Genomic DNA, 66,903 nt, shown 5'->3' on the forward strand with positions numbered 1-66,903 from the left:
AGATGGGGACCACTGAAGGACTTTGAACAAAAGTGCAACATGACATGACTTACATTTTGAAAAGATCTCTTTGGCTGCCTAACTGAGATCAGAATGATAGAGAGGAAGTACATTTAGGAAGCTATTGCAATAATCCAGAAGAAAGTTGAAGTTAGCTTGTACTAAATTCATGGCAATAGCTAAGATGTTGTCAGATCCCAGACAAATCCCAGCATGGAACAAACACCAAATAAGAGTTTCAATTTCATGGACAGGCAGAGTACAGGGAAGTGGGGAACTGGAGAGATTATTATTCTAAATAAGTAGAAGAATGGAATTGCGCTTCACTGACATGCAAATTCTGCGAAAGGAGCCTGTTTGGGAGGTGAAGTGATTAAGAGCTTGTCATTGGACATGTTAAAACAGAGATGCGCTCTTAGGCACCCAAAAGAAAGGGTTGGCAATATTGTTGAATATACAACTCTAGAATTTGGAAGAGAGGTAGGAATTGAGGCATAACATTAGGAGATAATAACTTACAAAGGATACTCAAGGTCATAAGAATTAGAAAATGGAAATAAATAGAGAAGAAAATCACTCTGGGGTTCTCCAATGCTTAGAGATTGGATAGATAAAGAGGAACAACCAAAGAAGGTATAAAGAAGTGGGATGTTGGTAGGAATAACACCAGTAGAGTATGGTATTATGGAAGTTAAAGAAAATTTCAAGGAAGAGGAAATCCATAGGTGTGGTGTGTCAGATGGTTCTGACAGGTCACATGACATGATATCAGGTAATTAACCCACTAAATCCTCACTATAACACTATGAGGCAGTTATTACTATCGTCTCCATTTCACAGAAAAAGAAACACAGACTCTGGCCACTGTGAAGAAGGTCAACTTTCTATTGGCCATTTTGCACATTTTTGCCAGAAGAGTACAGTCAAGATGAGAAAAATGCTTTCTGAGTACAAAAACTGAGAGTATAATGGTAACTCAATTGCTTTGTGAATGGCCACTTAAAGGTTATGACATCTGATATACACTTTACCACATTTAAAGTATACATCTAGCAGGAATTGAAAAGCTCCTGTAAGACAATCAAAGCATCTGTGTATTTTGTGAAAATTCAGAGAGCTGTAAACATATGTGCACTTTTCTCAATATATTAGCCACATTTTTTATATAAGTCTTATTCAGGAATTTACATCCTCTCAGTAATGTCTTATTTTCAGCATGTCTTTATGCTTCTCTGTCACAATTTTCTCAAAGACAGAATTTGTCTTGTTAATCCTTTATTGCTTATGCTATCAGCAGTGTCTTGAGTGCAAACATTGACTGGATTGAATATAAAATGTTTGTGTAGAGCTCTTAAAAATATAACATTCTATGAATGTGAAGTTGACCTAGAATCATACTGCTCTACTCCAGTAAGTAATAAATTACATTGAGATAAATCAGAATCCAAGTTAACCAGATTGCATTTTCTACATGAAGGTCCTGACCTAATCCTCTGATTTTGTGACCATGGGAGAGATAGAGGATTCTATAATCAAGCATTGAAATAGAAGATCAGAATGAGCTTTCCCTGTACTTACAACTCTTAGGTTGGTTTGAAGTACTGAGCTGATGTATGTTGGTGTGTAAGCCATGATGGTATTTAAAAAAAAAGCCAGAGTTCACAGAAATAAGGAACTGCAATGACCCAAAATGGTAAGGATTTGATCATAGCCTTGTAGAAAAGAGATCAGCTTTGCAAATAATCCTGAAAGAAAACACACATGAATAACACCTCCATCAGAAGACAAGAGCCCTCTCTACTATACTCTTCATTTCAGAGACATCTAGGTGGACTTAGGGAAATGGCAGAGGAGTCCCTCAATATACCTGTTGAGTCTGTGAGCACACAATATTTCTCTTTTCACCAGTGCTGATAAAGGGATGATATGCAGGGTCATCATAAATGAGAAGAAACCAGAGAAAATGGGTGTAACCAATTCCGCCTAGGAAAAGAGAAGCCAGCTAGCACTGGATTGGAGTTTTTTTCTAGGTTTGATTCTGTCTTGAGATGATTCCTGTAGTTGACAGAATGACTGGTCTCAGTACTCCACTTTCCCCTCTCAGAGGCCTGTCTTAGGTAAGTGGGTACTTCCTACCTCTTGACAATGGCTTTGGCCATGTAACTTACTTTTGCCAATGGTATGGGGCAGTTCCAAGCCTAGACATTAAAAAGCACTGCATCCATCTTTCTTTCTTTCTCTCTCTCTTTCTCTCTCTCTTTCTTTCTTTCCTTCTTTCTTTCCTTCTTTCTTTCTTTTTCTCTTCCTTCCTTCCTTCCTTCCTTCCTTTCTTCCTTCCTTCTTTCCTTCCTTCCTTCCTTCCTTCCTGCCTTCCTTCCTTCCTTCTTTTCTTTCTCTTTCTTTCAACTTGTCCTCATGGGCCTTAGTCACTGCCATGAAAAGGACATGGTCCTTTCCTTCTCCATAGGTAAGGCAAATCACTCCTCTTGTCTCTCCAAATAAGGGGATGGTTTCACCACTACTGTGGGGCATCTGCAAATCTGTACTCATGTCTTTGATGTCTCTGGGTCAACTGAGGGCAACTACTCGAACCCTCAAGTAGATATTTGGTAGTACTGTGGAAGTAGGACAATTCAAGACCTGTTGCCACCCAAATGGATAGAAACCTGTGCTTTGGTTTAATTGGCTAGTCCATTCACCCTGGCATTTCAAAACTCACTAATAACTACTAAAAGAGTCAAATGATCATTACCTGAACCACCAATAAGCAGCTCATTTAACTCTAATACGTATCGAAATGCTATAGGAGTCTCTAGGAAAATTCCTAATAAAGTCAAAGCTCGAAATCAAATAGGTGCAGGATTTAAATGTCTCTTTTGTTGGGTAACTATAAGCAAGAATACAAACTGAATCAATTATATATATTACAATCAACAAATACTTATTAACCATACTAGGGATGCTATTAAAAATTTGCCAAACAATTAAATACTACTAGTAAAATGACATAAAAATATCGTATGGCCTTAGACATGATGCTAGCAGAAAAAGGGGAAGTATATGTCATGCTAGGAGGACAATGCTGTACTTCCCACAAGCTGGTCAGGATCTTGTATGTTAGGGTCTATCTGACTCTCCTTCTTCCTGCTCCCACTCGCCAGAGGGAAACACTGGAAAGTTAAAGTATTCGAAAATTGGGACATCCAAAGAAAATGGCGTGACTTACAAATTGGCAATTGGAAAAATGATGAGTGGCCCCCTGAATATATTATCCAATACTATGGCTCAGCTACCTGGGCAAAGAATAGGTCTTGGGGATATCGAACCCCCATTTACATGCTAAACTGCATAATTCAATTACAGGAGGTTGTTAAAATTATAACTAATAAAACTGCAAAGGCCCTTAACATCCTAGCCAAACAGCAAACCAAGATGTGCAATGCTATTATCAAAATCACCTAGCCTTAGACTACTTGCTTGTTTCTAAAGGAGGAGTTTGTGAAAAATTTAACCTAAGTAACTGCTGCTTACAAATAGATGATAAGGAAGAGATCATTAAAAAAAAAATCACCGACCAGATTTAAAAAAATTGCTCATGCACTAGTCCAGGCCTGGAAAGGCCAGGATGCCGGGAGATTGTTTGGGGGATGGTTCTCAACTTTTGGGTAATTTAAAACCCTCATAGGTATTATACTTATAATTTTGGGAATGTGTCTAATTCTGCCCTGTCTAGCCCCCTTAGTCATAAGTTCTGTCTCTAACCTCGCTGAAGCCATGGTCAAAAGGAAAACGGCAGCACATGTAATGATGTTATAAAAATACTAGCCCTTAAATTAAGATGTTGATTTTCAGCCCTAAAAGGGCCCAAACATCAAATTAGGCAGGGGCCTTTATGAAACAAAAGAGATAAGGGCCTTCTCAGAATAGAAAAAGAATGTGATAAAGAGAAAGAGATGTGGCGTAGTCAATGTCTAAGTGCACATGAGTAGCCCAGCTACAACTCTGTGCCGTAAAATACCCAATGAAAAATGCAGGTTGCTGCTGGGGAAAGGAGAACCTATTCAGTAAATGGTGCTGGAAAAACTGACTGATCACATCAGAAGATTGAAACAGGACCCCTACCTATCACTATACACAAAAAATTAACTCTAAATCCATCGAAGACCTAAACATAAAACCTCAAACTATAAGAATCTTAGAAAATGCAAGAGACATCCTTATGGAAATTGGAACTGGCAGCTGATTCCTGATCAGAACCCTAAATACCACACCATAAGAAATAAGATAGACAAGTGGGACTTCATCAAACTGATCAGCTTCTGTAAAGCAAAAGAAACCATCAAGAGAGCAGGGAGACAGACCACAGAATGGGAAAAAGTATTTGTCAACTGCATATCTGACTAAGGCCTATCATCTAGGATCTACAAGGAACTCAAATGCACCAAAAAGAAAAAAACAGACAAACAAACAGCCCCTTTAAAAGGTAGGCAAAAGGCATGAATAGATACTTCTCAAAAGAAGATATATGGGCATCCAACAGACACATAAAAAAATGCTCAGTCTCACTAATCAACAGAGAAATGCAAATCAAAACCACATTGAGATGCCACCTAACCCCACTAAGAAAGGCCATCATTAATAAAAGAAACAACAACAGATGCTGGGGAGGATGCAGAGAAAAAGGAACACTTCTTCACTGCTGGTAGGAATGAAAACTAGTGCAACATCTTTGGAAGACAGTGTGGTGATTTCTGAAAGGACTAGAAATTGACCTTCTGTATGACCCAACAATTCCCCTATTGGAAATATACCCGGAGGAACATAAATCATTCTACAAAAAAGATACCTGCACACATATGCTTGTTGCAGCTCTATTCACAGTAGCAAAAACATGGAACCAACCATGCTGCCCATCGAAGCTGGACTGGATTAAAAAAACATGGTAGATACACACAATGGAATATTATGCAGCCATAGAGAAGGACAAACATATGGATTTTGCAGCAACTTGGATGGATTTAGAATCTATCATACTCAGTGATCTATCGCAGAAACAAAGAACAAAGTACCATATGTTCTCACTCATAAGCGAACTTTGAACAATTATGATAATACTTTAAAAAAGGAATTAGTAGTAGTAGGAAACTGCCAGGGGAGGGGAGGTGGGACTGACAGTTGAGGGAAACTACTGGGGGAGGGAGGGGGATACCTCATCAACAAGGGTACCTGTATAATCATTTGTATACCTAACCCTGAATTGTACCCCACTTCTTTAAAATAAAACAAATGCAGGTTACCATATAAGGGAGGCAAAGGGGTTACAATGCAACATAAGGCAACACCCCACTGAGTTCAGGGCTCAGTCTTTGGATGTGAATATGCTGGGCCAGTGCTGGCACAAATAAACACTGCTTCCTGGCAGAAAAGCCTAGCTGTCTCTCTCTGTAAAAAAAATCCTGCCACAACCAAAGATATAAATGACATACATATATCTTGTGGTCTGGCAGAGGAGACCAATGATGAGGAGAAGAACAATGAAGATCCCCATCAGTGATCCTGACAGAAGATACAGAGGCATTTTGTATATGAAGGTCAGTGTTGGGACTCTGTGGGCCTCCTATAGAGTTGAGTTGTGAAGTAACTGATGGCATCAGCTTTAAGCCATATAATCTTGGTTCAAATTCTGACCTTTTGCTAAGTAGCTATGTGATCCTGGGCAAGCCTATTTGTGTTTCAAATTTCTTATGTATGAAATGGAAATAATTCTATATAGTTGACTTAAAAGATTGTTCTGAGGCTAACATGAAATTAATATATGCAATACACAAGTATGGTTGATACATAGAAAGCATTAAATTATGATTAATACAATACAGGGCAGTGATAAAAAGCAAAGACTATGAAGACAGAGTAATTGGGATGTAAGGTCTTGGCTTTGTCTGAATACTCTTGGATAGGGCATATAAGGTAAGGGTAGGGTATCAACTACCTGATTCAGCAATGGTGGTGATTTGACTCCTCTCTGGGAGGGTGTGGGGGTGAAGGGGAGACAGTTGGATCCAAATTGAATACCGATCCGTTAATACCATATCCTGGGGGAGGAAGAGTTTTTCATTATTGGATATCTGAGGTCATTCTGGAACTTATTTTGCACTTATTCTCTGAAAACATTTTAGTACCTGGGCTATGCCTTGGTCAATTGAAAGGACAATGAGCAAGACTACCGCAGCATCAGTAGCCAGAGGAATGAAGAGGGGCAGGACTGAGGAAACCAACACAGCATCAACGATTTATCTGACTCCAAATATTCCAGCCACATAATCACTGGGAATTGAAGCCAGAAATGAGCCATAGTTGAGGGAGCTGAGGATGATCCTCTGGATTTCAGGACTCCAGTCATATGCAAAAGCCTAGACAACAAAAAGGCTCTCACTGTCTTTGGTTAGAGAGTTGACAGTTTTTAATGTCAGGACTTAAGAGGTTAAAAAAATCAGTCAGTTTTCTTTTTTAAAACCTTCTCCCAAATACTCCAACATATCGATTTCATTATTTAAAAACTTTAAATATATGCCAAGCTCACACTTTCGCCTCACCCTGACACAATGAACTGATCAATTTAAATATAAAAGAGCCAGTAAAAAAAGAAAGTCCATAAAGAAGGAAGCATCCTAGGCCAGATAATAACAAAAATATCGTGGAGTGAAGAAAGGGAAAGCAGATGTTAATCTGTGAAAGATATTTTGTGGTGATTGCTATCATTGTGGCAGACAAATTTATATCCACTAAATGGTAAAATCTGCTTCCTTCAATCTAACTTAGCCCTTGGCTACACTTATAGATACTAATCAGGGACACCATTGCTTTAGGTAGTTATTAGTTTTTATGTCATTACTGACTCATAGTATATGATCAATAAATATTTACTGGAAAATGAAACTCATTCTTTTATAAGATAACCATTTAAGTGAAACCATTTGAGTCAAAGAAAGTGTTTAGAGTCACATAAAACTTATCAGTGTCTTAAATTCTTTCAGCGTTTCATTCTGGTAGCCTTGGGTGCCAGTCAAGGATCATTCTGTAGAAGCATTAGGCTGGTTTTGGGGGGCTGTGCTGTTGAGTGTAGCAGGGATGGTAATGATCAAATTCATGTGCTGGGTGTGAATCAAAAAATTATAGAGCTGCAAGATGAAGGCCAGCCCATGTCAGAATGAACAAAAGCGTGAGAGAAGGACACAAAAGTCACAATGAGGATGATTTTTCTTTTATCCTTCCTAAGTCTAGAAGAGAGGGAAGATTGGTGTCTGTCTGTGATGCAGAAATACAGGGATAGTAGACTTTCTCTGTGGTGTGTGGTGGAAGCGTGTCTCCCTGGGAGGAAATGGGGAAAGTAGCTCCCTCAGAAGCATTGTTCAGGCAGAGATTTGAAGAATGTGTGAAGTTGGTCACAAAAAACATTAGGGAAGAGCTCTTCAGGCAGGGCTCTGGAGGAAGAGCTGCTGAGAGTGGGAATAGAAAGAAATGGATTTGGAGAAAGAATTGCCTGGGAGCAGTGGCTGATTAAATATGGGTCATGAGAGAGAGAGAAAATTATTGGAAATGACTTCTAGGTGGCTTTCATGGGCAACTGGGGTAGCTCAAGTGACTTTTATAACCAGGGAATATGGAAGAGTTATTTGTTAGGGGGTCTGGGAGAGGAAACTTGAATTATTACATCATAGAAGTTTTAAAATTTCATCTGAATAATTTAATCAATGCTTACCCAGAATTTGCTAGTGTTCTGTAGTGTTCCATAGGAACTCTCGGGCTATTCTTTTTTTGAGTTGGAGTTTCACTCTGTCACCCAGACTGGAGTGCAGTGGCTGCTCCCGGCCACCGCAGCCTCAACCTGCTCAGCTCCGGCGATCCTTCCGCCTCAGCCTTCCGAGTAGCTGGAATTACAGGCGCGCGCTACGACGTCCGGCTAATTTTTTGATTTTATTGTAAAGATGAGGTCTCGCTGCCCAGGCGGGTTTCGAACCCGCGGGCTCAGGCAGTCCACTCACCTCAGCCTCCCAAAAGCGCGGGATTACAGGCTGAGCCACCGAGCCCGGCTTCTCAGGCTATTCTTATGGTTTAGTCCAAACACATTAGTTTGACAACAGCAGGAAGAGTTCATTGACTATCCTTGTACAGAAATTGCAGAGGCAATATGTGATGCCTGCTTCAAGGTATGTAGGTACCCTTTTTCCTGGCTCCCTAAAGGGAACAAATACTCTTGGAGTGGACATCATGGTTTCCTTTTGTGTAATGATGCTCTTTCTAAGTTCCAGGAATTGACAGACCTCAACTTTCAACTCTGAGATAATTTAGTCCAAGCCACCCTACTCCTGCACTATCCACCAAAATCTATGTTGGCATTTTGATCAATGTCATATTTATACAACAGATTAAAATAAGAAGGATTGCTATTGTCATTTCTTAGCCAAGAAGACATGCCTACCCACATATTCAAGTCTTTTACTTTTTTCTAAGATGGAATGCTGTAGCTATCTTCAGTTAAAAACCATACAAGTTTTATAAAGTGCCTTTTATTATTCCTGTATCTGAGTTATTTTTCCCATCATTCTGATGAGTACTCCTTTTTGGGTTATAAAGAGATGCTATGTACAGATAACAAAAAAACAATAGTTGATTACTGTTTGCAACATTTCTTTCATTTTCTTGGACAATTCTATTAAATGGCACTTTCAAAACAACATTAAATAAGAATGGTGAAAGTGGGCACTCCTCTATGTCAGAATTTACTGAGAATGCTTCTGTTATTACGCCATTAGCTATGCTGCTGGCTGATTGTGTGATGTGTACTCTGACTGTGCTAAACTACTCTTTTCCTATTGTTAAATATTTTAATGTGACTATATGAGTTTTATCAAAGGTATTTTAATCCTGGAATTATATATCTGGATTCCAATCCTAGGTGCTCTATTTACAGCTATGTGTTCTAGGGCTAGGTACTGAGCTCTCCGTGGCCCTCAAATTTTGTCTGTGAAACAGGATTAATAATAGAGCCTACTTCAAGGCTCGGCCATAACAATTCACATAAGTTCATTATAATTATTATTAATAACAGTCAACTATCCTTGCATTCTTGAAATGATCTTTTATTATTTTTAATAGGCTATTTTTATTGAAAAAACAATATTTATTTTGCTGATATTTTAGCTAGAATTTTGTTTAGTATATATACTTCAGCTTAATGTGTAGTATGTTTATATGTGTGTTATTTTTTCTGTAATATCCTTCTTAAGAAAAAGAGAGTTAAAAGCTTTCTGCCTCAATCTATGATCTCACACATTTTATGTAACCATTTTCATGTTTTCTTAATAAACTTTTAATTTTAGAATAATTTTAGATTTGTAGAATTATTAAGTTCCTTATATTTCACATGAAGTTGCCTCTATTATTAACATCTAATATTATAGTGCTTTTGTTGTAATTAATAAGCCTGCATTGATATATTATTATTAATACTAAAGGCTATACTTTATTCAGATGTCTTAGCTTTTTAACATGGGTTTTCTGTTCCAGAATCTCATATAGAGAACTACATCATGTTTGCTTGTCATATTTCCTTGGACTCTTCTTGGCTATGACACCTTCTTAGACTTTCCTTGTCTAAAAATTTGATAATTTTTGAAGTGTTCCAGAAAGGTATTTTGAGGCATGATCCTTAATGAGATTTGTATGATATTTTTCTCATGATTAGACAGGGGTTATGTGTTATTGACATGAAGACCATAAAGGTAAACGGCCATTCTTTTCACATCATATTAAGGCTACATACTATGAACATGCCTTCTCACTGTTGATGATGACCTTGATCCCCTGGCTTGTTTAGAGTCTGTCAGGCTTCTCCACTGTGAGATTACTCCTTCCTTTCTTCTCTTATTTTTAGGGTTTTTTAAAAAATGAATTCATATCTACAAATGTGCTCTGTGGCCTGGAGTTGTGACTGAAGACTGTAATCCCAGTACTACAGGAGGTGTAGGTGGAAAGATTGCTTTAGCCCAGAAGTTTGAAACCAGGGAACATAGCAAAACCTAATCTCTACAAAAATAATAAAAAAATTAGCCGGCCCTGGTGGCATGCGCCTGTAATCTCAGCTACATGGGAGGCTGAGGTGGAAGGATCACCTGAGACTACGAGGTGGAGGCTGTGGTGGGTGGGTAAGCTTGGGTGACAAAGTGAGACTTCCAACTCAAAAAAATTAAAAACAGAAATTTAAATTTAAAAAGTATACTCTGGAAGAAGTAACACACACCAGTCCACAAGATGAATATGCATTTTCTACTTCTTAAAACTATCACATAATTATTCTAACGAAGCTACTAGATCATAATTCATTTGTGTGTTATACACATATTTTTAATTTGTATTTTTAGCATTTATAAAAGCTGATAGATTTATTCCCCAGGGGCCCCTTTTCAAGAAGCTAAAGGTGAAGGCGGGAGAGGAGAGGTTTCCTCACTTCCTTTCTTCTTTATCTTATTTTCTCTAGGGGATAAAAAAATGGCCTGGACCACAAAACCTACCCCCCCTCAAAAAAAAAAAAAACTTGAGGTTCAAAAAATTACAGCATCTTAATTCCTCATAGAAAAGAGGAAGGAGCCAGAGGGAAGGGGAGTCCCTGGGAGTGGGGAGGTTGAGGAAGACACCCCAGCATAGTAGGGAATCCTACCCAAAAGTAGCTGCCCCAAATCGGGCAAGCCTGGGTCTATAACATTTAAAAACTTCTACACCCCATTTTATCAAGACCAAAAAAATTTTCCTTCCTTCCAAAACCATAAATAAATATATAATTTATTTAGTTTCTAAAATACACAAAAATTTGAAGGCATTAAGCGTTAACGTGAATCCAGAATGTGAAATCCTCTCTTTCCTTCTCCCTTACTGTGGGGTTAATTGGTACATCCCGAGCAGAGGCACTTGCCCCAAGAAGGAGGACCAAAAGGAGCAAAAGGCAGGACCTCTCCACCCAATCAGCAGACAGTATGAGTGTGGGCAGCGTGCCAGGGAAACCACACCCCCTTGGAATTGTCCAAGTGGTATGGAGAGTGGGGACGATGCATTCCTGTGTAGTCTTAGCCAATTCCAACACAAGTCAAGGCAGGAAAAGCAGGCTGACAGGCCGGGTGTGTGGAAAGGAAAGAAGAGTCTTCTGGGTTTTTGTGGTCAGGAAGAACCACACTTCCTCAACTCCTGGAAAAAGATTTAATTATTTCCTCTTTCACCTTCTGCAATTCCTTTCTCACCTCTTGCAGGAGCTTCTGTTTCACCCTCTCCAGGTCTGAGTCATCACTAGAACTGGGTGTACTGAAGACGACTACTTCATCCTTGGCAAGATTGTGCTGTTCTTCTCCCAGGGTCTCCCTACAGATTCACTCTGGGTCAGGACTCTGGTCTCTGGCTCCTCCCGATTGGCAGATTCATCCTTGCGGGTTTTCTATCCAACCTGTGTGACTGTCCTTTTCTGGGCCATCATGACGTTCAATCTTTCCTTCATGAGCCCGCAGCCGGCACTACGGTTGTTCTCAGTTTGGGGGTCAAGGGTCCCCCTGAGGGTTCCACAGCCTTGCTGTTTTTCCTGAGTATAGTTCCAGCAATGGCTGTGGCAAGCCTGGGGTCCCACATCCCCCAACCCCACCGGAGCCCTGAGCTGCCAGGACGCGACTGAAGGCTTGGAACTCGGTGCCAGCAGAGAGCCATCGCTTGCTGATGTCATCATAAAGCATCACAGTGACCTGACTGGAAAAGACAATTGTCTCACTCATGGTTGCTTGACGGGAGATGCGTGCAGGGGGTGGGTGCTCCCAGGGTGACCCTGGAGAGAGATTCAGCGGTTCGGGGCTGGATCCAGGTTCTGCTTAATCTCCCCCAAGGTCCCACCCATAGAGTACGACTTGTTGGGGAGAACTTGGACTGGGTTGGGGCAGGTCCTCAGGGGCCTCCTTCCTCCAGTGGTTTCATGGGGTGGGGGTGGCAGAAAGGAGATGTAGTGTCCTCTGCTCCACTGCACCCTCTTGCTCAGTGGTAGTTACAAGATTACTCTTCTATTTGCTTGTTTGGAAAGGGATAATTTTTGACAATTTTCTCCATTTTATTAAACATGTTTTTTGATATGTATAATTTTCTTATTTTTTGTTTTTCAAAATATGTTATAAACTCATAATTCACAATTCTTAAACATTGTAATTCCTGGAAGATGATAATATAATTAAGTTATATTAAAATATTAAATCTTGGCCGGACTCTGTGGCTCAGTCAGAATTTGGGGAAGTTGAGGTGAGTGGATGGCCTGAGCCTGAGAGTCTGAGACCAGCTTGGCAACTTGTCTCTACAATAAATCAAAAAATTAGCTAGGTGTGGTAGGGCATGCCTGTAGTTCTGGCTAATTGGAAGGTTGAGATGGAAAGATTATTAGAGCTCAGCAGGTTGACCCTGTGGGCGTGCTACTGCACTCCAACCTGGGCGACAGAGAAGACTCTGACTCAAAATAAATAAATAAATAAATAAATAAATAAATAAATATTTTACTGATTAAAATTTATATAGCTAACTTATGATTAAAGTATATTTATATAATTATAATCCTTAAAAATCATTTACTTATCTACTTCTCCATAGTTACCATAGTACACATTTAAAATGCTTCTGTCTTCTATTTCCTCATTATTACTATTTATAATTAATGTCTGATTAATCTCAGTAGCAGATTGCCTATTTTATTTGTGTTAATGGCATCTTCTTTAGCAAAGAGCCAGCTCTTGGGTTTATTTTTAATTTCAATTTCCTTCTTAATTTGAGGTCATATTATTTTCTACAGATAAGTTGTCTATTTTGTTTTTCTACATATTTTCCTTGAAGTTGTAGACTCAGTGAACTGGATTTTTAATTAACTAGTTTTCATTTGCTATTACATAATCTTTGTTTTCTTTCTTTCTTCATATCTGTCATCTCATGCTTCACTGACTTGCTACTTCCTTGCATTTTTCATGACTGTTTCAAGTCTTGGCTGCATGTTACTGTTTTGATTTTCCATAGTGATGCTTTCTCTCCTTGCTGCTGCTAATTCTATTTAAATTCCACAGTGACATCTGTTTTTCTTCTTTGGTTTTCTTTCTCATCTATACTGGGATCCTTTTTCATATTATCATGTTGATTTACTTCCTACTCTAAACTTTATTACTATTGTTATTGTTGAGAACTTGATGAAATTAAAGATGAAAATATTCTTCAATTTCCCTGAAATAAAACAAGCTGATATAATGGCCAGCAATTGCTAGTTTGAATCCACTGCTGCCTCGTTGTGCCTGGATAACTCAGATGAGTTACTTAATCTTTTGATGCCTGAATTCCAGCTCCTATAAAATGAGGATGATGTTAGTAGTACCCTCCTTGAAGCATTGTTGTGAGGAGTCAATGAAATAATGTATATCAAATGCTTAGAACAGTGCCTGTATAGAGCATGTGCTCATCATGTGATAACTATTATAATGAACTATTATCTTTCCTAAGTGTTCTGCTCGATTTCTCATTCATCTAACACATTCTCTCTTTTTTTTTTCCTTGGTGCTAACATATTTACATAGATCTCTCATGGTCCACCTCCTATAGCCTTGGACTATATAGGCCGAACTTGCGTGACTTTCTTCTTGTGTGTTAAAACCTCTATACGGGCCCACCCTTGTTGGTTTGAGAACAGGCTATCATGTGATGATGCGTGAGGGTGGGTTGGTGGCACAACGAGGGAGGGGGGAGAGTGTCAGATAATTCGTTCTTCAATTCAAGGGAAGCTAACTACTGTTCCATTTTAATTCTGCAATGACATTGTAGAATTTGATGGAGAGACCTCAACATTTCCAAATCACTTTCTGCAATCAATCATAGTTTGCTCTGTTGCCATGAACTTCTGATGATAAGTTGCAGATGTTTAGAAAGGGCTGTGAGGGAAGACTCTAGCATGTTGACCCAAGTATACTTCACTCTGCATGTCCCAGAATCACACTCCCTTGAGGAGCTCACCGTGCCTGTGGTCTGCCTGGCCTCTGGATACTGCCACTCCAACCTGGGAAGTATAAGCTGAGAGAACAGCACTGTCTTTGTTCTTCCTATAGCACTACTCCATGCTTCAAGGATGGGAGTTTTGTCAGCTCTTGGTATCCTCTCTCAGTCTCTTTCAGACTCTATTAAATCTGTCAGTGGGCCTTGGAGTGTGTAGTGTATAGTAGGAATAATTTCCTAGTTTCAATCAAGACAGAGATACTTTCTCAAAAATTGTTGTTTGTTTTATTGATATTCCATGGCTTTTAGAAAGGAGTACTATTGTAAATTTGCCTTCAAGTGGTATCTTTCCTGTAGGTGGAATATGTCCTCCTCCCTGTGTGCTTATGATGAGAGAAAGGAAGCTGTCCCTGATATTGCTTATTAACTCTCATTGTCATCATTATAGTCCCACCATCTACCATCTCCACAATAACAGCAGGGCAAATGCCTGGAAATTATAATTGTCAGACCATCAGAGAAAGATTCCATTCAGATTCTACCACTGAGGGCATTCTGGCATGATTTGGAAGACTAAACTTAATGAGAAACAATTGTGCTCTGGAGATAGCTGCAGGAGAGTAAATTAGCATCCATCATGGTAGATGTGGGATTTTTGACAGTGACTTTAGGATGCCTTCCTGAAAACTGCCCACTTTGTGTTGCACATAGCTCAAATCACTGGCTATGTTTCATCCTGTACTCTTGAATTTCCTGAACGTGACCAGCCTGACTTTTGCTTCTCCATCCTCCCAAAGTCTGTGGAACCTCCATTCTCCTGTATTAAACTTCTTTCTTCTCAGAAATATGAAGACTGGCTTCTGTTTTTCTGATTTAACCCAGGAAGATACAGAAGCTCATGGGTCTCTGAGTGAAAGGGAGATCCAAAGATAAAAGTGGTGTCTGTCTTCACCCAGCCTCATGAATCCTGAATTGAGCCTCAATCATTAATGGGGAAAGTCCACTGACTTTCAGGAAGAACTTGGGGGCCCAGCTTTATTTGCTGAAATTCTTTGGGGATCTATGAGAGGAAGCAGTTCCATTGTGTTACCAAGTTTCAAGATGTAACATATAACAGGGGAGAGGGTATTTCTCCACATCTTGTGGAATACCTGCATTTAGTTCCCTGTGTGTCTTGAAAGCACAAAAGTGCCCAGCAAAGACATCAGTAGCTTTGGAGGGCACCAATACACAGAAAAAGCTCTAGCAGTGTACTGGAGGTCGAATACAGAGGACCCAACCATGCTCCATGCACACAAGACCAGAGGTAGAGAAATGAGAGAAAAATTGATGTTGGAGAGCAACTGATGAAGCAATCGGCAAGGTTGATTCCTAAGCACTTGGTGGAAATACTTGGAGATACAATACGAAGTAACTTGGTGAGACTGAGGAATAGCAGTGATTTTTGCCTTGTCAGGTGGGATGAGACTTTGCCACAAAAGGATGAATGTTATTACCATGATGCCATCTGTAACAAAAGGCAGAGGTAAAGTAGGTTACAAAGGTATTGTTTGATATGTTATAGCTCCTGTGGCAGAAGCTAGAGGCCTGAGCAGCATGGTGGGACAGATGTTTTATGAGACTGGTGAACTAACCAGAAAGACCATATGAGGCCCACTTTAGGCAAATTATAAATGAATGTTGCAATGACTGTTAAAAAGTGGGCTGAGGAGGGGACACTATGTGAGTAGTAATAATAATAGCTAATGTTTATATAGTATTTACTGTGAGTGAGGCATTGCTCTAAGTATTTGCATTTTATTAATATAATACTTTTGACAATCTTATGAGTTAACTACTCGATTATTATCATCTCATTTTTACAGGTGAGGAAACAGATATATATGGTTTAGGTAAACTTGCCTAATGTCACAAAGCCCGTTAATGGCAAATCAGGACTGCAAATTCAGGCAGTTTGGCTTCTCAAACCTGTGCTCTTACCCAATATGTCATACTGCACCTTGGTAAATTTTATACATAAATTCTTCATATGACTGATTTTGAGAGTGAGAGAGAGAGAGAGAGAGAGAGAGAGAGAGAGAGAGAGAGAGAGCAAGTGCTAGGATAGAAAAATGTGACCAATGAAATAGTTTGATAGACTGAGAAATACTTAGAGATGTTTGAGACCTTCAGCCAAGAATGGAAGAGTATTCATGCTGTGTCAAATGATTGTTAATCATAGCATAAGTATGAGTATGTTTTCTTCCTTAGTGCATGAGAATAGGAGAGCTGTCTTTTCTTGAAAGATATGCATACTTTCTAACAGACAAACTGGAAAAGACGCTGAGTAATACAAAGCATTCCATGTTTGTAAATGTTTGTCTTTTTAAAAACATTATGTTCTGTAAGTTCTATGTCCTTAAGAGAATTAATGTATAACATAGTTATATAAGTCATTGAGGGTTTAGGGTAAAATAAGGTGTACCACAGTGTTCCTTAAGGCATATTATAGAAAAGCACAAAGTTGAGTTGATATAGATGAGAAGAAAGAGGAAAGGCAATTTGTGTGATATGGAAGAAAGAAAAAGTTTGTTCTTTTTGAAGCAGGCCTGTATGTATAAGAGCAGAGAGATCTAATGAGACACATCCTAGACTAAGAATCAGACAAACCAAAATTGGTTTCTATATTGTCTATTTAGAATCTGCTCTCAATTTTTCTGTTCATCTCTAACTAATGCCATGATACCTGCCTGTCCGAAATACCTTCAAGGTGTCTTGTGAGAAATGAAATACTTGTTGGTAAAAATGCTTTATAACTGTACACAATTCTTGGCAATTGGCAGTAGCAAGAAGAATGGCATATATCAACAAAAAGGAGTCAAAGTGACATAGTTCTGGTTTTATCCACAACCAACTTCTTTGTATGATTTTACCTTTCCTGCAGGAATGTTCTTGAGCCATGTTTAAGTTGCCATCCTTGAAAATGTCTCCCACTGTAACCTTGATATCTGCTTCTGTAGACATTTTGATTCTCTTCTCCCAGGCATTTACCTATTGAAATAAAATAATGCAAAACCAAATACAGAAAGAATCTTATATGACATGGTGCCAGTTCTTATTTCTAATAATTAAGAGGCAATGTTTTTGGTGGGAAAAGTGCTTAGGGTTCATGAAAGCTAATTTCTCACCCTGGTTCTATCATTAAATAATTATCTGCTTTTGAAAAGATCTTAGTTGCCCAGAAACTTAAAATGAGGGTTCTAGCCTGGATTGCCCTGATACAGTGTAAGATTCTTTTTAGTTTTGTGTTCCTTTGTTTCTAAATTGATATTAGTATTAAGTAAACATAAAAACTTAACAAGCTTATTTGAAATTTCATCTGGAAGTGTCCAGTGGATTAAATTACCTGAAACAATTTCTATCTAAAAATCTACTATATATTATTAGATAAACAATTATATATAGATTATTAGATTATTATTAGATTATTAGATTTTATCTATAATAGATTATTAGATAAAATAGTGACAACATCCTTTTAAATCTAGCTTCATAGATAGTAAGAGACATTCCCATGGATATATTGAAAAATTTAAGGTATGAGTGAATTCTTCAGTGACTGTGAGGTTGAAGCATGAAAGAGATACATTTCAGTGATGTGGAGACTTGCCACTTAAGACCCTGTGTGGGTGAAGATTGAAGTCTTGGGCACATGTCAGGAAGGGAATCATAGGTGATATTCTAAAATAGAGTCAAAACCCTTGAAGGAGTTCTAAACTTAAAGAGGCTCTATCCATTGAAACAGTAAAGTAGTAACAATTCTCTACGTTGTCCTGAGCTCTGATTTGAAATGAAAATGGCTCCTTTAAAAATTCATAGCTAGGTTATGGAGATTTGATGGTTGGAAGTAATACTGTATTCATTGTCTGAGAGCTCACCCTCAGTTGAAAAACTTACTGAAGAATTGGACCCAGAAGAATTTGCTTAACACATATCACACAAAATTACTGCAGATGAAACTCAACATCCAAAATACAAAGCACTTAAAAAAACCAATTCATCCAAAAAGTTCTCAAACTCAGTATTTAACAGAATTAGAGTCCTGGAAACTTCCAAAAATAGAATAAACTGATAAAGATATTATGAAAGTATGCTAAAATAATTGATAAAATAAAATATTGACTCTAAAACATAAGAAGATACCAAAAAAAAAAAAAAAGCCCCACAAGACAGGCACATTTAAGAAAGAGACTACCTGAAGTACAAAAGAAACATTTAATCATTAAAATTTGACGCTAAGTGACTAGACATAGTCAATGAAATAATTAGTGAAATGGAATGTAGAGCTGTATACATTATACAAAAAAAAAAGCTAAGTGAGATAGTGAGGGATAATAGAAAAGTTAAAAACCTGGAAAATGGAGTGAAAAGGTCCAATGAATGTTGAATAGGACTTCTAAGAGGAGAAAATAGAGAACTGAAGAAAGGTAATACTTTAAGAAAGAATAAATAGAAATTTTCCAGAATAGATAAAACACAAGATTTGCCAAATTCAAGAATCACAATGGGTCTTAAGCCAGAGAAAAGAAATTAAATCTACACCTAGATATAGCATAAGGCATAGGGATAGTGCAGGATGCAAAAAGCACAAAGCTTATTTACAATAATAGATATCATAAAAGATCACTTATTGAAGGGGAGAATTATCATGTAAACAAAGGATCTCTGAAAAGGAATTTGGAGTTAAAAGTCTGTATTCCCTTAAACAGTTTACTAAGAAGTGATTCATAGTCTAGCATGCAACAGAAAAAATTAAAGAGGACAAAGAGAAGGATTGAAACTAACTTAGTTTTGATTGCTCAGTGCAGCTGACTTCAGAATGGTCAATAAACCAGAGCCCTGATTGGTTGATACAACTGAGCCTTGATTGGACAAGGCAGATGAGCTTGACTGGTTGGTTTCAAAACCCTAAACCTGATTTCCTTTTTAGATGTTTCTTTCAAATGGTCAAGGGGTGGGAGAGGCTGACTACAATTTATATTAGGCACCAACGACAGGAATTAGTTTGGCTTAATTGTAGAAAGGGAGATCCCATGATATATATACAGCATGTTTCTGATAACATCAAGTATGTGATCAGTCCCTCATCCAGCTGTGGTTGTTTAGCTCTGTCTTAATTTTTAGCACCTCAGTTAGTCAAGGGAAGTTCATTTTGTCTGTTAGCCAAGGGCATACTTTAACAATGAACAGCATGATATCAAAGGAGTTGCATTTTTAAAACTTCTTCAAGGAAACAATTTAAAAAAAAATAGACACATTAGTAAAAAGTAGGTAACTGTCAGAACAATCTATAAATATAAATGAAGAAAGAACATAGGAAATTGCACTCTGTCTCACTATCAAGGACATAGAATTAAAAGATCAAGATTTTATTTCTTACCTATCAGCTTTCATAAATATTTAAAATGATTTTTATCACCAAGTTTAGGCAAGACTGTGGGGAAATAAATTGTTTTTGGGAGTCAAACATGTGTGGCTGCCCCATGGTGTGTACCAGAGACTAATGGTCATGGCCACACAGAATAATATGTTTTGGGACATTCTTGTAGCAATAGGTGGAAAGTAAAAAATCAAGAGCTAACTAATGATCATTAATATTTGTATAGTTTGTATAGTGCAAATATCTGGAATATTATAGAGCAATCAAGATAATTGGAATTATATAAAATTTTGTAAAGATTTAAAAGATATATCAAGTCAAAAAAAGCAATTTGCAGAACAATAAGTACAAGATAAAGAAGTCAAGCACACAAAGTGATATTATATTATATATTTTATGTGTATACATATGTTTATAAGTGAATAAAAATGATTTTAAAAATGCAGCATTAATACAGTGACAGCTTTCATCTATGATGTCTTGAGATATGCTTTTAAAATTAAGATATATTAATCTGATAATCTTGGTTCCACCTTTGTGGAAGGGAATGGGGAAGGCAGGGATTACCACACAATGTAACTTTGTTTTTGGTGTTTAAATGTATTACAGCAAAAATGTATTTGTGAATTATTACTGTGATTTAAAAATAAATTTTAAACTACAGCAACAAAACCTATCACAAAATCTGTAGTCACAATCTGTGAAATATGGGAATCTTTGATCCTGACTGACATCTTCAGAAATTATGTATATATATGTAGGGGTGTGTGCATTTGTGTGTGTGTGTGTGTGTGTGTGTGTGTGTGTGTGTGTCTGAAAGTTAAAAATGAGACTCTTTTGACTTCAGCATGAATAAACACATTCTATCTTGAGAAGAAAACAGTAAGTCTTGCCCTCATTCTAGAATAATGGAAGAGATCACAGTGTAGGATTTAAGAAGGAGGAAACTATTAAGCCTACATCAAGAGTACAGGCTAAGATGAAGAAGCTGAGATAATTTCTTTGAAGAAAGTCGTTGCTATTCTCTGTCATTTACCCTGACTACATCAAAGAGGGAAGGAAGGCACTGCCACCTACTTAAAATCAAATGATAGCAGCTACCTGCAAGGGGTCATTCAGAGACCTTAAAGTATGTCCTCCTAGAGGTGTGTGTGTATGTGTGTGTGTGTGTGTGTGTGTGTGTGTGTGTGTGTGCGCGCGTGCTTGCTTTTTGGTGTATAAAGGGGACTATTAAGTGCCTTAGAATATAAAGGCATGAGACAATGACTACAGGTTTTGGTCTGAGGCTGCAGGGAAGAGAAAAAACCCACACCACAAAAGACCTCCCAAAGCAGCAGGGAAAAGATGCAGAGAGGAAGACCTGCAGGTCCCTTGTAAACCAGATATGGATGGCTCAGAAGAGATCCAGTTTACAGTCTTTTAAAATCCTGCCCAAGAGAACTGTCTAGAGTAACTACCTGACTCCCCAAGAGGAGTAAATCCCATGATGTGCATCACCTGAGGAAGGACTATGTGGACTGAATTGGTGGAAACAAAACACTCATGACATGGGAGGGACCGATGAATGTTCCCTGTAGGGTAGTCAAAAGAATTCAGCATTAAACATCTACCTAACCCAAAGAGCACCAATACCAAATCACAAGAGTTCCAGCCAAAAAAAGCCACTTTCTGCCTCTAACCACCCCTTTTACCTCTAATCAACAGCCTTGGAAGCATCAGAAGCCACAACCAACAAGAAGGGTGAAAGGAGGAACTGTCAGAGAAAGGTAACAAGGGAACAAGAATCCAAGCCAAACAACCCTTTCCCTCTTCGGGCCCACACTGAGAGAAGTTTTACTTTTAAAGTCTGGAATTTTGCCTTTTTGGTTGGACTGAGCTTATTAATTCCAAGATGAGATTATTCAAAGGCTGAAAATAGCCAGTAAACTTTTTACTATCTGAAAATGATCACAGAAGTTAAGGGGTCAGGCAGATGCAAAGGAAAGAAAGTGTGGGGCAGGAGTTTCTGGTGAAATGAAATCATTTTCTCTTTGCTCCCTCTGTAGTACTATTTCTAGTAATATAAAAAATATATAGCTTATCCTTTGGTGATACAGTATTTAACTATAAGAGGAAATGTTATTTAATGTGTGTGTAAGCCACCATTAAAGTTGCTAAGTGAGCAACTGACAGACGAACTAACTCATTTACATCATTCAAAAACACAGGTGTTAGACTATGGAGCCCTCCAGTCTACAATTGAAATTCAAAAACAAACTCAAAATTGAATTGAAATTCAAACCCATACTCACTGGCAAAATAGAGTGGTTTTGGTAACTCTTATAAGAAACTTGGTAAAATGAGGGGACTGAATAGTGTAAAAATAATTGGCTTATCATTGCTGTATGCACCTAGGGCAATTAGTTGAGTTGAAAATATCATATCAATCACAAGAATTGAAGACATAGCTTTTAGGATAACGTTTTTCCTTGGGTTATACCCACACAGACTCTTCCATTGTTCCAGTGCCTAAGAGTTCTCTGGCTGCTAGTTCGTTTGTTCATTGATTCAGTAAGAATTTGTTGACTCAATGAATAAAATGTTCTGGTCTAATAACTCTTTCTCCTGCATTACCGAGGTACTTATAAATTGTCTTCTCTCTGTAGTATTATAACGGAAGCACTTACCAGTTTTTCTGGTTACTGGTAGTAATGGTTTTGCTGGAGTTGAGGAGAGCAGCAGAAGCAGGCAACCAAGGGGAATGGTAGGAAAAAACTGCAGTAGGGCAAGAGAAACCACCACAGACAGTGCACCTCATGTGAGTTGCATCCCAGGAGAGGCACACTGAAAAGAAATAAGGAAGAATGACATTTACTGTGAAGAAAAAAAAAGAGTAGCAGTGACAGCGACTAAATCACTAGCTTCCGAAGAGAAGAGCAACCACTCTGCCTAATTAACCTTCTAGTCTGGTTTTACAAAAGGGTTACATTTGAGCAGAAATGGGGACAAGGAGAAGGAGGCAGGGCTGGGTAAGAGCAATCCAGGCAAAGAAATCGGCAAGTTTGTCGTGCTTTTTGAGGTAGGAACTAGTCCAACACGGCAGTGCAGACTGAATGAGGAGGTTAATGGTAGGAATGGTGGACTTGTATCAGATCATTAGAAATCCTATAAGCCTGATCAGGGACTGCATTTACTTTGGCTTTTCTGTGGTGCATGGCCTATAAGGGACAAGACCAGGAATCAAGAGATTGGAAGAGAAACTGTTGTCTTCACCTATGCAAGTGTTAATATAGCTGGAGTAGGTTGACCATGGTGAAAAATATCATATTTGGGACCTATTTTGGAAATAAGCCACTAAGATTTGCTAATATGACAGATATGGAGAACAAAGGAAGCAGAGAATCCTCAAGGACTTTTAAACTTATGGCTTGAGCAAATAAGTAAATGGAATTGGGGAAATGAACAGGCCGGACAGCAGGTTCCAGAGGGAAAGCAAGGGTTTTGTTTTGGACACATGATGTTGAGATGCCTGTTAGAAGAGAAGATTGCCAGGCAGGCTTTTTGTCTGTGAGTCTTTTTAAAAAAAAATTTTTTTAAAGATGTGGTGTACAATTCAGAGTTAGGTATATGGATAGTCATTGCACAGGTAAAAGTTTGGGCCTCACTTTGGTCTCCTGGTTTGAGATCAGGTACCCTTATTGATGAAATGTGCTGTCCTGCTCCCTCCCCTGGCAGTTTCCCACTACTGCCAATCCCTTTTCTATAGCATTATGATAATTGTTCAGGGTTCATTTATGAGTGAGAACATGGCGGTACTCGGTTCTTCATTTCTGTGATAGATCACTGAGTATTACAGACTCTAAATGCATCTAAGTTGCTGCAGAGTTCATAATTTTGTCCTTCTTTATGACTGTATAGTATTCCATCATGTATATGTGCCACATTTTTAAAATCCAGTCTACTCTGGATGGGTACCACGGTTGGTTCCATGTTTTTGCTGTTGTGAATAGTGCTGCAATAAATGTGTGCTCAGGTATCTTTTTTGTAGAATGTTTTGTGTTCCTTCGGGTATATTCCCAGAAGAGGGATTGCTGGGTCATATAGGTGGTCAGCTTTTAGATCTTTTAGGAATCACCACACTGTTTTCCACAGAGATTGTACTAGTTTACACTCCCACCAACAGTGTAGAAGTGTTCCCTTTTCGCCATATCCTCTCCAGCATCTGTTGTTTTTTGAGTCACCTGACTGGAGTTAGGTGGTATCTCAGTGTGATTTTAATTGGCTTTTCTTTCATGACTAGTGAGGCTGAGCATTTTTTTCATTTATCTGTTGGTTGCTCGTATGTCTTCTTTTGAGAAGTGTCTATTCTGTGAGTCTTTAGTTTGGAACAGAGGGCTTTAGTTAAAAATGTAGAGTTGACATTCATCAACCTTCTCCGTTGATCTTGAGACCAGGTAAATCCTGAGACCAGGTAAATCTTGAGACCTCTTTGAGGGAGAACCAACAAAGACATTGGGTCAGTCATTTTTACATCAGTTTTTCTTACCAGGACTGTTTGTATCTATTCCCTTTGGATTAACATACATCTTGCCCCTCTACCAGTCCCAGTTCACTATAGAATGAGACTTTTTCTTAGATGCTGTGAATAGTTGTTAATATCTCAAATGTCAACTCTATCTGATCACAGCACTGATCATTTCCTCCCTGTGACAAACAGCCCATTTTATACTTATTCACAGCTCCCAGATAAATTCCTCTGCCCCAAACTCTTCATCCACTAACTAGTTACCAAAGCCATGTGGTATTTCATTTGTTTTCCTTTTTCCCCCACACATAAATTCATTGGAAGGGTTTGATTAATTTGTTCTTCTAGGCCTGATGAAAATCTCTCTCTGAGGGAATTTATCATTTGCATTTATTATCTCACCATACAGTTCATCAGTGCTTTAAAAAAATATTAATGTAGCCCACAAATACTAAACCAATATATGATTATTATGCTGCAGTTCATCTAGTTTCAATTTCTGGGTGAAAATTACCCTTAAAATATATATAGTTTTAAATAGATGGTTCACCCTGGATGGTTTTAGAATTTCTCTCTCTCTCTCTCTCTCTCTCTCTCTCTCTCTCTCGCTCTCGCTTTCTCTCCCTTTCTCAGCCTCTCTCTCTGTCCAGTTATACTGTACTTTTGGAGTATTTTATTCCCTGGAAAGGCAACATCCTCTTTCACTTTTCAGAATTTCAGAGAGTGCCATTATCTTTCCACCTTACAATCTTCATCCCAAAACAGAAAATTAAGCTGCTATATAAAGAAAAAAGACCCAATTCCATCATCTCAGAAGCAGAATATTAAGGATAAAAACGTGAAAGCTACCCTGAGGAAGATAGAGTGCAGATTCTCATTGTTTTCAAATAGTTGTCTATCAGCTTTTTGCAGTATCTAATCCCTGGGAGGTAAATGATTACCCAAAACCTTTAGCCCTGGTGTTAGTAATGAGAGGATTTTATTCTTTCAGTGGTTTAATTTTTAACTTTACCTTTTATTGTTTAACTGATAAGTAGATCAAGCTCATTAAATATGCGTCATGCTTCAAATTCACCTGAGGTCACTCACATCGTCTCTCATCCTCTAATTAGAATCAATGCCCCTTCCTATAACCTTCCGACATTTCGCTTTTCTTATTTACAGCCTTATTTAACTTTTGGGGTCTCTCAGAGTTATAATCTTCATGGGAATAGGCTATGTCTTGTTCCTTTTAGTCCACTTCCACCATCCCCCTGTTTAATAGAACTGAGCTTTCCACAGAAGAGAGACTTAATACATTTTAATTAACTTGAGTGGTTTTTGTGGTTTTCTGATTATAACTATCTGAACAAAGGCCACTGAGTTTTCTTTGAAAATTAGCACACTTTAAAATAAATTTATTGTAGCTGAAGTGTAGTGTTTATGAAGTCTACAGTAATGAACAACAATGTCCTTACCTCTCACTCTCTGACTCACTTAGAGCAACTTCCAGTCACGTAAACTTCACTCTTCTTAAATGCCCTAGAAAGATGTGCCATTTAAAAAATATTTTTACTGTATCTTTTCTATGTTTAAATAGAAATTACTTATAATGTCCAGTACAGTAACATGCTGTACTAGGATTGTAACCTAGGAGCAATAGGTTATATATACCATATATCCAGGTGTGTAGTAGGCTATACTATCTAGGTTTGTGTAAGTATATTCTATAATGTTCACACAACAATGAAATCATCTAAAAAATCCATCTCTCAGAACTTATCCCTGTCGTAAGCATCACATGATTGTATTATAGCACTTATACAGCACAAGTTCTGTTGGGAGAAGCAGTAGAAGTGTTGAGTTTTGGTATGGTTATGTGTGGCAGACACTATCAATTGGCTCAGTCAATCTGCATTTCTAGATTTCTCTGTTCTAGCTTGAATCTACAACAACTATAAAAATAAAACTTCATTTTTTGGCTTCCTTGAAACAAATGGAGCCCACACATTTCTGGCCATTGTTGCAGAAACAAAAGTTTGCCAGTGACTCTTTTTTATCTTTCTTTTTCTTTTTTTTAAGTGAGAAAGCAAGATTTATTGAGAGGCCAGAAAAACTCCCATAGTGGGAGGGGACCCAAAGGGACTGCCCATCTTTTTATCTTCTCCTCCCTCCCCATGTCTTGACTGTAGGTGTCAGGTCTGGAGGTGTAGCAAGTATTTGATGATCATGAGGCAACAAGAATGAAGATAGAAAGCCAATAAGCTGATAATGCCTGTATCAGTCAGGATAAACTAAGTTACACTGAGATAATAAATGACCCCCAAATTCTCAGTTGCTTGTAATAACAGAGTTTCATAGGTTGTTCATAGTTCTTGTCCATTATTTGTCACCTACAGCTTCTCACTGTGTTATCCTCATTCCAGAACTCAGTTTGATGAACTTGGCCTAATCTGGAACATGGATGGTCTCATGGCAGAAGTAAAAGAGAAATCCTGGTCCAGGTGCTGGATCTTAAAGGTTTTGCCTGTGTATCACTTCTGTTCAAATTACAAATTTTATTGGACAAAGCAAGTCACATGACGAAGTCCAACAGAATCAAGATCAAGAAATAGAATCCTTTTCAAGGAAGAACCTGGGATTATTTTTGAACAGTAATATAAGTTATCACTATTCAAGCTTTGGTTCAAAAGCATTCTGTTAACTCTCCTTTCTGCACACAAAATATACTTCCTTCCTTCCTATGATCAGCCAGTTCAAAATAATTATTTAATTATAGCAACAGGTCTGATGTTCACAATTCTATGATATTATCTCATCAGTCTGAACGTGGCTTCTCTTGCTTCAGGAGCTCATGAACAAACAAGACAAAGTGTCTGCTCCCTTACACACCCAAGTACACCCATTATGTTAGCTAGAACACTGTCAAGATAACTGCAGATAGAAGGAAAGATACCGTAGTTTGTAGTTCAAACACTCTGAAATCATGTGGGTAGATAGTTTAAGGTCTCCCTACCCTGAGGTGGTGAATCATCTCTGATTAATCTGTGCTTCTGCACCCCATGAGTAGTTTCCCAGAGCATCATTTTTCATAGCCATTGGCTCCATGCTCTGAGCATTCCTTCCCTCTCCAACATCCTCTTTAGCCATATTTCAGTAGTTCTTTGCAGACTGAGCAGATTTCTCAGCCTGCTGATGACAAAATAACAAGAGAATCCCCAGATGACATTTTAACCTTTGATCAGTCACCGTCTCCTTTATCCAGGTTTGTAGTTCTTTGGTATTATATCACTTGAAATCTCAACCAGATTCTTACATATGTACTTACATGTACCAATAGTTACATTCACAATTCTTTTTGAGACCAGATAACCTCTCTTTTTCACTCTGTGTCTCTGTTTCTCTCTCTGATTTGGGGTACTTTGAGTCAATCAGGTTTTAACAGAAAAAATCATCATCTTTGTTTTATTATTTTCAGCCATTGTGACAACTAAAGCTATTTATCAGACATTATCTTAGTCCATTCAGAGATTTTTAACAAATAAATCATGACAACCTTAACTTGATACTTGCACAAAGCTAAGCTTAGAATGGAATGTTTTACATAAATCATTTCTGTTTTATTTTGAACTATTTAGAATTGAGAAGTAGTGTCTTTCATCATAATGAGTCTAGAATTTTTAGCTTCTCTCAATTTCCTCCATTCCTATTTTCAAACCAACAAATTGCTTTTTCAGATTGCTTCTTTTTTTGTAGTATTTTGTAAAATATAGTCAATAATGAATTTCATAGTTTACATTTACTGTGAAAAGAACTTCATCAAAAACAATAAGCTCAATAGGGAAATTACCTATAAATTTTCAAAGTTTTCTAAATGATATATTTATGAAAATTGGGTAGTACTGTCCGCAATAACAGTTACTTATCTTTACCCATTTCATACCTGAAGCCAAAGTTGAAAAAGTTACTGTTTTGTTTTTTAATATATTATAACACCTTATGTGATGACTTGTACTACTTTGTGTGTTGGTTAGAAAAGATGAAGTTATGCTGTGGTGACAAATAAAACCTTAATTCATAGCATACAACATTATTTTAGTTATTGCCTCATGCTACATGTCTAGCACAGACCAGCAGCAGCTTTGCTCCACATCATCATGTTAAGACCAGTCTGATAGGCAGCCTCCATCTGAAACACTGCCAGTGTCACAGCAGAGAAAACAGAGAATACGTGAAAATATACATGGCTGTAAATTATATGTTTTAATCCTGCTGAAATTGCATTGATCAAGGCAAAGTCACATGATCCAGATGGACTTTAATGTAGCCAAAGAGCATGAACCTTCCTCTAAGGAAGACAGCAAATATCTGTGACCAATAATATATTCTACCACAGTTATGGGGTAGAAATAGGCAAAAACCTGAGTCCTCTGGCTTCAGTGAACCAGCGTACTAGTTTTGAGATGCCTGTAAGTTGAGAGAAATAAATTTCAATTTGTTTAAGTCATTTCCTATAGTTAAGGAATTAAGATAATCTGGTACTCAACTCACTTTTACTGAATTTTATTTTCAATGACTTCATTTTTTAGGTTTTGCTTGCCCCTCCCTTTTCCCCCATTTCTACCTGATCTTTATTGGTTTATTAGTGTTTTATGTTTCCATTTTCCTAATTTTTATAATTTCTTATACTGTTCTGTGAACTGAAGTTCTGAGGAAGGGTGTCTCATCCTTTTGTGTTCTTGACTTTTGTTCACTTGGAACTATTTCTTGTATATTGTGTAATTTCAGATTGCAAACTTATTTATTTTTTTGAGTTGGAGTCTCACTCTGTCGCCCAGGCTAGAGTGCAGTGGCATGCTCATGGCCACTGCAGCCTCAACCTGATGGACTCAGGTGATCCTTCCACCTCAGCTTTCCAAGTGGCTGGACCTACAGGCATGTACCACCATGCCCAGCTAATTTTTTGATTTATTGTAGAGATGAGGTCTCGCCATGTTGCCCAAGCTGGTCTCAAACCTGTGGGCTCAGGCAATCCTCTCACCTTGGCCTGTAAACTTATATTTAATGTTTTACTTCAACCAATGCTTCCACTAATTGAGAAATTGTTTCCCCAGAGAAATGTTGTGCTTACTTCTGCTAGGCAACACCAATCTGAGGCCACTTTTGTGTTCCTGACTCTCATGGGAATGGTACTGATATTTTGCCATCAAACATGATATTGGGGTTTAGGATATGATATATTTGGTCCATATATTTATGTACCATATTATAGTTTTACTAGTTACTTTTTTCATTTAAAATGAATAACAAAATACACATATGCCCTTCTAGAAAAGTATAAATTTAACACAACATATGAATCTTTTAGGCCTGGTATTATAAATCCCATATTGTAGATTTCCTAATGTCAATATATCCTGGGTATCTTGCTCAGTTTGATCTGCTATAACAGAATACCATAAACTTGCTGGCTTATACAACTGAAAATTATTGTTCACATTTCTGAAGGCTGGGAAGTTCAGTTCAAGGCACTGGCAGATTCAGTATCTGGTGAGAGCCCATTTCCAATTTGCTGACAGTGGTCTTCTCAGTTGTATCCTACATTGGTAAGGAACAGAGAAAGCATGCTCTATGCTTCTTCCTAGGTGGGCACTAATCTCATTTATGAGAGCTCCAGTCTCATGTCTTAATCACTTCCCCAAAGTCCCATTTCTAATTCCATCACAAAGGGAGTCAAGAATTCAACATAAGAATTTGGAGGAGACACAGTCTATAACACCAGGTTTCTTGTCTGTATATTTCTGGCAGGAATGTACTTGAAGAATTTGTATAACCTTGGAGGTATGGCATTATTTGAGGGTTAGTGTACTGATGTTTTAGAAGCATAGTCTCCGATCAGACATTTGAACTGGAGGCTGCAAGTTTGTTGGATTCCTTCCATGGCTTCTGATCAAATTAATATTTAATTCAAGTTCTTATATCATTGAAATACAAGCCTTAAAATAACATTTCCTGACCAATTCACCATAATCTTCATATTTATTCTTCTTTCTAAAAAACTATGTTGTTGTCACAATTCCAGAACAACTGCACTTTGCTTCTTTACCCTAGAATACCTCCAGGAATGCCCTAATCAGAAAGGATGGCAATGTCGATGCAAGAACATGCTGGGTTGGCTGCTTTTACACCTGCAGGCAGTGCTAAAGTAGACCACTTTGATACCAGTTTCCTCTCTGCAAACATCAGCTTCATGAGTTCCTCTGTTGATTACATTCTCAGTGAATGCTTTATGAAGTCCCAGTCATTAGAATCAAAGATTATTTTTAGAATACTGTGAACTTATAAGAGTTTTGATAAAGTATCTTTTTTTATCGCCAGACTTTTGCTGATGAATCAGTGAATTGCTTTGCTGACTCTGTTTTCTACTTTGTGACTAAAAGAAGCGACATTATCTATTATAATCTAACCTCCAGAGTGACTTACATTAACTTTTACTGTATTGTATTTCATTGGTTCCACAACCCAATCCTGGAAAAGTGTGAGAGGGAAAAACACAAAGTTGTGACTAGCAGGGGGCAAATGGAGTGACATCTTAGAAGCTGGCTACCATATTCAGGATCCAATTAAGTCATCCAAAAATATGATATTGTCTTACAGTTGACCATAGTTCAATTCTAAGTTTAATAGCTTTGCCTAAGCTTAAGAATATTTATAAAATTACAAATAAGTACAACACTCAACAAAATAAAATCTATAATGCCTGGCATCCGATCAGAAATTACCAGCATGCAAAAAAATTGACTCATAAAAAGGAAACAAATCAATTGAGGAAAACTAACCCAGGTCTGACACATATGTTAGAGTCATTAAATAGAAACATTAAGAGAGTTATTATTTTATTCCATCTTTCAAAAAGTTATGTGGAAGCATGGACGATATATTAAAAAAGACATTAAAAGACCATAATAAACTTCTAGAAATAAAAATACACTGGATAAGATAAATGGCAAAAGGAAAAATATTCAAGACACGACAACAGAACCTGTCAAAAATTAAACACACAGAGAAAAGGGAATCAGTAAGTAAACAAAACATCAGTGAGCTGCAGGACAATTTTAAGACGTCAAATATACATGCAATTGGAATTACATGGAATTGGAGAGGAGAGAGAAGATAAGTTTTTTGAATAAATGCCTGAAAATATTCCAAATTTGATAAAAATTATAATCTTCATTACATTGAATAATGTAATGAACCTGAAGTATTATACATATGAAGAAAACTACACTAAGACATATTGTAATTAAATAGTTAAAAATCAGAAAGAAATAGAAAAACATAAAAAAACCCAGAGGAAACAAAATGACAAATTATAAGAGGAACAAAGATAAGGGTAACTGTAGTTTCTCCATTAAAAAAACAAAAATGAGATGATATAGGGGCAATATATGTATTACACAGAAAGAAAAAAAAAACTTAACCTAAAAAATATATTTTAAAAGCAGGTACAAAAAGTAATTTTTCAGACACTAAAGGATGACTTTCTCACAATCACACATATACTACAAGACATGTTAAAGAAAGACTTTCAAGCAGAGCAAAATAATAGCAGAAGGAAATCTGACTTACATAAAGAAGTTAAGCACACTAAAAACTACAAATACATGGGTTGGAAAAAAAAAAAAAAGCCTTGCCTAATATTTTTCAACAAGAAATATGATGGTGATAGAATTTTTTTTAATTTTTAATTTTTTTTTTCTTACAGGTTGCCAGTGCTAATGGCAATAAGACTATTTTACTACTAAAGTTAGGATGCTACTTATAACTAGCATTTTAGTAACTATTGCTATGAATATAATATTTTATCAGTATTCACTTGTTTGGTAAATCACCTTTATAAATGTCATTTTACTGGAATTATGGACATTCTTGCATTTTGAAGAGGAACCCCGTGAGGCAGTTAACAAGAATTCCAGCTGCAAATAAGCTGCTTAAAGAGTATCAGAAACCAAAGATTTTTTCAAAGAAGCTATGTTTCAAAAATAACAGCTGTGATTAATTCTAGTTTCCTTATTTATATGCTACTGGTTATGGATTATATGGTTAATTTGATAAGACGATGCATTTTTGTTCAATTTATTATTTGCAGATGTAGCAAACATTCAAGTTCACCAGGTTGATTATAGCTCATTCTAATTATTGTAAGGGTTGCAAAATCTGCTCATGAATGATCCTTTCTTTGTTTAAGTCAAATAAGTGAATTTACTTCCAAGTATATCTTTAGAGACTTCTAAAACAATCTTGTACATTGGCACTTTTTCTAGAAAGCCTCTTAGGATTTGTTAACTGGACTTTATAGATGAAATGTTGGAGAAGCAGTGCTTCAAATAAAGGAGGAGCTCTCAGAAGAAAACTAATAAATGCCCTGACTATGCTCATGTGGTTTTGGTCCCTCAGATCTTTTAGTCACAAGATTAGAGTATTGTGAGCATTGGATTAATCACTTTTAGAAAGAGAACATATCATCTATTTTGATTATTCATTATCCTGTGTCTGAGACTGAAGGACCTAGAACCTAAGAAAAAACCTTCAGCATAGGAATGTCTGTAAAAGGAGCACTGAGCAAGTTTTGCTCGCTCTATATTTTCTTTAGTGCAGATAAAAGGTGTTAGTCCTATGATTCAGTCTTACTCACATTAGGAAATAGTTTGTCAAATTGGGAATTTGAGAACAAAACCAATTAAATATTTAAAGTGCATTTTATTTTATTTTTATTTTTTGCCTTTCATTGTTCTCTCTACATGTATTTTATTTGGAGGCCTCTCTCTTATGTAGGATTTGTAGATAGTGATGTATTGGTAAATGTGTAACAACTGGCTCTAAGAGAAAAGTAAACATACACTTTTACACACAAAAATATACAAATACATACATATATATTAGTAAAATTCATGACACCACTTGAAGGTGTTGTAAATTTTCTGTTTAATATTTCTCTATATAATTTTAGACATTAGTACTAAGCTAAAATGTTTCCTGATTTTCAGTAAAGAACTATTGCTTCAAAATCATGTTTATCACATGTTGAATAATGAGTGCAGTTCTGATGGTTATTTTATTTTGCTTTGTTAAAAAATTTCACCAGGTAAAACGAAAGTGTGTCAGAACTTTGCTCAGATATCAATGGCATGCAATAACTTTACTGAACTAGATAAATCATTTTTTTACATTAAAATAACATTTCCTTAATATTTTAGGCTAGTCAAGATATAATAGCTGAAGATATGCCACATTTTTAAGTTTGACCCATATTATTAACATTCATGATTTTCTTTAGACAATCAATAAAACAACAAAGTTTTGATTTATAGTGTTTGTTGATTTGCATGAGGTACCAAAAAAAATGAGACCACCAGGCTGATTTTCAGTTACCCATACAACACTCAATGCATAGTTGGGAAGAGAAGCACAATAGTATACCATTCAATAGCATTTCTACCATACAGATAGAATTGACATAAGTAAACTCAAGAGCATGAAAAGAAAATTGTAAAATGTTGACAAATAATTTGGAAGTGATGAATGCTATATTTTCACCTGTGCTAAATTTAATGCATTTAATTGCAATTTTGTATGATTAACTTTTTATAATGGTGGCATTTAACTTGCAAAATTAATGAAATTTTAACAGTTGGCCCCTGTGAGTAGGTTTGCCATCTCTAGAGCCAGCTCCAGCACAACATTGACTCTGGGTGACTGCTCCCAGGGATGAAGTGCTGAGTTCTAAGCTTAAGAGAATTCCAAGTTTCTTCCTCAAGCAAACTGGAAAAATGTGTTTCCTTATATTTTACCATCTGCTCATGATAGTCCATCCACATTGGTGCCAGAGGTTTCTTGATTACTCACACATCTGACCATTTCACTCCTGTAATCAGAAGTCTTAAAAATCTACCTTTTTGATTAGAGGTTCCAATAGCCTTAACATGCCACATAAAGCTTTGTATCAACTGACCCCAAGCTGCCACTCAGTCATATCTCCCCACTTTATGTCTGTGTCCTTTGATTAGATTAGTTTTTTGCTCAAGATGCCATCTTTGGCCACACTTTAGTCAGTGTCTTAAATCTCATCTATCTCCCTGAATGGACCTTGTCCTTTGCTCTTCATAGTACTTAGTGATTCCCTCCTCCAGATCTGGCTCAAATATTCATCTCCTCAGGAAAATTATCTCATCCTTCTTTCCTACCTATCAGAACCATGCCCTCGACCCAGTAACTCTCAGTAACTTTTATACATTTATCTTCTATAGCAACAACTTTCTTTTAGCACTGATTTTCTAAAACTATATGGTTTATTTATTCGTTCACTTCTTTACCTATAAATTCCTTGAAATATTATCTACTTTACCGCTGTTTTTCTGGTGCCAAATGCAGTATCTGTCACATGTGGGTGCTCAGTAACATTTGTTTAATGGGTGGGTGGATCTTAAAATCTTAAGTGTACTGGCATTCCAAGGATAAAACAAGTCCTTCCACAATGTGTTTTTCCTTAATAAGCATATTGATTTAACTTTACATTATTTTATTTAGAAATCTGCATCTACTCTAGTAATTGACACTAGCTTCAAGTTGTCTTGTGTTACGTTTGTCCAGTTTTGATTTCCTGATAACACTAGCTCATAGAACCCCATGGAAGCTGCTACTTTTTTTCTACATCTGCAACAAACTTATTTTCTAAAGCATTAGATTTTGAAATTTAAAAAACATGGGGCAGAAGTACAGAATAGAAAATTTTGAAAAATTTAAACCATGTTGTAAACTATCTTACAACAACAAAAATTAGTAATGTACCCTATACTAAACACAATGGTCAGAGCTGGAGATGTTTCTGTAGCAAGGTTGAAAATTTCAATCTCTAATATTTGGAAATTAGGATGCAGTACTTGTTTTTAGATAGATCACTGAATGTGTTGATTAGTCCGTGCTTTTAACCAGATTTGAAAAGAAGGACGGTCAACTTGGCCCAGGTAGAAGAAGATGAAGTGTTTGGTTCCATGTGCCATATCACCAAAGTTCCTCCCCACAATGCAGTGCCAGGTGGGATTGTAGCTCTTGTCAAATTTCTTATTATCTGCCCCAATGTCCTTTTCTATGTTATATTTCTTCAATATCAGAGTAGTACACACCACCAAATCCTGTTACATCTCTTCCGACATGTCAGCAGTTTTGATTAGGACCTTTGGGTCACCTGTGGTTGCCGTAGAGCAGCCATTGATCCACTGCTGGGGGCTCCTGGGGCCGGTGTTAGCAGGGCGCAGGCCTGGGAGAGCTGCCATTGCTGAAATCTATTTCTGCCTTTACTACTGAAGCCCTGGTACATCTCAAAGTTCCTATATATTTCTATGCTCTGAGTTCGTTTACAAAATTTGGGAAGCTTTTTATCTTTTTTAAGTTTCTAACAGAAATAGCAGATATCCCATTAAGAATGTATCATCAGAAAACTATATTCAAAAGTCACTGCAAATAATACCAACATAAAAGTAACGTTAGTTTCATTCATTTCAGGTTCTTTTCAGTGTGAGTTTGCTTACTTTCCTTTTGATTTGATTTTATTTTATGAACCTGTGAATTGTTAACATGATTTAAAATGTCCTTCTTTGTACACAAAGTAGTACAGAAAAACTTTTTGACTTTTTTTTGTTCTACTTTTGTCAGTGCCCATTGCTGTCTGTAAGACTGTCATGCACAACTTTAGACTCAACTTCTTTCCACTTCTGCCACTTACTTTAAAACTTTTAAACAGGCTCAATTCCTTTAAATTATTCTCTCTTCTACTCTTTCACCTCTCCCACTATGAAAGATAAGGATTAACAGCAAAGACATCAGTATTTTTGCAACAAAAAAGGAAGGACGGGATTAAGGTCATTTATTTATTCATTAGGTTGGAGAATGGGGAGGTATGGAATTTTCATTGTGATTAGTTTTGCCTTGCATTTGTCAGACACAGTCTCTTGCAAAAGTGATAGCAGTCAAACTTTTAAAATAGCATTAATAATAATAAGAAGAAGACTACAAAAGTGGTCAAAAAAAGTTTTAGAGTTAAATCGACTGGGATCACTGGCATTCCCTTTGGAACAAGCACAGCTGCCGAGATAAGATTATGTAAATACCAATTTTCTCTTCCCCGCTCCAAACTTCCAAACTCTTATTTGCGTTGCTCCCTTTCACTTTACCTTCCTTCTCAATCTTTCCAATAAGGACACATTTCCACAGCAACTACAGAGTCTCATTCACATCCTCATAAATTAAAGAAAAAGCATGTTCAAGCTGCAGACCTGAAAATCTCAGTAAGTCATTGGCTCCGTCAGGATGTTTTGTTTATCTTTGAGCCAATCACTATGGCCCAGGAGAGCAATTCTATTGGCTAAAAGCCTGTGGGGGCAGAGCGATGAATAACTCTTGGCTGTACCTATTCCAGCATTTGATTTTTTTAACTGCGGTTTTTCTAATGTGCCTTGAAATTAATTTAGTGGTGAGAAAAGAAAAGAACTTGCATCTGAGGAATGTGAATCCTTTTAGATCATCAGGCCCAGAGAGACATTAAAATACAACCGCATTCACGTACCACTTTGCCCAGAAACTGTGTATTCATCTTTGGAAACTACTTGCTATTGCCACAGATAGAAACCTATAAGTTAACCTAATAAAGCCTCACTAGACACAATGACACATATCCTGCAGTTTTAACAATTCGTAGTCAATCACTAATTAACGTTATATGTCTGTAAACCAATGAGAAATTCTAACAAACTCACTGTCTACCTTGTTTTTCCATTAAAAATCCACTTGTAACTGCTGCCAATTGGAGTGCATATTCAGGGCAACTGGAATCTAAGTTCCTATGTTGCAATCTTCAAGCCTGGTCCAAATAAACATTCTATCTATATTAATTTTGCTTCAGTTTCTTTTTAAGTTTGACAGTGGCTACCAATAGCATGGTTTTCAAGAAATGGAAAAGATTAGCACAGACCATAAATGAAAATCTATCGACAATCTAAATTTCAAGAAAATCCTATTTTCACATAGTAGTTACAGACAAAATTTACAAGGAAGCTGTCAAGATATATTTTTCAAACAGAGTGATTTATTGAAATATTGTATGTCGTTCTTAGGCATCTATCCAAGACTTTTTGTCTAAAACAGTTCTGAAAAGCTTTTGGTGTTTGGTTTGCTGCTTTCTTTACCCAGAAATGAATACTGCTCGCTGGGCTTTACTACCTAGTGACTTTGTTTCCCTTGACTCTGTGACGATAGCTCTTAGTTTTCTTGGATATTGAGGAAGACGCCTCCCCTATGCAATGAGCATTTAGTCCTGCGGTGTTACCCGGGTATGATGAGGGTCCCGTATCTATCATAGAGCCTGCCAGCTCTGGAATTGGAATGGACACTCCCAGCCGATTGGCTTCCTGCTAGCCCCAGAGAAGATACCATGTGCCTTTCCTGTGAGCTTTGCCTTCCTGTTCTCCTCCTTCAAATAAGAAGAAAACAGAAAAGTAATAATACTTAGAACAGAACTGAGAAAAGTATTCACAGCTATTTGATGTCGGGTAAGCATTTATCCAACCAGAGTTGAACTAGCAGTTTCACTTTTACATATATTCTGCTATCATTCATCCAATCAGATCTGGTAATTTCAAAGTCTTATTTAAATTCATGATACATAAATGAGTACTCCACACCCCCATGGATTCATCCAAGTCATCAGCCATTTTCTTAAATGAGGGCAAGTTATGTTCCTGTGTTAATTATCTAAGGGGTTTAAGTATGAATCTCTAGGTGTGAGTGGGTGTGTGAGTGTCTTGAAAAGACAATGAGAAATGTCAGAACTACAGATGTTGTTATTATAGCAGTTTTATTTGTTTGGCAAGATTCTAAAGCAAGTTTACTCAATTCTGCAAGGATAGTGGTTGTTAAGTTTTTTGCCAAGTGCAAGAATTTCCAGAATGTGGTTCTTCTACCACTTCCCAGGGTATTACAAAGCAATTGTGCTATTTCACAAGCCAAAGTTTTTATTCAGAAGCACTTAAAGTTACTTTATTGAAGGGATGTTTTCTATACACTAACCATCAAAGACACCAGCTCCAAGCGAGCATGTTAAACTAGAATCCTAAGGTTGGTGTTCTCAGAAGCCTTTTTTTAGACTGATTACTTGGATTAATTATTCCCACTAGTCATTTGGACTAATGATTTCTCAATTCAAAAATCAGCACTGTTAGGCATTCATATAATTTTCTGCATTTTGTAGTTTGTTACTTCAGTAAGTCTAACATTTATAAACTTTCTTTAATTTGCAAATACTTTTCAATTGACAAAGAAAAATTGTATACATTTGCTATGTAGAACATATTTTGAAATATATATATGTGTATATGTATACACACACACACACACACACACACACTGTGGAATGGCTAAATTGAGCTAATTAACATGTGTATTATGTCACATAGTTTTTGTGGTAAAAACATTTGAAATCGCCCATCTTAGCAAATTTTGGAATTGGAGGAAAGAGACTATTCCAGCAAACAGTTTGCAAATCAGGGAGAACAGCCTTCAGTAAAAAAACAAAACCAAAGGTGCATTGTACCCAGTCAGGCGCATTTTATACAAATGAAGGATTGAATACTTTTATTATGGTTGGTCACAATATCAAAACCATGAATGTGACATTGGTACAACATGTGTATAGTTTAAGTAATTTTATCACACATAGACTTGTATAACCATCACCACAGTTGAGACACAGAACAATATCATCATCACAAAGATCCCGTCATACTATTCCTTGAGAAACACACTTGCTACTTTTCCTGGTACCCCATCAACCATCCCCAAACCCTGGAAACTACTAATGTATGGTTTAGCTCTATAACTTTTATCTTAAAATGTTATATAAATGGAATCATATAGTATGTAACCTTTTGAAATTGGCTTTACTTTCACTTAACATGATTTTCTGAATTCCATTCAACTTATTCCACATACCAATACTTATTCTTTTTTATTGCTGAATAATATTTCAGAGTATGAATATACCAGACTGTGTTTAAACATTCATCTATTAAGGGAAAATTTTGTTGTTTTTCAAGGCTTCTTAAAAAAATCTACTATAAAACTTTGTATACAGATTTTTGTGTGAACATAACATGATGGACTGAAGGTTAATGCTTGTATCCCCCCAGTTCATATGTAGAAATCCTAACTTACAGTGTAATGGTATTGGTAGGTGGAGTTTCGGTGATCTTTTTGCTCATCTTGCCATTACTGCACACTGCTAAATACTGTATCATATAACATGTCTTGAAATCAGTTTAGAGTGATTTCTCTCACTTTATTCTCCTTTTTCAAATTTATATTAGACCTAGTGGATTTTTTGTGACAGTTGTTTTGATTTTTTTTTTTCCCCAGGTTACTTGTAATTTTTGAGAAGAATAATTCTGTCATCTGTGGATACAAATGTTTTATTTCCTCCAAAATCTATATGCTTTTACTTACTTTTTTTTGCTTTATTGCACTAGCAAAAACTTCCAGAGTGTAGTTTAATTAAATGCTAAGAGTGAACATCTTTGTCTCATGCCTGATCTTAAATACCAACCTAGAATCCAAGTAGAACCTAAATAACTGAGATTCAAAGGGAATCAGTAGAAACATGTTAAGAACAAAATGCCTAATGTAATTCACCACTTATGTTTCTCTGTGGTAACAAGGGTAGAAGAGATTCATTAGAGGAATCCTTATTTTTGCTATCATGTTTATAAAGGGGGGGAATTGTGATTTAGTAACATTGTTATATTTCACTGGAAGGCATCAAGCTTAGATCTTATTTTTAGCATCATGTAATCTGGGTGCCATATGATGGTCATATATTACTGGTTAATTAACACAGGTGAGTTAAGTTGGACCACGGAATAATGCAATTCAAGATGGAAAAGTAGTATTTGTGAATTTTGTTGCTACTGTGTAGAAAGAACTTGAAGGCAAACTTAATTAAATATGGTCTGATTCTGGCACATTTCAGGATTTCAGAAGAATTACTGTGTAACAGAAAAAACTGAGGGGCAGACTTTCCCATTCCACTGCTCTCACATGGGTTCTTAGCAGCAGAGAGAAGGGTTGGGCTGATGATCCTATGGAATGGAGACAGAATGATCTGATGTTCTTTCTATACATCTTCTCAAAGGGCCAGCTGTACTCCTTATCAGTTCTGTATTTGTCTTATAATTATTTTATAACATTAGGAGAAAGAAGAAAATTTCATCCTTTTCCTTAATTTCATGCTTCTTCCTTTATTGTCCATTTATCCCTTGTGGTACCTCTTGAGTAAGAACAAGACCTTTTAATTTCACCTAAAAGCACTGGGATAAGGAGCCAGGATTAAAGACCAAATATATTTACTTCACTATGTTTTGGGGATGGAGTTTTCATTGTGTCAAATTGAAAGTTGTCACTAGAATCTGTCAGACAGATGTGCTTACAAGGGAAAGAAACTCATCAAAATTGATGAAGGGAAAACGGGAGGGGACCATTGAAGATTCTCTTAGAAGGTCACCTTAGAATAGAAAGAAAATCTGCTAGGACTGCAATAGTCTTCAGAGGGCAGAATCTGAGGTGAACAGACATTAATTTCCCTTACCTCCCTATCCCCACCTTCTATTTCAACCATCATAGAATTTCTCTTTTCTGATATCACCTTTATTTTAATTTTTCTCAAGAGCAAGAGATTCAACCACTGGCAGCTCTAGATTAATTTTCTAAAGACTTCACACTGCCCTGCAGCCCTATAAAAGTGTCCCTTCCATCTCCTGGTCTGAAAATCTCAGGAAATTTTCTTATTGGCCCAACTTTGGTGACTTTCCCACTCTTTGAAACAATCATTATGCCCCAGTGAGTATAGTTCATTACTGACTAAACCTGTGTTCAGAGTAGAATTCTCTGATTGACCATTCCCATCTTCCCAGTGTTGTGCCAAACAGCAAATCATGAACCATTTGTGGAACAGAGTACTCAAGAAAAAATAGAAAAAAAAAAGGAATACTTTAGAATAGTCATCTCAGAATTCTTCCACTATGGTAGATTATTTTTGAAAACTTTAGCTCTTGGTATATATGTGTATTACTAAGAGTGACTGGTCATGCAGTAAAAAGTATGTCTTAATGTTTGTTGTAGTAAAAATATATATATATTGAAAAACTTCCAGCTCTACTGTCTGAATTCTATTAATACTGATGTTCCTAGATTAGATGTTTGTAATGAGTTACAGCAATAAGGCAATCCCCTTGTTTGATCTTTTGCAGAACAGGCTGCGTTAGAGCATGAGTTCTCACTTCATCTCTATGTTTCTCATTCACCTACTTTAGAAAGTAAGCAAAGACACTTCCTTTTGAGTTTTAACATCAAGTCTTGTGTGTATTTGTTCATTCCCAATTTCATTTGTCTTTAATTGCCCTAATTCCCCACCTTTTCCTCAGTCTAATTGTGGAATTCTGAATTTAGTAATGAAAACCAGTCAACACTTACCGAAAAAGTATTTCATTGTATTTAGTAAAATCCTATCTTATCTAATTTGTATGAACTGAGGATGGTAGATTAATATCAGAATTTGAAGTAGCTGCAATTATTACATGGAAGATAATTGAGTCACTGAAATGATGTTTTTTGAAACTTGACCACAAATCCTTCTCTGAAAATGTGGATGACTCTGAGGAATACCATGGATTTCCAGTATAATTATTTCCCAATAATTTGTGGGACATTACCCAGCAGATGTTACTTACACCTGATTTCATTTCTTTTAAACTAGTGCAGCAATATCTTTAAAATATCCTTCTTAACAAACTAATATTTTAGAATATTATAAAATAATTGGAATAAAAAAAGTCCTCCAACAATAACTACTAGCATTCCCCTAAGAAACAAATATTACCCAACTAAACATGTTAGCAGATGCTTTTTAAGCAACTACTGATTTTAAAGTAGAATTTCAAAAACTTTATATAGTAAATTAAATTTGCATTTTACTTAACATTCAAACATCCTCACATTCTTAGATGAAACCTAGTTTGTCATTATTAATTTTTTGCTTGGCATATTCATGAAAGATCTGTGGTTATTTATTTGTAACTGAGAGTTGGCTGCACTTAGAAGCATCCCTACTTCATCAGGTTTTTTCCCCCTTTCCTAAATAGTGTGAATGAGATGCTTCCATAATCTGAAACCATTTCATTAGCTGTTCTTGTATCTTTTCCTTAAAGGTCTAAGAGAAAGCCCAATATTTGAGGCTGTTGGCTCATTGATGACATCAGTTTTATTTCTTTATGTTAGTCCTTACTACTTTCTAGGTTCACCTTAAGCTATTTATATATTTACAGAAATCCTTACATTTCATCAGTATTTTCAAAGATGCTAATATCGGTATTTTTTTTAAAACTATGTACTTGTAGTCTTAAAACATTTTTTAAAATTTATTTTCTTTCTAAGTGATGTTCCAAGTTATTTTCAACAAATAACTCTATTTACTCTATAGGTTTGGACATAATTTTGTAGGTACAAGTATCACCAAAACAGTTTTTAATTCTGTGAATTTTAAAGAGATTTTCATAATTTATACATGTGCAGATTTTTGTTTTGTTTTTAATTGTGTTTGGAGACCTTTGGAAGTCCAATTTTTGTACGGTAATTGTGTATTTGGCTGCCTTATTGGTTTTAGTTGTTTCTGTGACTGTTTCCTAATATGCAATGTTAAAGGATCAACACAATATATTATCTTATTTTCAGTGGTTAGAATTCAGTGCCTAATATTCCTGAATAATTGATAGAAAGCTGTCTTGTCACATGACTATATCTCACCATCCAAAGGGTATTAGGCTTGCACCTAAATTATAACCTACACAGTATAACACAGCCTATTATTTATTTGTACTCTTAGTATAAACACAAGGTGTGTTACATATGTATGTGTTATTGATATTTTGCTTTATTGGTATAGCATGGCTACAGATTTCAGGTCGTGCAACCATCCTAAAATTCTTGGAAGGAAATGTCTTGGTAGAAGCTACTTGAGTGCATGGCTCTCCAGCTCCAAGGGTCTTCAGCTCTTCAGGTCATAGCTCTTCAGGTTTTTGTCTCATGCAGAGGCTATTTTTTTTTCAAATATATATGATTGTCCATAAAAAAAATTTAAAAAGAAGCTACTTGAGAAAACATGCTGTCTAGATGTATGCTTAGACAAACTTGTTCATTAGCTGACCTCTATACATGCTCTTCTAATCATCAAAGTTGTGCTGAAATGGGCAATTTTAAGAATCTTCTCTGGCCTATAATCCAATCATTGATCTAACTCTGTTTCATTAAAATACAAGCCCCGAAATAGGATTCTCGACATTCACATTTTCTTGGGAATTATATAGCCATGATGATGCGCTAATCTACATGTGTTCCTTTACCCAAGGATGCATTTCCAGATGAGGAAGCTGCTAGGATGGCTGCCCTATATATAGTGTGAAGTGGGTGCTAAAACAGTTTCACGCAGTGTGATGAAGTTTGCACTCATTACACTCTTGAGTGTTGAGTGAATTGCTCCAGATACCCTACTCACTAGAACCTATGTTCAGATAAATTTCTTGTCAGCGAATCTGCAGTTAGTGTTTTTGTGGGTGGTTTTCAAACCTTCTCCCTCAGAAATTATGAGTGGCCCTGAAAAGAGCCTTTTTTTCTTAATCTTCCAGGCATCAAACCACAGCTAGGCTTTAATGACTTGTGAGGTTACTTGCACTGGTGGTGTCTCTTGGTCTTCTTGGGGAGTAGCATGGCCTGAATGTTGGGCAGGATGCCGCCCTGCATAATGGAGATTTATCCCAGCAGCTTGTTGGCCTTCTCATCGTCGTTTGGGCTGGCCAGGTATAGGTGGCATGGAATGAAGGGCATCTTGTTGCGGGCTAATTGCCAGTCAGCTCCAGAATCTCTGTAGTCAGGTACTGTGCCGGGTACAAAGCTTCGCCAAATTGTCCTAGCGGAGCAGGAGGCACACATGGTCCACGGGGAAAACTGCAGGCCACTCTAAGTGAACGCGACGTAGCCTTACACCTTTGTTTTTTTCTCTCTGCTTCCCACATCCAGACATAGGTCAAAAATAAGACCGTTATAACTGAAAAATGTAACCGTTAAGACAGGTATCTGGTTTATTTGTAGTTTAACGGCATATTGTGGGTTAATATCCGATTGGCTAATAGCCGACTATCCAATCAGCGACCCTTACTGGTATTGCCTCATTTCTTTGTACACCACTACCCATTACCCAATCAGATGTCAGATGCCAAAGACGTCATTGGCACGCCCTGCCTATAAATACAGCACTTCTCTTTCCATGGAATGCCATCTGCTTAACAATCTCCTGGTGGAGCTGTGCACTTGCCATGCCAGAGCCTACTTCAAAGGGCATCGCCATCTCCAAGAAGGGCTTCAAGAAAGCTGTTACGAAAACTGCGAAGAAGGAGGACAAAAAGCACAAGAAATGCCGCAAAGAGAGCTATTCTACTTACATCTACAAGGTGCTGAAGCAGGTCCACCCAGACACCGGCATCTCTTCCAAGGCCATGGGCATCATGAATTCTTTTGTCAGTGACATCTTTGAGCGCCTCTCTGCTGAGGCATCACGCCTGGCACATTACAACAGGCGCTTGACCATCACCTCCAGAGAAATCCAAACAGCCGTTCGCCTGCTGCTACCTGGGGAGCTGGCCAAGCATGCTGTGTCTGAGGGAGCCAAGGCCGTCACCAAGTACACCAGCTCCAAGTAAAATGATCTAACCACCAGATGAACTTGACAGACCAAAGGCTCTTTTAAGAGCCACATACCCATTCTAAAGGCCTGTAGACTGTTTAGGAGCAGCTCTCATTGCTAGAGTAATCTGTCAAGTTCGCTTTTCTTTCACATTATAGTTGAACAAAAATGGATACATTCTATAATAGTCATATATAGCTATCTTTAGTTTAAGCTTCCTATGAGCCAACTTTGACCTGTATCTGCAGCAGATAGAAATAGTGAAAACTCAGATACCATGGGAAATTTTATGAAGGGAGATCTCTAGATGTTCCAGTAATTGCAGGTTCAGATGGATGTCCTTTTTGTGAACAAGTGCTGTGCGAACTAATGACTTTTCCTGATATATTTTACCTTCAAAATCTTTTTGTCGGATAATAGCAAAAAGAGCCTGGGTCTGTAGAATTAAGACCTTAGGAATGTCTGGCATGGAGCATTAGATTAGGTTGTTTCTCTTCCTCTTTACTCTGGCCTTGGTGGTGAAAAATACTTCCTGTTACAGACCAGGCTAACTGCTCTCAAGTTGCTGGGAATTGTCCCAAGTCCAGGGTTTTTTCCTGATCTGATGTCTTCTACTTCACTGAGGTCTCTATACTATGTTGATAAAAGGTTGACTTTTTAGTGCAGCAATCCTTGTCATATTAAACTAACACATGTTGGAGCCCAGCAACCTGTGTAACCATAATCAACTGACCAACTGAGAGTAACTTAATCTCTATTTTTACATTACTCTTCAAATAAGTTATGATAGGGTTACTTTTTCTATTTTGTTATAGAATAATACAAATGATGTTTGTGGTTTGTATTGCTGGATTCAAATACTCAAATGTTTCACATTTTGCCATAGGGTATAACTTCAAAAGTAGGTATCCAAAATGTCAAGAGGACCTTGAGGGTAAGAACCACTCTGTCATTGTTGCTGGCAGAATCTTAGACTGGGAGCTTTATACATACCACTTCCACCTCCACACCAAAAGCTTCATGGGACTCCAGTCCCACATGGAAAACAACCTGGATACCATACAACTGTATGATGCTAGGACTCGCACTAAGTAGGGAACCCTGAACACCTAAGGCCAAACCACTCCCGATATATTATTCCTTGCAGGCAGTGCTGAATGACCAGCTACCATGCTGAGAAACAACTCTGGAATAGCCACTCATGTTCATCCTAAGAGAAGGTTCTTCCTCTGCAGGCAGCTTCAGTTTGGGATATGCAGCAAAAATATTGTTGCTGAAATAAGTAGTAAGGGAAGGGGAGTTGGAAAGAACTCCTGGTAACCCCTCTTTCCCTGTGTGAAAGTTTCTGTGTAACTAATGGCTCTGCCATTCCTGCAGCACTGCCACAGCAGCCAGGGGACCCATCCCCTTTCCCAATCCCCACTGAATGCTCACAGCTGGGAATGTGAATGCAGACCAGCCAGTTCCTGTGCATGTGAAAAACATTGCGGCAGGAAGAAAATTAGAGTTCTAAGCACCAGCAGTTTCAGGCAAGGGAAGGGGAACTGGAGGTGGTGGGGGTGGGGGGGACTCCTGATATCTTGGCAACCTCTCTCTCAGTGTGAACTCTTTTGTGCAACAGGAAAGGCTTGGGCATCTCCACAGAATGGCCACAGAGGCCAGATGACCCATTTCACACTGGAATAGACAATTATTCCCATAGGTTGGAGCTTGGAGAGTGGCCTAGTTTGACCTAGCCCTTCTCCACCAGCTTTACCTCCTAATTCTGTGGGATAAATGAAAACAGAATTTTTTTTAAAAATCCCACAAAAGTCTACACCAACAGTAGCAACCTTATCTAACTAAAAATCAACAAAACAAAAAGAGAAGAGTCTGTCTTCACATATAAGAAATAACCAGTGAAAAAGGCAGTAGCAATCCTTAAAACTTGAATGAGTAATCACCCACAAAAGGACTTCCCAGATCCCAAGAAATGGAACCCATCCAGAGTGACCTGTTTCTGATGACAGACATAGAATTCAGATTATGGATGGCAAAAACAGTGAAAGAAAACCACAAGAAAGTGGAAGCAGAGAACTCTCAAGCAATGAAAATAGTGCAGGAAATAAAAGCTGAGCTAGCCAATATGAAAAAAAGGTCACAGCTGATCTTCTTGGTATGAAAAATTATAAGCCTGAGCAGGAGAATCATTGAGGCAAAGGAAATAATCTCAGAGCTTGTGGTCTGAGCTATTGAACTAAACTAGTCTAACAAAAACAAGAAGAAAAGGCTCAAGAAGAATAGAAGAATGAGGAATGCTTATATGAGATTTGAAATTATGTAAAGAGACCAGAAGAGAAAACTGAGAACACCTTGGAACAAGTCTTCCAAGAATCATCCAATATAATTTCTCCTACTTTCTGCATCTTGTTGGACAGGTGACTATGTAGACACAAGAGATCAGGATAAATCCTTCAAGGTACTATATGGGAAGACCATCCCCAAGAAACAAGACACAATAATCCACCTCCACAAGATAAGCATTAAAGACAAAAAACCTGAAGGCAGCTAGAGAGAACGGACAAACCACCTACCAGAGAAGACCTATCAGAATAGCAGTAGCCTTCTCAGCAGAAATCCAACAAGTCAGAAGGAATTGGAGTCTCATCTTTAATATTCTAAAAGTAAAGCAATTCTAGCTAAGAATTTCTTATCCTTTCAAGTTAAGCTTCATAATGATGAAAATTAAAGTTATTCCCAGACATCCAATCCCTAAGAGAATATGCCACCTCAAGACCAGCCTCTCAGGATTGCTGAAAGTCATAAGAAAGTCATAAGCACAAAAATGAAAGAATAGTTTCATCCATCACAAAAACATAAGCAAGCACCGAGTTAACAGGCTATATAATCAGACACAAAACCTAAAAGGCAAAACAGCCTCTTTATAGCAATTATGACAGGAATAAAACTCCACATATTGATAATTAAGTTAAATGTGAATGGACTAATTGGGCCATACAAGAGACATAGAGCAGCAAATTGGATAAAGAAACATGATCCAACCTTTTGCTGCCTTCAGGAAACCCATCTCACTGCAAAGAACACCCACAGACTCTAGACAAATGACTGGGGAAATATCTTCTAGAAGAACGAAAAACAAAAAAGAACAAAAGTAGCTATTCTATCAGACAAAACAGACTTTAAATCAATGAAAGTTAAAAAGAACACTGAAGGGCACTACGTAATGATAAAAAGCTTAGGCCATAAGCAAGAAGACTCATTATGAGTACATATACATCCAATACAAGAGTACTCAGATTTATAAAAATGATTGCTAATTAAACTAGGAGAGGACATAGACAACCATACAATTATAGTCAGATTTCAATACCTTGCTAACAGCCTTGGACAAACCATAAAGGCAAAAAGTTAACAAGGAATCCTGAACCTTAAATCAACACTTGACCAACTGAACCTCATAGACATCTACAGAACATTTTACCCAACAACCCCAGAATAAATTCCTCTCATTAGCACATGGAACATACTCCAAGAATGACCACATTCTTGGACATAAGTCAAGTGTGATCAAATTTTAAGAGGTCAAAATCATATCAAGCATCTTCTCAAACCACAGTGGAATAAAAATAAATATCATCATCAACTGGAATCTCTCAAAATACAAAAGTATATGGAAACTAAACAACATGCTTCTGAATGATTTGGGAATTAATATAGATGTCAAGGCAGAGATAAACAGATTCCAAAAACAAATGGAAAAAAGGACACAACATACCAAAACCTCTGGGATATCATGAAATCAATGCTTGAGAGGGAAATTTAGAGCATTGCAGGAACACATTAAAAAAAAAAAAAAAAGAAGATTTTCAAGTAAACAGCCTACATCTCAAGAGCAATCTAGTTTTAGATTTTGTAGAAAAATTGAAATTATTAAAATAAAGTTAGAGTTGAGTAAAATTGAGTCCAAAAAATTCATAGAAAGGATCAACAAGACAAAAAATCTGTTATTTTGAAAAGAGAAATAAGATTGACAGACACAGACCCCTGACCAGAATGAAGAGAGAGAGAGAGAGAGACAGAGACAGAGAGAGAGAGTGTCAGAGTCCAAATAAACACAATTAGAAATGAAAAAGGCAATATTACAAGTGACCTTGAAGAAATTAGTAAGATTATTAGCAATTACTACAAACACCTGTATGCAAAAAAACTAGAAAGTCTAGTGAAAATGAAGAAATCCCTGGCATCAAATAACCTCCCAAGACTGAAACAGGAACAAATTGAAACCCTAAATAGACCAATAAATTGATTCATATATAAGAATACCCTCCGCCACTGCAGGGCACTACATAATGATAAAAAGCTTAAGCCACAAGCAAGAAATATTCACATTGAATATATTTATATACACCCAACATAAGATTTATAAAAAACTACTACTAATTAAACTAGGAGAGAAAATAGACACCACACAATTAGAATCAGAGATTTCAATACCCAACTAACAGATTTGACAAAGCATCACGGAATAAAAAGAACATACAAAAAAGAGCTGATACCAATCCTATTGAATGTATTCCAGACAATTGAGGAGGAAGGAATTCTCTCTACCTCATTCTATGAAGCCAGTATCATCCTGATATCCAAAAATGGCAAAGACTCAAAATGAAAAGGAAACTACAGACCAATTTCTCGGATAAACATAAGCATAATAAACATAAATGCAAATTTCTTAAGATTTTAGCAAACTACAGGCCAATTTCTCTGATGAACATAAACACAATAAACATAAATGCAAATTTCTCAAGATTTTAGCAAACTACATTCAGTAGCACATTTCCGAAAATATTCATCATGACGAAGTGGCCTTTATTTCTGGTATACAAGACTGGTTCAACATATGTAAATCAAGGATGACACAAACAAATGGAAATACATCCTCCATACTCATGGATTGAAGAAATCAGTATCATCTAGGTATCCGTTCTACCCAAGACAATCTACATATGCAATGCAATTCCAGCTATCATATAAACAGGTGTAGAACGACGAACCACATTATTTATCTGAAATGCAAAAAAAGCATTCAGTAAAATACAATATTCCTTCAGATAAAAACTCTTGAACACCTAGGCATTGAAGGAACATTCCTCAAAATAATAAGAGACATCTATGACAAGCCTACAACCAACATCATACTTAATGGGCAGACACCGGAAGCATTCCCCACTAAGAACTGGACCAAGACAAGGATGTGCACTCTCACCCTTCTTATTCAACATAGTACATCCTCCATGCTCATGGACTGAAGAAATCAGTATCATCTAGGTATCCATCTACCCAAGGCAATCTATATATGCAAGCAATTCTTATCAAAGTTTCTAGCATCATTTTCCACAGACCTAAAAAGACAATACAAGAATCCATGTGGAAGCAAAAAAGAACCCAAATACCTAAAACAATCTGTAGCAAAAGAAACAAAGCTGGAGGCATCATACTTCTAGACTTTAAGCTTTACTAGTAGGTTACAGTAACCAAGACAGCATGGTATACTGATATAGGAATAGACACATAAAGAATAGGTCTCTGGAATAGAACAGCTAATCTGGAAATAAAACCATGGAATTTCAACTTGTTTTCAACAAAGTCCTCAAAAACAATCACTGGGGAAAGTAAACCATATTTAGCAAATGGTGCTGGGAAAACTGACTGACCACATGCAGAAGAATGAAACTGCACCCTTACCTATTTCCATAAACCAAAATTAATTCAAAATGCCTTAAATGTGAAACCTCAAACTGTAAGAATCTTAGAGAAAACTTAAGGAACGCCCCCATGGACATCAGAGTAGGCTATGAATGAATGACCAAGTACTCATAAGCAAATGCAGCAAAAGTTAAGATTGACAGATGGGAACTTATCCAACTAAAAAGTTTTTGCACAGCAAAAATAACCATCAAGAGAGTAAAGAAACAACCCACAGAATGGGAAAACATATTTGCAAGAGATGCATCCAAAAAAGGCCTAGCATTCAGCATCTACAAGAAACTGAAATGAATTGACAAGTAAAAAGCAAACAGCCCATTTAAAAGTGAGCAAAGGACATGAGTGGGCAATTCTCAAAGACAGACATCCAAACAGCCAAAAAACATGAAAAAATGTTTTATTCATCATGGGAGAAATGCAAATAAAAACTACAGTGAGATATCATCTAACATCAGGAAGGATGGATATCATTAAAAAGTCAAAAAACAGCAGATGTTGGCATGGCTGCTGATAAAAGAGAACACTTTTTATGCTGTTGGTGGGACTATAAGCTAGTTCAGTCTTTGTGGAAAACAGTGTAGCATTTTCTCAAAGAACTAATGATTGAGCTACCATATGATCCGGTAATCTCACTTTTGGGACTACACCGAGAGGAACATAAATCGGTCCACCAAAAAGACACCTGTACACGTATGTTCATTGCGGCAAAACTCACAATAGTAAAACCATGGAACCAACGCAGATGCCCATTGAAAGCATACTGGCTAAAGAAAATGTGCTACTTATACGTGATATAATATTACATGGTCATAAGGAAGATCAAAATCATGTTCTGTGCTGCAATATGGATGTAGCTGGAGATCATCATGCTAAGTGAACTATCATAGAAACAAAAACTGAATATTGCATGTTCTTACTTATCACTTTTAAATGGGTCCTGAGCACTGGTCACATAAGCACAAAGGTGGGAACAACAGACGATCAGACACTGCTGAGAGAGAGAGAGAAAAGAAGAGGAGAGAAGAGGAAAGGAGAGGAAAGGAGAGAGGAGAGAGGAGAGAGGAGAGAGGAGAGAGAAACGATAAGGGGAAGACAACTACACACTGGGTGCCAGAACTGCTATCAGGGAGAGAGAAGCCCTGTTAGAAGACCAAATCTCTTGGCACAAAATTTACGTATATAGTAAATACTCACGTGTATCCCACAACTAAACTAAACTAACTAAAACAAAATAAAATAAAATAAAATAAAAAAAAGTCAATTTGGTAAGGTTATAGTAGGATATAAAAATTATATACATCAAGTAATCTTTCATATAAAACAGCAAACTGTTAGAAAATATGAAAATGCCTTATCTACAATAACAACAAAATAACTAGAATTACATTTAACTTTTTAAGATGCCAAGTATATAGGAAGGCAAGGGATGGGGCCACACCCATCATGTGATCTCCTTAGGTGAATGGCTCAGGAAGCACCTGAATGAGGCTTGGCTCTAGAAAATGGACCTGAGAGGAAAGGAATCTAAGAAGTCTCTTGCTCTCACTTCAAGACCCAGTGGAATAAACTCTTACTGCCTGCCTGGACTTAGTCCCATCTGTACGAATACTTGGAACTGTGATGAACATGAAGTAAAGTCAAGGTGTGAAGAAGGGCAGTGGAGCCAGGGCTCGAATCATCCTACTCATGGAACTTCTCTGCCTAAGGGTATCCTGTTTAGTATTATTATTTATCATTTGAACTAGTTCCATTGGCCCTTAAAAAGATGTTGTTTTTGACTGGCATTCCTAGTTACCTTTTTCCCAAATAATCCTAAATCCTTGGATAATCAGGGTAGCTTATTAAGAGTGGTCACAAAGTTGACAGGTTTTGAGAACTATGTGATATCTGTTGTTTTCCAGGGTCTTAGAGCACTGGGACCCTAAATCAGTGTCTTGTTAACAGTTGTGTGTATGGTTACTTCTTCCCCACTCCCTTTTTTAAAGTACTTGTCTGCTCTTAAATTTTAATGCTTGTCCACTCTTAAGAGTCCAAGTAATCCAGTAAAACAGGACACAAACACTTTTAATGATTGCCTCATAAATGATAATGCCATAACTTGTAGGAAAATATATGTGAGAATAACTTCAATTGAAGTCACTAGCTTGCCAGTTGATTGTAGTTAGCTAAGTTGTTGGGTTCCACTGTGAAGTATTTCAGAGGTAAATTCTCCACATTTCAATGCCAACATCTCCGTGAAAAATTTAGCCCAATGACCCCAAGAAATGTAGAAAACATAGGGCCAAGAAACCCTGGTCTTGAAATCTCAACAGTTTAGGGGTAATTAGGCTGATTCACAGGAGACAATTCACTTAATACTCTAAATGCTCCCTAAAGCAGACTTCCCTGAGGTGTGAAGACCTCCCCACAGCCTCATGCCTGTTGCTCTCTCAAATATCTCTATGGATAACTAGCTTTTCAGGAAACCACCTTGGAAGAGTTTCTGCTATTTCAGATTATGTGGGCATTTTAGGATCTAATCCCAAACTTGGAAGCACTATTTTAATATAATGGACTTCAGTAAGAGGTTCACATTAATTTTGCGGACTTTCTTTTTTAGTTGGAGTTTTACTCTGTAGCCCAGACTGGAGAGCAGTGGCACACTAACGACCGCGCCAAAGTTGACCTGCTGGACTCCGGCGAACCTTCTGCCTCAACCTTCCAAGTAACCGGAACTACAGGTGCGTGCTACCACGCCCAGCTAATTGCCTTTTACTGTAGAGACGAGGTCTTGCCAAGTTGCCTGGGCTGGTCTTGCACCCACCTGCTCAGAAAATTCAATCTCGGCCTCCCAAAATGCTGGGATTACAAACTGAGCCACCGACCCCGACAGACTTTACTTCTAAAAAAACTCTCCACAAACACATTAAAGCTATCTTCCACCTGCATAAATTCTTAGAAATGGAACAATCTTCTAAAGTACCTGACTGATTTATGTAAGTACAAGGAGCCCACAGCTTTTTCGTTACTGTGAGGAGCTCTGAAAAGAGGCTTTGAGTTAGATATGTATGCTTGGCCAATTTACCGGGAACTGGTGTACTTAGTGACAGCCTTGGTGCCTTCCGACACAGCATGCTTAGCGAGCTCTCCTGACAGCAGTAGGCTCACAGATGTCTGAATCTCCCTGGAAGTAATAGTAGAGAGCTTGTTGTAATGCACTAGACATGATGCCTCGTTGGCGATGATGGTTGAAAATGTCAGTGACGAATGAATTCATGATCCCCATGGCCTTGGAAGATATACTAGTTGCCAGATGGACCTGCTTCAACACCTTGTAAATGAAAATAGAATAGCTCTCTCTGCGGGACTTTTTACGCTTTTTGCCCTCCTTCTTTGTAGTTTCTGTGGCAGCTTCCTTAATGCCTTTTTTGGAAATTGTATTCCCCTTCGCAGACAGGTCTGACATAGCTAATACTATAGTTTTATTATAGCTCCACAGCAGTCACAACACCACCACTCAAACTTTCCGCCAATAAGTTACAGAACACCCAAGGTTGGAAAGGGTGGCATTTATAGCCACAACCTCAAATCACGTGGTGGGCATCCATAATCTGATTGGCTAGCATGTAGCTAGTATATGCAAATAAGGCGATTCTAGTACGGCTTTCTGATTGGATAGACAGCCATCAGCCAATCAGAGAGCAAACCACAGCCTGCTGTCAGACTATAAATAGAACTGACAGCGATCTTGAAGCCTCCGTTTAGTCATTTGGCTCACTATTTCTTTTTTTAGGGATGTGTGGACGCGGAAAGCAAGGAGAAAAAGCACGCGCGAAAGCTAAATCCCGGTCTTCTCGGGCTGGCTTGCAGTTTCCTGTGGGGCGAATCCATCGTCTGCTGAGGAAAGGGAACTATGCCGATCGGATTGGAGCTGGATCCCCAGTGTACCTGGCAGCTGTGCTGGAATACCTGATCGCAGAGATCCTGGAGCTGGCGGGCAACGCGTCTCGCGACAACAAGAAAACTCGCATCATCCCGCGCCACCTGCAGCTGGCCGTCCGCAATGATGAGGAGCTCAACAAGCTGCTGGGTGGGGTGACCATCGCGCAGGGCGGTGTCCTGCCCAACATCCAAGCTGTGCTGCTGCCCAAGAAGACCGAGAGCCACCATAAGGCCCAAAGCAAGTAATCTCTCCAGGAGGTGTGGGGAAGTGGATTAAAATACTGGAGAGAAGACTAGCAAAAGGCTCTTTTCAGAGCCACCTATTACTTCCAAGAAGGCTGTGCATAAAGTAAGGGCTGTAATGACACCATTTTCCAGAGTTAACGCTACAAGAAAGTTAAACCCTGACTCCTAGTGACTATCCCGTCGAAAGAATCTTTGTCTTTTTCTGTGAACAAGCATTGTTGGCCACAGGGATGTGGTTCTTCATCTGGAGTGCATGGAAGGACGATTTCCATTACTCCATTGTTGACATCTATGTGTCTGAGGCAGTGTAATGAGTGATCCTATTTTGAGATTTACATTGCAAAGAGCTAGGGATTATGTACGTTAATGGTTTCATTACGGCAAGCTGAAGAAGTGTAATCTTCACCTCTCAGTTTACCTTGGGCCAATCCTACAGTACATCAAGCAGTTTAATAAGGTTGCATGAAGTACTAAGATTCATTTCTCAATGTGGTCCTAAGAACTTTGGATATGTGACATAGGAATAAGAAGTTAGACAACAAGTAGCTTCAAAATTTAATTTGAAAAAGGGAGGTGTGGGGTTATAGAAAGTTAGACCTGTGGCTTCACACACTTTGTAAATAAGAGAATTGTTTCTTAAAATGTAGAGTAAGTAAAAAAGATTATATCATGCATAATGGTGAGATACTGGTGTCTGTCTCATTAGGAACTGATAAAGCCTTCTATCATAACACTTTAAAGTTGTTAGGGATTTGAGGCAATAAGTATTTCAATAATTTTAGTTAATAAAAACAGAATAGATCAGTTCACCTGTTTACACTTTTGCACCAAGAGAAATTAAAAAGCACTACCATTTAGACTGTCATATACAAAATTAAAAGTTGCTGTACAATATTCAACAGTTTGCCTAAGAATGAAATCTCATTGGTTACCTAAAAATGGATACTTTAAAATTAAGAACAAAAAAAGCCATTGCTAGAGACTTGAGAGCTACACCTAATAAGACATAGAAACAGACATGAGAAAAAAGTATAAAGTTCTCTAAACACAAACTACAACATGTTGAATAAGGACATTCAAGTTTTAAAAGGGTCAGTCATCCTTCAATCAACATAAACATTGAGTAAGGTACTCATTGGAGAGGGCAAAAAGGGAAGATTTTTTTAAAGAAGAAAATAATTGCAATGATAGATTGAACAAAGCAAGATAATATTTACATAGCAAGAAATGTGAAATTTTAAACTCAGGAAAGAATACTGACATAAGTCAATGAGGGATATAAAATAAGTCTAAACAAATGAATTGTAAGCAACATGTAGATGCTCCTATCAAGGAGATGGAACTTAACTTCCCAGATTTGCCAAAGTATATATGGAAAGGCAGGTGAGGAGGGACCTGACTCTATAGGCGAGAACCTGTGCATTCTCTTCTTCCAAATGCATTATGGAATAAATTTTTCCCAGCTCAAATGCAATCCTATTGGCATTATATTGAACTAAATATTTCCATATAGAGTAGTAGTATGATATATATTAAAAATGTGAATACGTATTTAAGGTGACACGTCTCATGATTTTTTTGAAAACTTTTAGGTACCTCTTGTAGAAGTTTATAATTTCCTTTATACAGCTTTTACACATGTTTCATGGAGGTTAGTTTATCTACAGGTGTTCTTTTATTATTTTGTAATTTAGGGAAAATATATATTTTTTTGAGTTGGAGTCTCACTCTGTCACCCAGACTGGTGTGCAATGGCTCCTCCTGGCCACCTCAGCCTCGACTTGCTGGGCTCCAGTGATCCTTCCGCCTCAGCCTTCCAAGTAGCCAGAATTGCAGGCATGCGCTACCACGTCCGGCGGGAAAATATTTTTTAAAAGTTTGTTTTATTATGTTTTTTGACTGACCAATTTTTACAGATGGAATAATTCCTGATTTTTATGTTGCGGTTTTATATCAACCTTCCTTATTGATTTCTATTGCCTAACTTTTTTTCTCTAGTGTGTTCCAGATAGGCAGAAAGATCATATAATTTTTTCCTGTTGTTTTTTAATACATATTTTTCTTGTCTAAATGCTTCGTCTAATAGTCAGGAATGATAATAAATACAAATGGCGATATGGACTTTCTTATCTTATTGTTGATTATAATCAGAAAAATATACTTTCTCAAGCATAACAGTTTTCATTTGACATGTGTAATTTAGCAGCAACTGAGATAAGTACACATTACTGTTCCCCTTTTTTACTTATTATGATAAATCACATTGAAATTCATAACACACCACTCCAAAATATGCCATTCTGGCATACTGACCATTTTGAGTTAAAGACACTTGAAAAACACAGAATCAAGAACACTCAGACTCTTCCTTGTTTCTTAAAAGCAGGAGATGATAAGTGACCTCCCTATACCAGAAGTAAAGTTTCATTTTCTCATCAAGAACAGAAAATTAGCCGGGCTCAGTGGCTCAGCCTGTAATTTCGTGCTTTGGGAGGCTGAGGTGAGTGGATTGCCTGAGCCTGCGGGTTCGAGATCTGCCTGGGCAACTTGGCGAGACCTCATAAATCAAAAAAATCAGCTGGACATGGTAGCACATGCCTGTAATTCTGGCTACTTGGAAGGCTGAGGCGGAAGGATCGCCGGAGCCCGGGAGCGACCACTGCACTCCAGTCTGGGTGACAGAGTGACTCCAACTCAAAAAAAAAAGGAACAGAAAATTGACACCAAGGGAAGACTGTACAAACTTTGCCACACTAACCTTTATCTTCCTAGTCACTCCTGCACACAACTAGCTACCCAAACTCGAGTCCCTTTGCCTTCTCACATTTTCACAATGTATTGCACTTTGTATAATTCAGTATATAAATGTTCTACTCTAACTGTGCCTTTGAGTCTTCTTTTCCTTGTGAAGAATTCAGTGCCACATAAAATTTGTATTCAATAGATTTTTATCTTGTCCTTGTATTGATCTGTTCTATTGCAACTTAATACTCAGTCCAAGCCCCAAAACCCTAAGAGGATACTAGTAAAGTTTTGCTTCTACAACATTACAGATTTTTCAGTATTCACCACAGAAGTCATAGAACAGTAGAATAATATCTTCAAAGCTCTGAGGCAAGAATAACTGTCAGTTTGAATTGTTGTGCTTAGATAAACATTTGTTTGTGTGAGGGTGAAATAAACAATTTTTTGGACAAAGACCAAGAAATTTTTCCACTCACACATGCACTCTGAAAGACTTACTAGTAAAGAATGTATTGAGACAGGAAGATTGAATTCAGGAAAAAAACAAGAATATTTCAAAAGAAATATTTAAACATGTAAATCTATCTAAATAAATACATTAGTTTAAACAACAACTACAAATACGCATTAGGGTATTTTTTAAAAAATCAGTGAATCAAAAACACTAGATAATAGTTACAGAAGATGAGAGGGGCTGAACCAAAATAAAGCATTTTTATATCCTTGCATTGTTTATAATGAGGGTAGACATATTGATAAAGTTACATTTTCTTAAGTCTGATATATATTTTATGATGACAAATCTAACCACTGGAGTAATAAAATTAAAGTAACAAAAAGAGATAATAATAAAAAAAATCAGTGAGTCCAGTGGAAAGCAGAAAATCATGAAAGAAAGGAAGAACATGGCAAACTTTAATCTCTTTATCTATAAAATGGGTGTGATTAAACTTCTTTGAGGTAATAGAGTAGCTTTGGAGCCAGTTTCAACCAGGCATGCTGACTCTAAAGCCAACACTAACCACTATAGTGGAGTAGATGTACCACACATTTAGTTAAGCATACTATTCTTCCATTGTTGACTATTTAGTCTGCTTCCAGCATTTGATTACTACAGTTAATGCTATAATAAATATCTGGGTGTAAATAGCTGTCCTTCCTTCTGAAGCATTGACTTAAATCACTCCTAGATATAGAATGATTGAGTCAAAGTGTTTCAAAATGTTATGGGTTTTTCTGCACATTTTAAAATTTCTCTTCCAGATGATTACAGAAGGCCATCAGCAAAGCATGAAAATATATCTGTTTTACTTTGCCTTCACAGAATTTGGTGTTATTTAAATAAAAATTTGCTTAATTGGTAGGGCAAAGTGCTATCATATTATATTGTAATTTGGATTTCTCTTCTTCACAGTGAGACTGAACATTTCTATATGTATGGACACCACATGTCACTCTGAGAAATGCAACATTAGATGAGTTTGTAGTTGTGTGAACATCCTGGATTGTACTTACACATGTTTAGATGGTAGAGCCTGCTACACACCTAGGCTAAGGGTATGGCCTATTGATTCTAGACTACAAATCTGTATAGCATGTGACTTTACTGAATACTATAGGCAGCTATAACAAATGGTAAGTTTTTGGGCATCTAAACATACATAAACATAGAAAAGGTACAATAAAAAGGTGGTATTATGATCTTAAGAGACTACCAAAATATATAAAGTCCAGTATTGGCCAAAATGTTATGTGGCGTGTGATTATATATTTTTGTTTTGCCAATTAGTCTCATTTTATGAAATGCCTTCCTGGGTTATTTAATAAATTAAAGTAACAAATTCAAATTAGTTGTTTTCTAACATTATAAAACTTAAGTTATATTAGGTCCTTAATAGAATATTTGCAAAATCTGAACAAATCGATTTTATGATTTAGTCAATGACAGCCAATTGAATTTTTTTAACTGTTTCTTGAAAAAGAACAAATTTCTCATTAACTTGAAATGTGATCATCTATGAGTACCATAAAGCTAATTATAATCATAGCTAACACCAGAGGGAGCCCAATAGGTATTATGTGAGAAAATATAGTCAATTTTTATTGCTTTTCTGATATGACATTGGAGAAAATGTACAGTGAAATTATGAACGTTGCATTTAATGCTTCTAGAGAGAGAAAGTAGGAATCAGTACTTAAAATACACATTCAGTCTTCAAACTTTCAGTGAACTGAAAAAAAATATAAGAATGACGATTAAATTAGAAACAGTTGTAGAACACCTACAAATGCTTCTACAGATCTTGTTTCAATTGTTATTTCTGCTTCCTTTCAGCACGAGAATCATAAAGTCCTAAAATTCAGTTCTGCTACTTCTAGCTGAGTGTTCTTGAATCAGTTACATAACTTTCTGTGCCTCAGTTTCGTCACTTGAACATGGCAATATCTACCTCACAGGGTTATTGTGAAGATCAAACTAAGCTCGTATCTATAAAGCATCTTGCATATATGCTCAGTATGTTAGTCCTTTTCTTCATCTAGAACAGTGTTTCTCAACTAGGGACAAGCAGTTGAAGACGAAAGAAACTTGAGGAAAAATAATTAAACCTACCGAAGGGGCAAGATTAGGAGGTTTTTGGAGACCTGGTTTGGTCTAGGTTATGCTTGGAATGAATATATGATCAGAAACCTTTCCTCCGCTGTTAACACAACTGCCTGCTGCATTGTTGGGGCCATCAAGAGAGCAGAAGTCCCTAGACTCCCTTGTTCTTGTGGTCTCAGGCAATAGGAACTGCTCTAGAAGACCTACTCACGGCACAGGGTAGTGTGTGTGTATTGTCATTCATACTTCTTGCTGCAGCGGGGTAAACACTTTCAGTCAGGTTGAATTGGATACTCAAAGACTGTGAATCTGGCCAAAGCTCTGAAAGGGACATCTTCAGAAAGCCTACTGGCTGGACTTTCTGGGTTAAATTTCCAATTCCCAGAAATTTTCAGCTGCCTTCCCTCAGTAGAGAATCCCTTCTGCATTTTGTTCCACAATCTTAATGATCCGCCTCATATTTGGGGTAAGCATTCGTTTCTTCTTTAAAATTGTTCAAGTCTTTTTTTCAACATGTCTGCAAGAGGCCCCCCACCAGGATTGTGCTGATCCAACACCGTGAGACTGTAAACACGATCTAGACAGAAACTGGAATCAACTTAATCCAAGTCTATTCCCAACTGCTTCTGCTAAGTAAATGGCTCTAGTTGCTCAACTGGCCACTTCTCTGCCTCTAGGATCATTTCCAAGGACTAGATGGACCCAGAGCAGGTAGCCAACTACTCCAGCCCTGTAATGGAATACAACTAATCTATTCCATAATCAACTCTGTCTGTTCACAAGTTTTGATAGAAAGGGAAAAGAAATGTAAAAAATGTAATCTCTAAGAGCCAATCCTTCAAGATGAATCCTGAGTGGATAACTGGGCATAAATTTAAAAAATAGCCAAGTAGCCATTTGTTGTCCAAGGGTCACAAACATACTCTGAGTTTTCCCCAAACCTTGATAGTTTTATACTTGAAACTTTCGGCCCTCAACAAAACCAACCAATCAGAGTTCACCTGCCTTGGCCAATCAAGACTCTCTGTATTAACCAATCAGAATTTAGATGCAGCAACCAATAACAATGAAGAGAGTTTTAATCCTTTATATGCACAAATAGACTTTATTGGGAACTTGAGCGGGTACTTTTGCTATAAAGCCCGAACCTTCTCTTTATTCTTTGGAACACATATTATTTAATGGTGGAGGGTACATCTCTCCCTCCTTTGCAAACTATTCACTGGAATAAAATCCTTTTACTCCTAGTGCCTTTTTAGAGGAAATATGTTCATTTCCTCTAAATCAATACAGCATACAACAACTAAAGAAAAACCATTAGCATATATTTATCACCTCTTAATCTGTATAACTGCCAACCAAGTAAGTTATTATATACCCATTATACAAACTACTGAATAGCCTTTCTCAAGTACAATAGATTCTCTGGCAACAACACAAGTCACAGATTCTCATAGTATTTCTGTAAAGGAAAATGATCTCACCTACCACTCTCCCCCAAAAATGGCAGTGATGATAAGACATGATAGTGTGTAATGATGAGAGATCTGTATAATGTAGAGAATTACATCTCAGCCACCTACCAAAGGTAGTGTCCAATTCCTTAACCTCCTTCTTACTTGGTATTTCAGAGTAATCTCACCAACGGCCAGAAAATACTCCTCAGCACAAGTTCTACCTTAGGCTTCCTGAGGCTCTCACTTGTCTGGGTTTCTTCCTACCTTGATAGCCACTTTCTTGTCTCTTTTTTTCCCCACCTTCTCTGTTAGGTCTCTAAATGTCAGCTTGGTAACGGGATCTAGGGCTTGGTAACGGGATCTGCCTTTTTGTATGAAATCATTGTCTCTAGGTTTATCTCTCATTTGGACTTCTGTATTATGTTCCAGACTTGTATGCCTACCTGTCTACTGAATGCTTTCATGAAATTCCTAACAAGCAAATCTAATTTAATGTGTATGAAACCCCAACCTTTCTTCCTACCTGGTAAATCTTCCAATCTAAGTCGTTACTGAAGTCAACATTTAGGTTCCATCCTTAATTCTTCTCGTTCCTGCACAGTCCACAATCTCCCTGCCTTGTCTGGTCAGCTCTACCTTCAGAACTCATCTGAATCTGGCTATTTCTCACCATCTTCTCTGTCTTCATCCTAGTCCACACTACCAATATGTCTCACTTGAACCTCCAAAACAGCTCCTCTCCAGGTCTGCCTGCCTCCACTCTTGCCTTCCTGGAGTCTATTCTCTGGAAGGTGACCAGAAAGATCTTTATAAAGCATCGATCGGGCCAATCATTGTTCTATTAAAAAACATCCAGTGGATTAGATTATAAACAGTACAGAATTCAAAACAACCTCTTACCATAACCTGCACACTCTATGTGATCTGTCCCTTATCCACTTACAAACTTTATCTCTCTTCAATCATAGATTCCAGTTACCCTGTCCTCAATTCTCTCTTCTAGTATTACTGAATACACTCCCATTCCTGATTACTTTTCATGTTGTTTTGTTTTCTTTTGCTTAGTATATTCTCTGATTTTTAAGGTAGTCCTCTTTTTCATCACTGAAGTCTCAACACAATTTCCCTTACTGACTTTCAACTACAACAGCTCTTCTGAACACTATTTTTTTTTTTTTTGAGTTGGAGTCTCACTGTGTCGCCCAGACTGGAGTGCAGTGGCCCCTCCTAGCCACTGCAGCATCAACCTACTGGGCTCCAGCGATCCTTCCGCCTCAGCCTTCCAAGTAGCTGGAACTACAGGTGCATGCTACCACACCTGGCTAATTTTTGGATTTATTGTAGAGATGAGGTCTCACCAAGTTGCCCAGGTGGGTCTCAAACCGGTGGACTCAGGCAATCCACTCACCTCAGCCTCCCAAGGCGCGGGATTATAGGCTGAGTCACCAAGCCCGGCTACTGAACACTATTATGTTATCCTATTTTATGTTATTTGTAATACATTAGTGCCTGGAATTATCTTACTTGCGTAAATATATATTCATCTCCTCCCACCAAAAGATGAAGTTCATTTAGTCACAGAGGTTCTGATGCTGTTGCTCACTGCTCTATTCCAGCACCCATAAAAGTGCCTACAAATCTTAATTTACTGTCTGATTGAAGACTCGAAAGCAGGGATTTTTTACCTGGGTCTATGAATTTACTTAGAAAAAAAATCACATCTTTATTTCCTTAACCTCTGAATGACTTTAACATTTCTTTCCATTATAAATGTAAGAAACAAACTACTGTAGTGGTAGTTCTAAGGACTTTGATAACAATTTTAAAAATCATGACTATTTTCTTCTGCCATTACAATTGTGAACCATCTCAGAAAGGTAGGATTTAAAGGCAACGCAAAAGTATTCCAGGAATCTAAAATAAATACACACACAATTTGAGGTTGCCATTTCAATACCAGAAAGTAAATTAAATGTAAAAATCATTAAATGAAAAAGGCTGATGAATTTATAAAATCAAAAATAAATTTTTAATTAAGATATACTTTTCAAAATCTATTTGAAATTTTAATATCAGAATATAGTATTAAATACTAGCTTCTTGGATATAAAAAGAGAAATCAATAGAAATAACAATAATGGAAAACTTTGGTAGAACTTTCGGTATTTAACACGTCAAATATATAGAAGCAAATAAGACTTACAGCATCTGAATAAAGTAATGTGATTGTTCCTATAGCTGTGCCCATCTCTGTACCTAGGAAATAGATGATACACCTTTGCTAGTGCCTATGGAATATTTTCTAGTGCTATTATTAGAGGAGGGAGGACAAAAACCTGAAATTTATTTTTAAAATTGTATTTATTCTTACATGTTTAAATTTCAGTCACCTTCCATGTATTCTCCCTTTGATGCATCATACCTATTGAGACACTTTTTCCACTGCTCAAAAGAATTTTTGAACTTGTCGATATTGATGCTTTTTCTTGCTTTTGCCATTTTTTGTTTCACCTCTTCCACTTTGGCAAAACATTTCTCTTTAAGGATTTTCTTCATCCAGGAAACCAAACAAACAAAAATCCACTGCTCTGGGTGAGAGTGGATAAATAGGGAGAGTGGGACCTTGTTTTTCCTGCCAATTTTGGTCAAACACAGTGCAGTGTGAGCTGTGTGCTCATTAATCACTAATTATGAAGTGGGTAAATGTGTTGAATCTCAAAAATAAAATAAAATCACTGCAGTCAAACGCTGAACACAGCCTCTCACAACAACGCTACTTGGTAAACTGATGCTGATGGGTTCCTGGAACCTAGCAGGGGAAACCTGTACTATAAGAACCGGTCCTCCAAAGAATAATTCCATTTTTTTGGGGGGGGGAATTCTCCTCGTATTCTTATTCATAAGGACAAACTCAATAACTGCTACATTAAAATATTCAGGTAGAGCTTTGCATTTTTAAATTGCTGATTATTTTCCATTCACTTTCACAAACTTATTAATGAAGTCTGCATCAATAAACGTGCTTAATTTCATATCCAGATTTCTGTCATTGTTAAATCAGCAAATCTGAGTATGCATGCATCTTGGCGTATTTTTGTGAGTACACTGTTATGGAAATTCTTAGTCCTTGCAATATCAGGTAAATTTAATACTGATCCAATTTAATTTTTGAGTGATACCATCAAATTTTCCTTCAAATATTATTTGCATCATTTCTATCATTGAATTTGCTAACTGGTTATTTTTGATAAAGGTGAAAATTTTAGTTATTAGTGGGTTATCTGGGAAAACTACTGTATTCCTTTAAAATTCTTATACTTTTTCAGTTAACCCACTTAGATTTTCTAGGTAAAGTCACATAGTGCACTCACCATCATAATTTTACCTTCTTTTCTAATGTGTATTTCTTTATTTTCTCTGTTCTCAACTATTTCCTCTTAAGTGCAAACCTCGCTTCTTATAGCATAGATAAAATGCCAGTCTACATATTAACCCATCACATAAACCCCACCTTCTCTCTACCACTGTTGATAAACTCTAGTTTCCTATCCAAGGCTAACCCCTGCACTAGTGCATGAATTTCACCCTCTCTGGATAACTTAAGTACTTTAATTCTGTATTTGTGCCTTCTCTTCTACACTGTGAAAATTCATTGGTGGCGTATACTGTCAATTTATATGCTATCACATCTATTTCTGAAATAAACAAACAAACAACAAACAAATCCTCCTTGATAACACATACGTCTATAGATAACACACCATTTCTTTGCTTTCTTTTAGAGGACTGTCTCTCTTGCTGTCTCCATTTACTCTTTCTTTCTCTTCACACCCCTCCCCAACCCTACCACCAAGATAAAACACAGACTCACAAAATTGCACAAAACAAGTGTTTGGTTCAATGAGTTATTATAAGATAAATGCTCTTCATCACTTAGCTTGGACATGAAAAACAGAATATTTCCAGATCCCAGAAGCTCTCCATGAGGCCACTCCCTTGTCCTAAAAGTAATGATTACCCTGACATTTATAATAATCTCTTTTTATGTATCTCGTTATAGACTTATCACCCACATGTATATCTTTATAGAGCTTAGTTTCACCCATACTTAAAAATTTGGCATTTTTTTTGTTCCTTTTTAACCTGAATGGTCCCCTTCCAGATTCTATTTTTTGTTATATGTGATTTATTTACTAAAGAACCTAACACCTTTGACTTATAACATCTCCCACAGTTTAGATTTATGGATGAGCACTTTGGATTTAGTTCAACATATTTTCTGTTCTCTGTGTTTCTTGCAAAATGTTAGCTGTATCCAGAGACTTGCCAGATTCAGCTTGATTTTCTCAGCAAGAAGTTAGTGGTGGTGTTTTCTTTCATGAGGAGGTACACAATGTCTTCATGATTCTCTTTTTATGATATTACTGATCATTGACGTTTGATATCTGGATCCCTTAATTCACTGGGAGTTGAAAAATAGGGATATTTCACATCTATCAGTTCCTATTTATGAATTAGCTAAAATTATTCTACAACGATACATTTATACTACTATGTATTTACTACTGATACAGTTCATATAAGGCCTTGAACATACTTTAATGGACCCTTAGTCCATCATTTTAGTCAGGGTCACCTTTAAGTGTCCTCTTGCTTAACCCATTAGTAAATTTTTAGACCTTATATGATCTAACTCCTTGACAGCACTTGCCCTAGGTACTCACTCTCGCCTTTTTATACTTCTCTAAGAAACCTTTTCCAACTGTGCTTTTAACTACAGTGAAGGCCCTTCACAGTCTCCCCTGTAAACTTCCCTTTCTCTTCCTCATCTTTCAATATTAGAAAACCACCTTCTAAATGTATATTCCCAATATCCTCCCCACCAGAATTCCAGAGTTATTTCTATCAAGGTGTCTAAATTTTCCACCCTAACATGGTCTTCTCCAAACCTGTACCCCTTTTTCTTCCCCATCTGAGTGGTCATCCTTAACTCCTTTCTCACCAGTAATCCCAGTTTCATAATTGTCCTTAATCTGATCACTGAGAACCTTCAGAGTCATGTGCATTTTTCTTCTTTAGCCCAGTCCTGAATTTCTGCTTCAGCAAATTTAAGGTAGAAACTTAGGCATAGCACACTAATGGCAATCATCAGGAAGAATACTTTAAACCAGTTGGATTCTGGATCCTGAGAAATTAAAATTCAAAAAAATTGTAAATTATTGGGTTTTTGTTTGTGTTTTGTAACACTGAAAATATCATACTAAAAATACTACAGACTCAACACAGGTCACTTAAGAAACAAAACACGCCGGGCTCGGTGACTCAGACTGTAATCCCACGCCTTTGGGAGGCTGAGGTGAGTGGATTGCCTGAGCCCGCGGGTTCGAGACA

The 66,903-nt window shown here is 37.2% G+C and overlaps 2 protein-coding genes and 2 pseudogenes across 2 annotated transcripts; 2 read left to right on the plus strand and 2 right to left on the minus strand.

The window, feature by feature from the left end:
- Nucleotides 1-34,926: 34,926 nt before the first annotated feature.
- LOC110595290 lies at nt 34,927-35,275 on the minus strand (annotated as a pseudogene).
- Nucleotides 35,276-44,410: 9,135 nt separating this feature from the next.
- Nucleotides 44,411-44,794, plus strand: LOC103256252 (histone H2B type 1-A-like). Its single transcript, XM_008054154.1, has one exon. It carries the CDS (start codon nt 44,411-44,413, stop codon nt 44,792-44,794), a length of 384 nt encoding a protein of 127 aa, XP_008052345.1.
- An 8,807-nt stretch (nt 44,795-53,601) lies between these two features.
- Nucleotides 53,602-53,986, minus strand: LOC103256253 (annotated as a pseudogene).
- A 329-nt stretch (nt 53,987-54,315) lies between these two features.
- LOC103256254 (histone H2A type 1-A-like) lies at nt 54,316-54,708 on the plus strand. The gene has a single exon (XM_008054155.1). It carries the CDS (start codon nt 54,316-54,318, stop codon nt 54,706-54,708), a length of 393 nt encoding a protein of 130 aa, XP_008052346.1.
- Nucleotides 54,709-66,903: the final 12,195 nt, after the last annotated feature.

This window comes from Carlito syrichta, unplaced genomic scaffold, assembly GCF_000164805.1.
Source record: "Carlito syrichta isolate Samal-C Ts95f unplaced genomic scaffold, Tarsius_syrichta-2.0.1 Scaffold289164, whole genome shotgun sequence".
Taxonomy (NCBI): domain Eukaryota; kingdom Metazoa; phylum Chordata; class Mammalia; order Primates; family Tarsiidae; genus Carlito; species Carlito syrichta.

Bases quoted from the DNA above. Each gene is read 5' to 3' on its own strand.
- LOC103256252 (XM_008054154.1), top strand. From the start codon at position 44,411: ATGCCAGAGCCTACTTCAAAGGGCATCGCCATCTCCAAGAAGGGCTTC.
- LOC103256254 (XM_008054155.1), top strand. From the start codon at position 54,316: ATGTGTGGACGCGGAAAGCAAGGAGAAAAAGCACGCGCGAAAGCTAAA.